This window comes from Hevea brasiliensis, chromosome 2 (genome assembly GCF_030052815.1).
Source record: "Hevea brasiliensis isolate MT/VB/25A 57/8 chromosome 2, ASM3005281v1, whole genome shotgun sequence".
NCBI classification, from domain to species: domain Eukaryota; kingdom Viridiplantae; phylum Streptophyta; class Magnoliopsida; order Malpighiales; family Euphorbiaceae; genus Hevea; species Hevea brasiliensis.
In genome coordinates, this window is record NC_079494.1 from 10156237 (window position 1) to 10228325 (window position 72089).

Consider the following 72089-nt stretch of genomic DNA (forward strand, 5'->3'; position numbering starts at 1 on the left):
TATCATAAATTTATTTATCTTATATCATAAATTTACGTAAATCAATAACCAATTTTACGAAAGAATTATTTTATAAAAAATATATAGAATTAATGAAAAAAATTTACACTTTATAAAAATTTAAAGATATAATATTTTCTAAAAATAATATAATAAAATGTTATTCTTTAATTAACAATAATATTATATATTTTCATTATTATTAAAATTAAATAATTTAATTCATTATTAGTAATTTAATATATTTTTTTATATCAATAATAAAAGAATTATATTTATATATTTTTTAAATGACATTATTTTTTCATTAAACTAATATATTTTTTTAATTTAAAAAAAATCAATTTACATAAATTATAAAATAAAATATGAAAATTTCATGAAATTGAAATTATTTTTGAATAAAGTAATTTATTACATTTTAATTAAAATAATCATGAAAACTATTATTAATATATGTATAAAAAGAATTAAATAAATATTTTAATTAATTATACCATAAATTAATTAAAAATATATTATTATAATAAATAAAATTTTATTCAAATAAAATTAAATAAGAAAGAAATTTTAGTTAAAAATTAATTTAATAATAATTTATTTTATTTAAAATGTAATTAAATATGAAATTAAAAAATAAAAATTATAAATTATTCATACATAATATGAACATTATGCTAGTTGAATTTATAAATTAAAAAAAATAAATTAAAGGACTTAACATTTTATTTTGATTATACTTATAAGCTAGTTTTATTAAATATTTTATTATACTATCTTTATCTAAATTTTAAAGTTAAAACATAAATTTTATTTTATTTTTTTAATTATTTTAATAATAAATATATTTATAAATTATTTTTTATAAAATATTTATTTATAAATTAATTTTTATAAGTTAAGTTAAAAAAAAAATCTTAAAAAAAAGGAATCAGAAACAGATAATGTTATATAAATCATTTAATGTTGCCACACCGTTCGTCCGGTCTGAACTTAATAGTTCATGTGGTGTCGCTGCCGTGTGTGGTCGGCATTATTACAAATGTTAATAAGAAATATTTTTAAATATATTTATGAAAAATTAAATTAATAAATTTAGCCTTTTAATTATTTTAAAAAATATTTAAATAAAAAATATATTATTATTATTATTTTAAATTAATTAAAAAAATATATACACACACAGTAACTCCGCCTAAGTAGTTTGCGCTTAGCCGGTCCCAAGCCCGGATAAAGGAGGAGGGTTGCGGTAGGTGACAACCAGCGTAAAAATTTCGTCACACCCTATGATATGGATTCAAATGATATAAACGTTGGGGCGTCATCTACTAACGACGCTACATCGGGCCGGTGTAGTGATAAATATGCAAGGGTGTAGGGCGTTCACCGAAGCGACGCGCCATCTGCGCCGGGTGGTGTTAAGTGAGCAAGGGTTCCCACATCATGGACGGGTGTGGGTAAAGAAGTTAGTCCATAGGACAGATAATAGAATAAATAGTGGAACAGAACACAAGATAGACATAGAAAATAATAGAAGATATCATAGAAGGAGACCAATTAGGAAGGAGCAGGATAGGAGGAGGATCATGGTTGGTACTTGGAATGTTGGATCACTTACAGGAAAATTAATGGAGCTTGTGGATACCTTGGAAAGGAGAAGGGTGAATATTGCTTGCATTCAGGAGACTAAATGGGTAGGAGAGAAAAGTAAGGAAGTGGGTAATTCAGGGTACAAATTGTGGTTTACCGGAAAGGAGAGAAACAAGAACGGAGTGGGTATAATCATAGACAGGACATTGAAAGACGCAGAGTAATGTGAAAAGAGTAGGAGATAGAATTATACTAGTAAAGCTAGTACTAGACGGAGAAACAATAAATATAGTTAGTGCTTATGCCCCACAAATAGGACTAGACAGTGAGAGTAAATAAAGGTTTTGGGAAGATATGGATGATTTAATGCAAAGCATACCGAATGAAGAAAATGTTTTCATTGGTGGAGATTTGAATGGACATGTAGGAAGTGATAGACAAGGTTATGAGAATGTTCATGGAGGTTTTGGTTTTGGCAATGAAATGAGGAGGAAAAAGCATCCTGGATTTTGCTATGGCATACGACCTAATACTAGCAAATACCTACTTTATAAAAAGAGAGTCACATTTAGTGACTTTCAAAAGTGGGCAACATAGAAGCCAAATCGACTTCCTCTTAACCAGGAAGACAAATAGAGCTCTATGCAAGGATTGCAAGGTCATTCCAGGAGAGGCTTTAACAAGTCAACATAGGTTGGTGGTCTTGGATGTCAAGTTTAGGAACAATTCAAGTAAGGTCAGAAGAAATAGTGTAGCTCGAACAAAATGGTGGGAGTTCAAAGGAGTAAAGCAAGTGAAGTTCAAAAATGAGCTTCTTGAGTCCGAAGTATGGAAGCTAGATATGGAGGCCAATGATATGTGGATACAGATGGCATCAAAGATTAGAGAAGTAGCTAGAAAAGTACTTGGGGAGTCTAAAGGACATGGACCACCCTCAAAAGAGAGATGGTGGTGGAATGAGGAAGTACAAAAGGCAATAAAGAGAAAAAGGGAATGGTATAAGAAATTACCTAAATGTGATAATAATGAGGCATATGAACAGTACAAGATAGCAAAGAAAGAGACAAAAAAGGCAGTTAGCCAAGCAAGAGCACAGGCCTTTGAAAAGTTATATGAGAAACTTGGAACTAAAGAAGGGAGAAAGATATTTATAGATTAGCAAGGAGTAGAAAGGAAATGTCAAGATCTCAATCAAGTTAGGTGCATTAAGGATAAAGAAGGAAAAGTGTTGGTGAAAGATGAGGACATTAAAGAAAGATGGAGAAATTATTTTAATGATCTCTTTAATAATAGTCAAAATGGAAATAGCGTGAATATAGATTATAGAACAATAGAAAAGAATGTAAATTATACTAGAAGGATTAGATCTTTAGAAGTAAAGGAAGCACTTAAGAGAATGAAAGTAGGTAAAGCCTGTGGACCCGATGAAATACCAATTGAAGTGTGGAAGTATTTGGGAGATATGGGAGTGGCATGGTTAACTAAATTATTTAATAAGATTCTAAACTCAAAGAAGATGCCTGATGAATGGAGGAAGAGTATTTTAGTACCTATTTTTAAAAATAAGGGAGACATACAGAGTTGCTCAAGCTATAGGGGAATTAAACTCATGAGCCATACTATGAAGTTGTGGGAGAGAGTTGTGGAGCATCGACTACGTCATGATACTTCTATCTCTCTCAATCAATTTGGTTTCATGCCTGGTCGTTCAACTATGGAAGCGATCTTTCTCATTAGAAGCTTGATGGAGAAATATAGAGATGGGAAGAAAGATCTTCACATGGTTTTTATTGATTTGGAGAAGGCTTATGATAGTGTTCCAAGAGAGGTCTTATGGAATGCGTTAGAACAAAAGAGGGTATCTATTAGGTACATACAAGTATTGAAAGATATGTATGAAGGAGCAACTACTATTGTGCATACGGTGGGAGAGGACACAAGAGATTTTCCGATTTCAATTGGATTACACCAAGGATCAGCCATAAGCCCTTACCTTTTTACATTAGTTTTAGATGAACTGACGAAACATATACAAGAGAGTATTCCTTGGTGCATGATGTTTGCGGATGATATTGTTCTGATAGATGAGATACGAGAAGGAGTCAATAGTAAGCTAGAACTTTGGAGAAGTACTCTAGAGTCAAAGGGTTTTAAGTTAAGTAGAACGAAGGCAGAATACATGCATTGCAAGTTCGGTGAAGGCCAAGCGGTGATAGGGAAGGAGTTAGTTTGAATGGAGTGGCACTGTCCCAAAGTAATCACTTTAAATATCTAGGCTCATCCTTCAAGTAGATGGGGATGTGAGGAGGATGTTAGTCATAGGATTAAAGCGGGATGGTTGAAGTGGAGACGTGCCACGGAGTTCTATGTGATCGTAAGATTCCCAATAAATTAAAAGGAAAATTTTACGTCTGACCATACGACCGGCTATGCTATATGGTAGTGAGTGTTGGGCCTTTGAAAGAGTAGTATTCATCTAAGATAACAGTTGCAGATATGATAATTTTAAGGTGGATGAGTGGCCATACTAGACTAGATAAAGTCCGTAATGAAAGTATTAGAGAAAAGGTAGGAGTGGTGCCAATTGAAGATAAGTTGAGAGAAGGGAGATTGAGGTGGTTTGGTCATGTGAAGCGTAGACATACGGAGGCTCCAGTTAGACAAGTAGAGCACATTAGGCTAGAGGATAGAAAGAAAAAAAGGGGTAGACCTAAATTGACTTGGAGGAGAGTAGTACAGCATGACTTAGAAGCATTACACATTTCTGAGGATTTAACTCAAAATCGTTCAGAGTGGAAAAAGCGAATCCATATAGCCGACCCCAAATTTTTGGGATAAAGGCTTAGTTGAGTTGAGTTGAGTATACACACAGTATAAAAAAAAATTACTGTATACATTTATATTTTTAGATAATTACTGATTAAAAAATAATTATACATACGCTTATTATCTTAAAATATAATGTTAAATAAGGTAAATTAATTTAATTAAATTTTCTTTATTTTAAAATATAAAATATAAAAATTTGAAATTAAAATTTTTTTATTAATTTTAATAAAAAATTAATTTTTTATAATCAGTCAATTAATATTCATTTTTATTAAATAAATAAATAAATAAAAAATTTTTCAGGCTAATCTGGAAGCAGATTATCTTAAAAAGCACATGTCATGGCTCATGTCACCTGCTTGCTTCTTGTTTTAATTTTTAATTTATTTTATCTATCTTCCATATAAATAGCATCCTCTCATTTGCATCCTCACTTCTTGCTATTCCAATTATAACCGCGAATCAAAGAGGGACTGTTAGGCATTTCCAAACACCACAGCCTACTGAATTAAATCCCATCGCTTCTCCTCCGACGATAATGACCTCATCAACATGAGCTGGTGGTGGGCCGGCGCTATTGGCGCCGCCAAGGTAAGAACAAACCCTTCCCATCTCCATGTCTCTTAATTTTGCATTCTCTCAATTGGTTTTAATTGCCACAATGGAGATGTGTTCAAGTGGAAGCATTTCTGGAAAATTTTGTCAGAGGAGTTTGGGATTGAGAAACACGGGTTTGAGGAAGGAGAAAAGAGATTGAGTTTGGTGGAGATATAATGAAGGATAAGGGTCCAGTCTGGGAAGAGATAGTGAGGGAGTATCAACTGCAGCCCACCAAGTTGAAGGAGCTGGGCGTGTGGTGGTTTGCTGATTTGATATTGGGTGGTGAAGCTGTGATATCGAGCATGAATAAGAGCAAGGAGCACGGGCTCTTGGGGTCCAGAAATTCCAAGAATTCCTTCATTTACTGGATAGATAAAATGAAGGCTTATATGATTGTGCCTTGATGATGTTGATGCAATTTGAATATAGTATTATATTATATTATTTTTTAAATATATAATCTTAACCTTTGTAAAATATATAAATAATAAATAATTAATTATTTTGTAAATTAATTTTATATATTGTCATAAACCTAATAAAGTATCATTGTGTGTTTATCTTTGAAAAAAAAAAAAAAACACTTCCCTGGCCTTGATCTACTTGAATGGGTTTACCAAAATAAAAGGGAAACCAATACATCCACTCTAATATCATTTTTTATTTTAATTAATAAGACAATTATGGATAAAAGCATGGTTATGAAAATTGGATTGTATCGGTCAGTTGAACTAATTTAATTGTAAACTGAATTATTGTTTGATTTGATTTAATTTGAAAATTTTATTTTGACTGAATTGGAATAAATTCATGTAAACCGATCAAATAATCAATAAATAAAAAATCCAACCGATTTGAATTGGATATTCTAATTCAAACTGGCCATTCACTCTTAACAAAAGAAACAAAAAAACCCACAACCTGAGTATCTTTTGTTAGCTAGTTACCATGTGAGCTATAAGTTATATTTAATATTTTTTTTATAATGACAACATATATTCCATTCAATAATTTATAATATAAAATTATTTCTTTTATTAAATTATATTATACTAATACAAAATAATTAAAAATGAAAAATAAAAAGTTTTTAGTTTCACACACTCTTGTAATTTATATAATTAATAGTATTAATAATTTAATTTATTAGTATGTTAAATTAAATTATTAAATTATTTTCTATATACAATGTAAATATATAAAATTTTTTGTATTTGTTGTATAATTTTAATATATTAATATTTATTTTTCATTGGCGTGAATAAATTTATTATTATTATAAAATTTTAATTTTAAATATTTTTTATTATAAATAATTTGATATTATTAATTAAAATTTCAAATGATTTTTTAAAAAATATTTATATATATAAAACTTAATTAAACTTATTTTAATAATTATACTTTAGTTGAAATTTAAACTCTTAATCTTTTGTTTTTACAGTTTAAAGACCAGACCAGATATGAAAACATTGGATAAAAGAATAAGAAAAACCAACTTAATTCAGGAACAGTAGAAGTAGTTGTGATTTGCTTTACTCTCCTTGAGTTCTGTTCAACTTTTGCCTAGAAGTTGAAATCTGACTAGTCAAAATTGAAAATATAATGTTCAAAAGATAATTAGCCGCATGTATGTGGATGCTATCACACCTTTATTCAGATTGGACTGAATAGAAGCACAAAGCGAAAGTTAATGCAAGATAGATGAACGACTAATAAGTAAGTCCACGGGTTTTATTTTTTTTTTTAATATTATTAAATATATTAATTAAATTTTATTTAATTTGTTAATTTATATATAATGAATTTATTATAAAATAATAACTATTTTATATATAGATAAGATATATATGATTTAGTTAAAAATAATAATTAATAAATTTAAATATATTAAAAAATAGAAAATAATATATTCTTAAAAAAGATAGAAAAACAATAGGAATTAAAAGCAATATTTTGCTTTGCCAAATAAACTTTTAAGTATTATTAATGAGCAATATTTATCATTTTTTTTTTCTGTTAAAGAATAAATTTCATTGACGGATTATTTTTTTTTTCAGAGTGAATACATAGGTAAATTGTCTAATATATTTATCATATTAAAAAATAATATATAAATACTGATATAAAAATACTTAAGTTTTGAATTTAGAAAAATGAGATGTACATCTTTATTGGTATAGTTGTATATACATCTCGCACACATGATAATTTGCTTAATATAAAAGGTCAATTAATTTTTTATTAGTAAAAAAAATATATTTTTGATTAAAAAAATTTAATACTTAAATTTATGAATGCTTAATTTAAATAAATATATAAATATATTAAAAAAAATTAATTGACCGTCTTTTATCATAATAAATTTATCATTATATTTTAGAGGTATTTATTTTAACAAATTAGCCTATAAAATTTTAAAAATAAGTTAACTTATTTATTTATAATTATTTTTAAACTTATCAATTCAGTTTACAAATTAAAAAAAATAAAATGAACGACTTAAATTTTTATTTTGATTATTTTTATAAATTAATTTGATTAAATATTTTATTATATTATTTTTATTTAAATTTTAAAATTATCTCATAAATTTTATTTAATTTTTTTAATTATTTTAATAATAAATATCTTTAAAAATATTTTTTTAATTAAATGTTTAAAAGTTTTTATTTATAAATTAATTTGTACAAGTCAAGTAAAAAAAAATCTTAAAAAAAAAAAAAGGAATCAGAAACAGATAATGTTATATAAATCATATAATGATGCCACGCCGTCCGGCCGGTCCGAACTTAATAATTCATGTGATGTCGCTACTGTATGTTGTTTGCATTATTACAAATGTTATTAAGAAATATTTTTGCATATATTTATGAAAAATTAAATTAATAAATTTAACTTTTTATTTTTATCTTAAAATACAATGTTAAACAAGATAAATTAATTTATTAATTAAATTCTCTTTATTTTAAAATATAAAATATAAAAATTTGAAATTAAAATTTTTATTTATTTTAATAAAAAATTATTTTTTTATAATCAATCAATTAACATTCACTTTTATTAAACAAATAAAAAAATAAAATAAATTTTCAGACTAATCTGGAAGCAGATTCTCTTAAAAAGCACATGTCATGGCTCATATCACTTGCTTGCTGCTTGTTTTAATTTTTAATTTATTTTATCTATTTTCCATATAAATAGCATCCTCTCATTTACAATCCTCATTTCTTGTCATTCCAATCCATAGCCGCGAATCGTAGACGGACTGTTAGGCATTACCAAACACAACACCCTACTGAATTAAATACCATCGCTTCGCCTCCGACAATAATCACCTCATCAACATGAGCTGGTGGTGGGCCGGCGCTATTGGCGCCGCCAAGGTAAGAGCAAACGCTTCCCATCTCCATGTCTTTTAATTTTGCAATCTCTCAATTGGTTTTGTTTTCTCTGTTTGCAGAAGAAATTTGACGAAGATGATGCACCGCGAAGCTTCCAGAGTGTGGGCCTTGTGTTGGGCGTGACTGGCATCGTCGGTAACAGCCTAGCTGAAATCCTCCCGCTTTCTGACACCCCCGGTGGCCCGTGGAAAGTTTACGGTGTCGCACGCCGTCCCCGGCCCAACTGGAACGCCGACCATCCTGTAGAGTATGTCCAGTGTGACATCTCCGATCAGGCTGAAACCCAAGCCAAGTTATCCCAGCTCACTGATGTCACTCACATCTTCTATGTCTCCTGGGCTAACCGATCATCGGAGGCCGAGAACTGCGAGATTAACGGTAGCATGCTCCGGAACGTCCTTCAGGCAGTCATCCCCAACGCCCCTAATCTCGGCCACATCTGCCTTCAAACAGGGACTAAACACTATGTGGGTCCATTCGAGTTGTTTGGCAAGATCCAACCGCATGATCCGCCGTTCACGGAGGATCTACCCAGATTGAATGTGCCCAATTTTTACTACACCTTAGAGGATATCTTGTTTGAGGAGGCAGCGAAGAAGGAGGGATTGACTTGGTCCATTTCCAGACCTGATCAGATTTTTGGGTTTTCTCCATACAGCTTGATGAATATTATTGGTACACTTTGTGTTTACGCCGTTATATGTAAACACGAAGGGTTGCCTTTGCTGTTCCCTGGAACTAAACAAGCCTGGAATTGTTACTCGATTGCCTCAGATGCTGATCTGATCGCGGAGCAACATATTTGGGCATCAGTGGATCCTTACGCAAGAAATGAAGCCTTTAATTGCAACAATGGAGATGTGTTCAAGTGGAAGCATTTCTGGAAAATTTTGGCAGAGGAGTTTGGGATTGAGAAATACGGGTTTGAGGAAGGAGAAAAGAGATTGAGTTTGGTGGAGATAATGAAGGATAAGGGTCCAGTATGGGAAGAGATAGTGAGGGAGTATCAGCTGCATCCCACCAAGTTGGAGGACGTGGGTGTGTGGTGGTTTGCTGATTTGATATTGGGTGGTGAAGCTGTGATATCGAGCATGAATAAGAGCAAGGAGCACGGGTTTTTGGGGTTCAGAAATTCCAAGAATTCCTTCATTTACTGGATAGATAAAATGAAGGCTTATAAGATTGTGCCTTGATGATGTTGGTGGAATTTGAATTTGCTGTTGTCCAAAAATAAAGTTGAAGAAAATAATGTATCCGTACAATGTGTGTGTTCTGAGTTCTGTTTGTTTTGTCATGTTTAAAGAAAATAATTTATGTGCATTTCTGAGGTCTGGTTTTTTGGTTTGTTGCAGCTGCAGCTGCAGCTATGACCTTTGCTCCTGGAAGAATTGGTTGGGTCATGCTCAGCTAACTTACATTGTTCTCGATTTTTGAACTTGCAAACCATATACAAATTGTGATGCTAATAAAGCTTTTGGGTTGTTTTTTAAGAGTGAGTTAAACTAATGGCTAATATCATATGAACTGTAATTATAAGCCACTTGTAAACATATTTAATTGTTGCAACTATAATTTTGTTACCTTTACATTAATTTTTTCATCTTTAACTCTAAATAGAAAATTTTTAATATTTTTAACAAATTCATAGTGCTTCATGTTTAAGAAAATTAAATAATTTCACTTAGTAAAGGAAGAATAAGAGGAAGAAAGTAGGCTTAGGAAACAACATTGAGTTTTTCTTAACAGCATTCAAAAATGCTTACTTTTAGAAGTAAAAAGGCTTTTGGGTCACTTATTCGTAAGCTGAAATTCCTCATCAAATCTATTGTGGAACTCTCAACTCTGTGTCGTGACTCGCAAGCATCAAGTTAACTGCTGCCCTTGTTATTTCTGCACACTCCTTTCACCCTTTCTTTTGCTTAATCTCTCTTTTTACAACCATCTTGCTCATTTAATTTAAGCAGGGTATTGAAATTGAACATATTATAAAAGTCAGCAATTGATAGTTTCAATGTACATCCTTTTCCATCACATATCAAAGTGTGCTAACAATTATTTGAAGGTTTAGGGATAAATTTTAACAACTGTCCCTGAACTTATATAGTTATAACACTACAGTCTTTTAATTTTAAAATGTAACATAAAATCTCCTAAACTTTTAAATTTTACACGGTAAAATCCCTCTGACTTTCAATTACTGATTTTTCAGTTAGAAACTGATGTAAATAGCTCCCGCATGACACTTAGTCAATATTTCTTTCTCCTCTCTTATGCAAAGTGTAAAATTATTCTCTTTATGCATGAAAAATTATTATGTCTATAGAGAGAAAAAGAATTCAATTTACACATGTCTTGAGAGAGAAAAGAGAAATACTGACTAAGCTCCATACTGGAACTATCCAGGTCAACGTCTAACTGAAAAACTGGTAATTGGAGGTTATAGAGATTTTACTGTGCAAAATTTGAAAGTTGATGGGGTTTTATGTTACATTTTTAAGTTGAAGGACTGTAATGTTATAACTAGATAAGTTCAGGGACAGTTGTCAAAATCTATCTGAAATTTTAACATGTTCTATTGTTATTATTCTTGTAAAATAAACCTTAACATGTCATCATTGACTCGGGCATAATAAAATTGTAGTTGATTTTAAAGTTTTGCATTTTACTCCTTCCACTATTTGCAGGAAAAACTCCCAGAAATATGATGCCTTCGAATTTGGAAAGACATAAGCTGCCTTCTAATTAGATTTAAAACAATGTATAGTACCTTTTTTATTTTGCATAATGATCCCATATCTTTAATTTAATTAATTGGTTGGATTAATATTTCTATTACATTTGGTGTTTCATCTAAGCTTCCTAATAAATTAAAGATTCTGCTTCATCTTTGTGAAATCCGCCCTTCATGTCTTGATACTGAGCATTTTATTACTAATGTTCAATGCTCTGTGGTGCAGGAATGCCTATGAATGTTTTGGGTCTAGGAGTAGATACATCATTTACATCCCTTTGCTCAAGGCAAAATATCTAGTTAATCTATCTCATGAAATTCTAATTGATGAATGTTTTAGATCCCTGTATAAACAATATTAGAGTTAAATCAAGTACACTGCATTTCAATTTCTTCCTTGTGAAGACTTACAGTTGGACCAAGTTGATATTAGCCTTGGTCAAAGAAAATGGCCACACAGTTGTCTTTAATCATCACATGCTAACATATGCCGTTTGCATAAGTCGGCACTTTTAGGCCATCCTTTCATTGCCCATTCAATAGCTATATATATAGGGATTGTATTTAGCATTTTGTAATAGAAGCGTAACTGAATTTTGAGAGAAAATTGTGAGGAAAATTTTAAGTTAGCTCCAACGAGTTAACAAGTGAAAAAGGTCTTACGAGCTGAGTGTGTGAGGAGTGTTTGTACTATTTTTCAATTAATAAAATTATTTGAGTATTTGTGTGTGGATTAATTAAATCTATTTTATCTAGGCAATTATTGTTTTTTAATTGCCAACATTTGGTATTAGAGCCATGTGATAACAAGATGACTTCGAGTTCAAACACAGGAGTATAACAAGTTCAGCAGGTACAGGCAACAATTTTCAAGTTTGATGGAAAAAATAATTTTGCGATGTGGAAGCATTTGATAGAATTATTTTTGAAGTGCAATAGCTATGGAGAAATTTTGGAGAAAGGCTTTGTTGAAAAAGAAAACCATCAGATGAAGAAATACAACAACTAGTTCATTATCGTTCTCTCAATGAAAAAGCCTTATTCTTAATCTGCCAATCTGTTGAGTTGATAGTTCTTGAAAAAATATTTCATACTAAAACAACAAAGGAGGCATGAAGTATTCTACTCAAAACATATGAAGGAGCAAATCCAGTTAAACAAACTAGACTGAAAGGTTTAAAAAGATAGTACGAGCTAATAGAGCAAGGCAAAGATGAAACTATTTGTGATTATTTTTCATGAGTGCAAAGGCTAGTCAACGAAATGAGAGATAATAGTGCCAAAATGAAGGAGAAAAAAGTGGCTTAAAAAGTTTTCTGAATGTTGACAAATAAATTCGATTATATGGCAAGAGCTATTGAGAAGTCCAAAGATGTTGAGACATGACTCTGAGTGACACTTGAGATGTGGATGAACGAAAGGTTGCAAAACTTAGCGAAGCAAGCATTAAAGGTCCATGTGAATTTAAGGAGTGAAAAGGAAACCACTTTAACCAGAACAGAGTAGAATCAAAAGGGCCTAAACTGTCATGATCCGATTCCACGCGCAAGACCGGCACTAGGTCTTAAGTCGGCTTAAAGACCTGGAAGACCTAGTAAGCTTTAATGTTTACTAACCTATAACTAGACCTAAAGTCAAGGCTCAACACACAAAAATAAAATAATGTAAAATATTATTTTTGAAATTTGGAGAGTCCAACTCAACTCAAACATAGTACAGCAATATGGGTAGCCTAGCTCAATCCTAATATCCATCACATTTATTAAATACCATTTCTTATATCCAAATAATATATTATTTATTAGTATCACAGCGGAGTTCTGAGAATAAAATAAAATAAATACATAATTAAATATAATAGAACTACTAGCATCACTGCAACCTATGAAGGAGAATACATGATAGATTTTGTATGACAAAATGCTCTTTTTGTAACTTAGGAAAAATATATTGAACAAAAGTGAGCGTTTGACTCAGTGAATTTAGATATTGATTATAAATACAATTTCTACACCTATCTACAACTAGTGCAACCCTACCATAAAATGCACATTCAACACATATATTAAATAATTCACTCAATATTCGCATGAGAAGATAATTTGGAGCTACTCATACACCCAGTGTATCACATCAATATATAAATATGAGAGCTGATTTCCTATATAGCTCTCTCAATTCAAATACCACTAGTGAGCTCAACTCAAGCCGGACTTTTGCTTAAATCCAAGTGTAGGAGCCAATGAGATCAACGCAAAGTCGCTCCTCATTCTGACTTTTTATATCCATATGGACCAAGTTCCAGCGAGACTAGCTCAAGCCGCGATTACCCGTCCAATACATATTCATATACACCATATATAAATAATACACCTAGCTCCAAATTATCCTCAAGGCGGCAATTACAAATAAATAATAAAAATTAAATCTGCAGTAATCAAAATACCCTTAATATATTAACTATTTATGTGCATAATTAAATATTTATAAAATACATGAACATGCTAGAAATATATTTAATATTGAAATTACAAAAGTAATCAATATCTAACTCACAGACTGGTCGACCAGATTGTGGCTAATCCAACTGGAGAGAAAAAAGGCTAACCGGCACCGATCACCTATACAGATACACTGACATCTATCAAATTTACTGACAAAATTAACTAATTAATTTAATAAAAGAAGCAAGAATAATTCCTAAGGTCTTGCTGAAATTTTGACAGAATCTCTCCTATAACTGGACCTATAATTGGACCTAACCCTTTATAGGAAAAACTTAAAAACAGCAACACACAGGGTCTCAGGACAACAACAATATTTATAATGCCCATTAGGGGAATATAAGGAACCTAATCTAAGTCCAATTATCTAAACTCCAGCTTAGATCTCTAATTCTTTTACAGTCTAAATTCATTATTTTTAGCACTTCAAAAATTTTAAAAATAGTCTTAGAGGTCCTTTACATCGCCCTTGTATTAATTAAATTCATTTTACTTAATTTTTCAAAGTAAAAAATATTTTATAGACTAAACAGCTAGCTCAAAACAAGGTGAAAACTACATAAATTAAGTTAAGGACTACCTTTATAAATTCTGTTACCTGGAATGAATATGCAATGTCTGAAAACCTTAAGATTGACTGTAAGCAAGACCCCTTTCTGGGGACAGTCCATTAGACACGCATACCAGGCCGAAAGCTTGGTCTCAAGTCCGATGAGCCATTATCGATTCAATTACACCTTAAAAGAAGCCCATAAATTGTTAATAATTATCATATAGTTATACTTAATTTACGGGCATCGAAAAACTCAAAAATCTCACTAAGCAATCTAGATTGTCTGATGATTGCTTTTTATAAATAGTGTCTGATCGGAGTGACGTTTGTCACACCTTACCTTTTCATAAGATATGACATGCTCCCGTAATATGCCTAATGAATTACCGAAACACCCTCTACCGATAATCCATTAAACATATTACAAGGGATTTAACGATTTCAAATTCATTTTCAAGTTAAACTTGTTGATAAAAGGTTTAATAGTTATTCTAAGGTTTAAGAAAAATACCATGAAATTAAATAAAAAGAATAAGTATTTTTAAAACTTAAAGAAATTAGATGAACATCTGGCGTGGTGACGGCTAAAAATCTGTCTATCCAAAAATTTTAAACCTGTTAACAAAAAACTGTAGTAATATATTTATGTCACCAAATTTGTCAAATCAACATTTCAACAAATGCTTTCCTCATTCACAACCAAAAGAAATAAATCCTTACAAATTTACATTTATTTGATATTAATAAAATAATATTACATCATCTTTATATAACTGCTCAAATATTTCTTGCATACATTTAGTCATTATTTATATCAGAGAAAAAAAATTCAAAAGTGTAATACTAGAATTATACGCTGCTTGCAAAAAGAATATAGTGTCTATTGCGCTCACTCAATGGTCTTTTCCTTTCCTTTACCTGCAACAACATTAAAAGAAAAAAAACCATTGTTGAGTACAAAGACTCAGTGGTGCACAACTATCAATTTATAAAACCTCACATAAAACATAAATATCATTTCATAATAAAATATTTCATTGATTCACAATTTCATAAAACATGAAAATAATAACAAAACTTTCAATAACACATTTCTTATACCATTTAAAAATAGTTAGTATTGCCAACATCTCACAATTTGTGCAATGACAAAATTTTTGACCAATGTTGTGTTGTACATCACAACAAAGCTATCTCAACCCAAATAGCCGAAACTAATGAGGGAGATAAAGCTAGCTAGCAAATATGAGTGCACCCATCCGATCTCAACTTCAATTGGTAAGCCAGAGAGGGAGAATAATATAACCAATCTCAACCTTATAAAGTGAGGGAGGAAATCAAAATCTGTCTTGCCAACTGCAGTTTTAAAACAATTTTAAAATAATTTTCATTCAAATAAACGAACATTTCAAATCATTACAAATCATCAGCTATGGTTGGCAACACATCAATTTTACAAATACTTTTAAATCACATACATTCAGCCACCCCTGTGCTATAATATAATAAATGGCCAACGTCCGCCTTTTCATCACAATAATGAATTCTTTTCAACATTAAAAATATTCTCAAAACAATATAAATAATTCTCAATCAATCACCATTTTTTTTTCTTTTTTTTAGACAAAGGAAATACACATTTGAGCTTATAGAAAATCTATTCTTTTCATTTGCAAATTTAAAACACAAGAAAATTAGAGTTATGCACAAACCTTATCTTAATCTCATTTTTTTTGACCTATTTCTCCCTTTACTTCCAACTTCTCTTCTCCATTGAAACATACAATTTCAAAAGATTCAATACTTATTCTAACTTCCGATAGTAACTAACCAAAAAAATTCCTAGCGTTATTCCTAAAATAACTACACATTCTAACTATTCCACCAATAATTAGCATAGGTAAAAGCAAGCATTTGCTTGTGCTTTATTCATAAGATTTTTAGATTTATGTCTTAGATTTCATTATAATTTTGAATCACTCAATTTAGAGGTCTAAATCATTAGTTATAGACAAAATACCATGTACTGTTCCTGGGTGTCTTATCTTGAGATTTTCAGGTTTCCAGATTTTTACTTGAACTTGCACTCAATATCCAAGCACTTCACACTCAGAATTGGCACAAGGTCTCTAAAGCAATTTCAAGGTTTATGTCTTAAGAAAATTTTGGTTCAAATTTCATCTCAATTGGAGTTGTATAACTCAACTTATAGGCAAATTAGTACCAGCTGTTCACAAGTCACAATTTCAAATTCTTAGTCAATTATGGCCAATAGGGCAGCAAGTGAAAAATTCTACCAAAAATTATAGAAATAGGATTTGGTTGTCATATTTTCCAAAAATCAACTTTCACATGTCTATTTAAATCTCCAATTTGAAGTACATCAAAATCAGAGCTCTGTTTCAAGTTATGACTAGAAATATGCAACCTACTCTAGATTCCAGTCTCAGTCAGAGTAGTAATAAGAAATGCAAAAATATCATCATACAGCCAATAAAATCAATTCTTGGCCATAACTACAAAGTTTTAGAGCTCTCATCAAGCTTTCCAGTAACTTAAGAATCACACCATTTTGAGTTCTGTAGCTCAAGATATGAATTTTTAAAATTGGCTATCCTTTTTCTGGAAATCATCAAGTTAGTTTTTCCAAAGTTGAGTAATAGAAAGTTTTGCTTTCAAACACCATCCTAACAGGGGAATTAGGACTGGCACAAAACTACAAAGTTTTAGAGCATTCTCTAAGGTTTCTATAGGCATAAGAATCTCAACAATTCAATATTCCTAGCTCAAGTTATGAATTTTCAAAAATGACTGTCTCAGCAGCCTTCTGGATAGAACCAAACCCTAACACACACTTACAAGCTATCTCTATCATTCTTTTGTATTTCTTTCCTATCCCTAATGAAATTCCTACTCAAACATGATCAAAATAAGTAAGTTATAACACTAACCTTGGTTGAATCTAGCTGCTGCCCTTTGTTCCCTTTAAATCTTCTCTAATCCTTTAAGCAATCACTTCCTTCAAGCTTGATCTTTTAACTCTTCTTGCCCCCTTGTGCTTAAGCTTTTAGAGTGTTGCTTTCTAGGGTTTGATTTGGGGTTATTCTCCTTCAATTTTTCAAAAAATCGGCTTTTGAAAGAGGAAAACGAAAATGGGAAATTAATGGGGTGTTGGCCGGTTGGAATGGGGAAATAAGAAAGGGTATTGTCCTTTGGTTTTTACCCATTGGTCCTTAGTGAGCTTTCAACTTCTAATTGGTTGTTCATTTATCATTTCTAATTTTTCCCCTCACTTTAAAATTTATTCAACTTTTTCCTCCTATCTTTTAATTGCCCCTAAAATTTTTTAATTAATTTAATTTAATCCTTAAATTCTTGGTGATCACTTCCTATGTATGGGTGAAAGTGATTGCACACACTACTAATTTTACAATTTATGTGAGTACCTTTTTTTTTTTTTTTTTAAGTAAGGTGAGAACATTGAAATGAGGATGAGGGTGTTACAACACTACAAGAAAAAAGGACATTTGAAACCGAATATTCGGTTTCAAATCAGTGAAAATCGGTTTCTAAATACATTTAGAAACCAATTTGAAACCGAATTATTCAGTTTTAAATCCGCAAGTTTCTAAATAAATTTGAAACGGAAAATGGTGTCTGTTTCAAATTCTGAAACTGTTTTCAAACCACTATTCCGTTTCAAATTTAGAAACCACATATATTCGGTTTCAAAATCCGTTTCAATTTAAAAACTGATATTTTGGTTTCAATTTTTTTGAAACAGAAATTCCGTTTCAAATCGGTTTCTAAATTCTGAAACCGATCCTTATGCTATTGGATTAGAAATGGAAAAATTCGTTTCTAATCCGTTTCAAATTACTAGTAGAAAATTTTTATTTTTTTATTTAATATATTATTTCCTGTATTGAAGCATATAATATAATATTAATTTTAAATGCTCAATATCAGAATATTTATAATATCAGGCTGTCAAATATCAAATATCAAATATCAGTCAATATTATATATAAATATGACAGTGAAGGGTTATGACAATAATGTACTGTATGGAAAAATAAAATATCATAATAACAAAAAAACAAGCTACTTGTCATCAACAAGATCATCACTCATCACCACTATCAGCCTCTCTACCATCATCTTGATGAGTTGCATCTGGAGTTGGGGTTGTAAACTGCGTACCCTGCATCATTTGTGACATCATGTTTTGCATCATTTGTTGCATGCGCTCCTCCAGTGTCTGCTCACGTTGTCTGTATCTCTCCTCTAGCATCAACTCGCGTTGTCGGTCTCTCTCCTCCATTGCAACCAAACTATCCTTGAGCGTTGCAACAGTCTGATGCAATTGTTGAATCTCTTCCTCCATTGCCTCCGATTGAGCGCAATAGGATGCAGTAGAAGATGATCCATGTGATGAGCTAGGGTAAAAAATTGATGCTTGAGATCCAATGCCATAAACCCTGTTTTTCTTCTCCCCCCCCCACAACTTGATAATATAGTGCGACCTCATCTACAACAGGAGGGTCATTGCACCCCTCTTGTGGTTGAGACGATTGCTCCTTAAGCGCCAAAAAAGCATCCTGCATAAGTTAATACACATATTTTAAATTTATTTTTCTTGGCCATCGAATAAACAAACTCACTTATTCATTTTTTTGGTATAATTGAAAGACATAAAATACTTGTTCACTTACCTTAATTGATTGCGCTCGTGAATCAACCATATCAGAGGTGCCTTTCCCAGTGTGGGTCTTATGGAAAAGTTCATAAGGAAAAGGTCTTCGGCCAAGCTGGGCTTCCTGAAAAGATATAATGATTTTAGTGATGTTTATAATAATGTTCAATTATATGCTACTACTACGTAGATAGACAATAACAAAACCAGTAAATATGAAATCATTACCATTCTATCTGCGTGAGTAGCATGTGAAACTGAACCCCCTGTGTGTCTAGAGATGCCTGCCCCAACTCCCCCTATCTCACTACAGCGGTTAGCAGTGAACTGATGGCTCTTGGCTTTAAACTCTGGGCTACTCCATGCCTCCTTCCATTTTTGCATTGTACTATTAGGCACAATGACCTTGGATTTTCCTTTCCTGACATTGCACATTAGCGCCTTGTAGCGCTCTGCAGCCTTACGCCTCCAAGCTTCCTTTACTAGTGGAGTCACCTCTTGCCAATCAAAGTATTTCTGTTATAAAACAAATAAAAATTAAGACAGTTGTATTAGTATGATAATATTTTAGAAAAAAATTGACAGCATTTCCCCTTAATTTTGGACAATCCAGCCTAGTTATTAGGTATTAATTGCACCTGTTAAAAACACTTCATATATTCTCAACAACAAATAACATCCACCCCAACTACAACAACTCACAACAATATATATTTTCAACATCCTCAACACACAAGCTGTACATAGAACATTTAAGAATTAATATACTTCAATTGTGTTCTTTTACATTAATTCACAAATTCTCATCACTTAAATGATATTTGTTCGTAGCATTCTTTTTTGAGGTTTCATAAACTATGCAAATTAGTTATCTGATAGTTAATTATATTTAAATATTTATTTTATTACCTGAAATTCATCCCAATAAAACTCTTTTATTTCAGGCGTGATAGTTTTCCAACAGTGCCCCTCTGGGTCCATCCTCTCCTTGAAGATATTCTTCATCTTCTTAGCACATTCCTCAGATGGATGTAACCTGTACAAAAGAAAGACAGCAAATATATTGATTTTATGTAAATGTAGAAACATGGTACTTCAATTGCCAATAATATGTAATACCAAATCATAGATAAAGTTAATTAATTTTTAATACTTACGTGCCATTAATGAGCTTTATTCGTTTCTTTCTTCCAAATGTAGTGAGTGATAGGCCATCCATTGATGATATTGGTGCTGCCCCAACTAAATGACCTTCATGACCAGAGGTTGATCCAATTGCAGGCTCAGAAGATGGGGTAATAGGTGGTGGCGGTGGAGGTGTAGCTCGTTCTTTGTGTTGAAGCGATGAGCCCCTCTGGATCAGTGTCGACCTCCCGGTGGATCGTGAAGGAACTGAGGTGACCTGTGTAGATTGTTCTAGTTGATCATTGGGCTCATCACCGCAGTGAATCGCCTTGACTGTGAATGACCCAACAAACCTCCCCTGCGACCGTTGCCTTGCATCCTGCATAAATAATTGTATTAATTAGTTAGCTTCATTCAACTTATGATACATAATACAGACGAAATTTTCCAATAGTTATAATTTATACTTCAAGTTTAGAAATATAAATTCATTAAGAGAAATACCTAATTCTAATTAGTATCACTATCATATACATCATCGCATTCCTCATCGCTTTCTGAGTCCAACTCAAGCTCTTCTTCATCTTCAACATCCTCTTCATTAATTTCAACTAGAACACCATTTTGATCATTCAAATATTGTTGTTGATCATCATCATCATCAATTTGAATCAAAGGGACTTCCATTTCATCTTCTTGAAATGGTTCTTCCCGTGCAGGGGGGGTTGTCACATTCACTTGCTCAGGAAGATCAATAACAGATCTCGCTTTGATTTTAAACACGGCCCACCAATCATCCTTGTCACGCTTTAAACTTGGATACATGGAATAATTCACCTGAGCAGCTTGGATAGCAAGAACAAATGGTTCATACCTATTGAAGGATCTTTTATGATTAATATCCACAAGTTTATATTTTGGATGAATCTTTGTTCCCACATTTGGTGTTGGATCAAACCAATCACATTTAAACAATACAGTTCTTTTGATTGGTAATCCAGGGTACTCCAATCGTAGCACTTCAATTAATTGTCCATAGTAGTCACTTTCATTAGTACTGTAATTAGTCCCCTTGATACATACCCCACTGTTCATCGTTGCCCTATGCGAACCATGACTTTTAGTGTGAAATTTATAACCATTAACTACATAACTATTGTAGGACATAACACTTCTTAATGGACCCTTTGATAGATCCTTTAAAAACTGGCTTGATATATTGTTGGAGGGATTGTGAACATATTTATTGAACCACTTATCAAATTCACGCTCTAGTTTCTCATCAACTTGTTTATCAATGATATTTGGATTGGCCATGTGTAACTCATTAACAAAAATGCTGCACACAATGAAAATAGTTAATTACATGTTTGGAATCAATAATGGCATTGCAACAATTATAATAATTGAATATTAGAAAAACTTACTCAATGTACGGTTTTACTTCTATACAATTCAACAAGATGTACATTTGTGCTGCTTGAAATTCTTGTTCTGTGAGATATCTAACCTTTCCTTTTCCCAGTGGCCTACCGGAATGAGTGAAAATTGATAGATTCCCTATATGTTCATCCATATGTTCGACTGTATCATCATTGCGTGGAACCTTTCGATGCCTTGTGTTGACATGGGGTTCAAAGTAATGAGCGCAGAATGACGATGCTTCTTCAACTAAGTATGCATTGCATATGGAACCTTCCACTTTGGCTTTATTTTTCACATTATTTTTTAACTTCCTAAGGTACCTGTGCCATTTACTATTTAGTCACAACAAAGTTTTTATTTCTCCATGTAATGATAGTATACAACAATACATTAAACTAGTTACCTTTCAAATGGATACATCCACCGATATTGCACAGGACCAGCAATCCATGCTTCATAAGCCAAATGCACTGGGAGATGTTCCATGGAGTCAAAGAAACTTGGAGGGAATATACGCTCTAGTTTACATAATATTATAGGAATCTCTTCATTGAGCTGTAGCATGGCTTCTTCTCTAAGTGTTGTTGAAGTTAACTCTCTAAAGAAATTGCTCAATTCGGTCAATGGTTGCCACACATTTTTTGGAAGCAATTCCCTAAATGCTATTGGGAGTAATCTTTGCATAAAGACATGACAATCATGGCTTTTCATCCCAAACAACTTTAGTTTTCGCATGTCTATACACCTACCCATGTTTGACACATAACCATCTGGGAATATAAGATTTTTAAGCCATTCACACAACACTGCTTTTGATTGTTTGTCTAATGTGTAACATGCTTTAGGATACTTTCCTGTTACCATATCCCTCTCTAACTCAGGTCGGTGACAAAACTCTTTCAAATCTTCCCTTGATTTTGCATTGTCCTTCGTCTTCCCTTCAACATTCATCACAGTATTAAAAATATTTTCAAATACATTTTTCTCTATATGCATGACATCCAGGTTGTGGCGAAGCATGTTAGTACTCCAATATGGCAAATCCCAAAAAATGCTCCGTCTCTTCCAACCCGTGTTTTTTGCTTTGCAACTATTATTCTCATCTGCACCCATATCTGTGACACACATTAATCCTAGATGTTCTATTTGTTCTAAAATTTCCTCACCAGATAGAATGGGGGGAGCACTTTTTGTAACTATCGGGAGCACTTTTTGTAACTATCTTGTTCTTTCTAAAAGCAATTTTATTCCGTCTGAAAGGATGGTTAGCTACTAAGAATTTACGGTGATTGTCAAACCATGATTGTTTACCACCCTTTGTCAATGTGAATGCATCTGAATCATCCCTACAATACGGACAAGCAGTCTTGCCTGCTGTGCTCCAACCGGATAACATTGAATATGCAGGGAAATCACTTATTGTCCATAATAAAGCAACCCTCATATTAAAATTATTCTTCTTTGATGCATCATATGTCTCAACTCCAACTTCCCACAACTGTTTCAACTCTGCAATAAGGGGCTGTAAGTACACATCCAATTTGTCTTTTGGGTTTCTTGGACCAGGAACTATTACCGTTAGGAACATATACTCTTCCTTCATACATAACCAAGGAGGCAAATTGTAAGGAGTGACAATGACTGGCCAAGATGAATATTGTTGTCCAGACTGACCGAATGGTTGAAACCCATCGGTGCCTGAGCCTTACATTAGAACCTCGACAAATGAAGGATGTGTTTTATTAAAATGCTTCCATGTAATTGCATCTGAACAATGACGCATTACCCCATCTTCATGGTCATGCTCAGCATGCCATCTCATTTCTTTTGCTGTTGCATTCGAAGCATATAATCTTTGCAATCTCTGTGTGAGAGGAAAGTAGTACATTTTCTTATGTGGCACATTGGTTTGAAAATTAGAAGAGCCTCGACTATGTCGCTTGAACCGTGGATGGTCACAAAATTTACAATTCGTTAACTCACTATCTTCAGCCCAATATAACATACATCCATTAGTACAACAATGAATCTTCTCAACAGGTAGGCCCAATGCTCGGACCAACTTCTTCGTACTGTAAAAGTTTTCAGCCATTAAATTTTCATCCGGTAACACCTCTTTCATAAGTTGACAAATGTCATCAAAACACCTTTCTGACAAATGATGTTCTGCCTTGATGTTCAACATCCTTGCAACAACTGAGAGCTGCGAATGGCTTTCACAACCTGGCCACACCTCTTGATTAACAGCTTGTAACATGTCATATAATTTTTGAGCTGATGGATTTGGAGGCTCCTCCATTACATCCTGAAAGAAATCAGGACCTGCTGCATCCATTACCAATTGCTCATAGGTATTGCTTGTGCTATTATCAACCTCTTGAACAGACTCCGCTGTCATAACATTTATGTTTTGACTATCAATATTACTTGTGCGGGGTTCCCCATGTAGAATCCATTTATAATAATATGGCACGAATCCATGCTTCATCAAATGTAACCGAATTGTATTCTCATCAGCATAATTACGATTCTGACACTTTCGATGATTACATGGACACTTCAGTTTATCCCCATCCATCCACTCTGGATGTTGCTTAGCAAATGTTATGAATTGTTCAATACCTTCTATGAATTCTGAGGTCAATAGACCATCTTTTAACCTAGCATACATCCATCTCCGATCTGATCCCATTTTGCTAATAGCTGTGTAATAATTAAGTGAATATTAGTAATGATATGTCATATATCAGGATTACATCATATCCCCAATCATGCGTTGAAAGGTAAGGCCCTAACCCAATTAGAATTGTATCATCTCTACCGATAACAGACAGATAATGACATGTCATATATTTGTAAAAATTCCGGCAGCATCTCCCATTAGTTCTCCAAGTGCACAACATAAAATTTGCACCCAGAGAACAATGTGAGATGTTACGAAATTTCTACAAATAGAAAAAATTATCACCTCAAAAATTGATATGCATGCATCTACAAATTAAAACGCCATATTAAAATATTACTTACCTGTGTGATACTGAAAGCAAGGGACAAAGTAACGAGAGATAGTGACCAAAAGAGAGTGAGACAGACTGTAGTTCCAAAAAAAAAAAAAAAAATTCTGTCAGTAAATTCTTGTATAAAATTTAACACTCAAAATTAAATAAATAAATAAATAACTACATTAAATGGCATAATAGTGTAAAATTAAAAAACATAATAATCATTAAAATTAAAGGACATGAAAAAATAGATATTAGTATAGCAATAAAATAAACATACAATCCTTTATTTGTAATTAAATATGTAAGTTTGGTTGCTAATTTACATCTGAACTATTTGGGTGTACTCATCCACAACTAATAGCCTAATAAATAACTATAAAAATAATTTTTTATTTTATTTTTAAAAAAGCTTATTTTGCTTTTATAATTTTTTTATATGTATTATTTTTTTATTTTTTTATAATAATATGATTAATTTATTATTATTATTATTATTATTATATTTGTAAATCAAATAAAAATATGACTTTTATTATAAAGAAAAAGCATAGAAAATAACTTAAAACTGTTTTTTAAATATTAGTTAAATTTTAATATATATATATATATATATATATATATGAGTTGAATATATTAGTGTCAGGAAAATCTGAAGTTCACAAACCATTAAATGCATGAGTGATACAAAGCACCAGTTAAACTAGAAGATGCTGCACCTCCCATTTTAAGGTCGGCCACTTGACCTATGGCATTAAATGATGTGTGCTCTCAATATAAATCCTGCATGCTGATATTGTGCTACAAATAAATATGGCCAAAGTTTTATTCCATTCCATTTAATTGGAAGTACAATCTCACTCCATCCCCAGAAGAGTACACACTTTTACGGTTATTTCCAAAATAAATTGATGTACTTTTCACGTTTATACACTACTCATTCATGTAATCAGTATTTACTTTAGGAAACAGCAACGCTCTTTAGATGCAAAATGCTGATAATGCAGAATTATGCATTATCAGCACTAAACTAAAACAACACACTTCATTAAAGGCTAGAATCATATTAATGATCAATGCCATAAAAACTTTTTTAATGGTTGAAACATCATTGCTTAAGAGAACAAAACATTATAATGGCCATGCTGATCTGAAATAGACCATGAGTTATGTCACTCAAGTAGGGAAAAGAGTTACTGTTATTTGATACCAACTTGCTTTCAAGCAGGTGATCGCCATATTCAACCCTCATAAGGACTTAAACCCAAGAAAAAAAATAGTAACCAAGAATCATCGTCAATCTTGTGGCATATGATGTGGCAAATAGATAAGATCCATAGCGCCTATATCAGGTGAATTCATCTAACAAGTGACCTTACCAAATAAAGTCTCTTTAAGCTATTAAGCAAAATTAGTGCTTGCAAATGATAGCTGACTTCTATAAAATTACATATTAGAAATATTTCTTAGCATAATTATGCATTACAGAGCTCAAAACCCAATTTTGTAGGGTATTAACTATTAAAAGGCATTGAAACGCAGGAGACACCTTCTCACATGTTCGACCTTCAATCTCCAAGCATATTTTCAGTTGGTACTTTACATTACTCTGACTAGTTACCCATTTACCTTCCTTTCAAAAACCATCAGCCTCTAATTTATCAGCCCCCTTGAAATCCACAGCTAGCTTACAAACTTTCTAGTATAAACAATGAACTCAAATTTCTAACTAATACACCGAAAAAATTCCCCATATTTCGGAACACATTCTCGCAGTGAGACTAAGTAAGCTCATCCTTGTCCAGAGTCGAGCATAATTTAGTCTAATCAACTTGTTAATGAAGAGATATCAGATCAAGAGAGACATCAATTCCCCAAATCTAGCGAACAGACATGCATTTATCAATTCATCCATCCCGGTACTAAGACCGGGAACCTATACTCGGCTCAAGAAACCCAGTAGAGCTTTAAACAAAAAGACAAGTTAGACAAATCAGTAACTAAATATAGAAAGAAAACATATGCTCACCAGAAGGCTTATTAGAAGAGAAAACCGAATGACCACCAAGAAAGCTTCAAATTAACGCCGGAACTGTATAATTAAGCTCCAAAAAACTAACAGATAATAAAATCCCACCACAAAAGGCAACAAAAGCAAATCACACAGTACATATTTAATAAGCAATGAATTTTTGACTTCAATCCAAAATTTCAACCTGCAATTTTCTAGAAAAACACCTCAAATCTAAAGGTCTAAATTAATACATAAAGAAGCAACAAAACCCAAATCTCCCTTTATAACCATTGTCCCAAAAGAACAAATCTCCCTACAAATCAATGGTCAATGAACTCAAAATAGAAGAAGCAAGCACAAATCTAGCAATTCAAAGAAAAACCCCTAACTACAATATGATAACAGTGGTCCACATAGAGTATAGGAGAAAACAAAAGAGTAAACGCAGAAAGAAGGAATAAAAAAAAAACAAATAAACAAAAAAAGAGAGTGAGAGAGAGGGAAATAGAAAATTACAGGAGCTTCACTTGAAAATAGAGGTAAAAATGCACAAAATTTGAACGATGAGCTTCGTGAAGGAATGCAACAGCAAGCTTGACAGCAAGACACTCGTTCAACTGAGGGCGTCGCGTCTAGGAGTGATCGAAACTTTAAGAAGCAAGGGGCGGCAATGAAGAACAGAGGAGCGTTTTAGGTTTGTTAAGGTCACCTATCCTTAAAACTACGTAGTTTTATGTAATTTAGCACTCTCATTTAAAAAAAAAATTTCTATTTTATTTGTTATTTTATAAAATTATGAAAATATTAATTATTTTTTAACTTTACTTTAATTATTATTATTCTCAATATATTTATTTTTTTCACATATTTTTACATTTCAATGATATTATAAAGAAATTTTAATTAATTTTTAATATTATTTTTATAAAAATATTTATCCAATAATTTTTTAATTCTTATAAAAAATTTTAAAAATTATTGACATAGAATGGAGCTAGTATTAAATTAGTATTTACTTGTAAATATTTTTTTATTTTTATAAATATAATTAATTATTGATTTAAATTATTTTAATAGCGTAAGTTTATGAAAGACATTTCTCTAGAATAGTATAAAAAATTAATATAGTTGAAAAAAAATTAATATAATATATATATTTGAAATTAAATTATCCCCTATAGTTTTATGAAAATAAAATTAATATAATTCTATATAATTAAAATTAAAATTACTCAACTCAACTCAACTAAGCCTTTATCCCAAAAATTTGGGGTCGGCTATATGGATTCGCTTTTTCCACTCTAAACGATTTTGGGTTAAATCCTCAGAAATGTGTAATGCTTCTAAGTCATGCTGTACTACTCTCCTCCAAGTCAATTTAGGTCTACCCCTTTTTTTCTTTCTATCCTCTAGCCTAATGTGCTCTACTTGTCTAACTGGAGCCTCCGTATGTCTACGCTTCACATGACCAAACCACCTCAACCTCCCTTCTCTCAACTTATCTTCAATTGGCACCACTCCTACCTTTTCTCTAATACTTTCATTACGGACTTTATCTAGTCTAGTATGACCACTCATCCACCTTAACATTCTCATCTCTGCAACTCTTATCTTAGATGCATACGACTCTTTCAGTGCCCAACACTCACTACCATATAGCATAGCCGGTCGTATGGCTGTACGGTAAAATTTTCCTTTTAATTTATTGGGAATCTTACGATCACATAAAACTCCCGTGGCACGTCTCCACTTCAACCATCCGGCTTTAATCCTATGACTAACATCCTCCTCACATCCCCCATCTACTTGAAGGACTGAGCCTAGATATTTAAAGTGATTACTTTGGGACAGTGCCGCTCCATTCAAACTAACTCCTTTCTTATCACCAGTTTGGCCTTCACTGAACTTGCAATGCATGTATTCTGTCTTCGTTCTACTTAACTTAAAACCCTTTGACTCTAGAGTACTTCTCCAAAGTTCTAGCTTCCTATTGACTCCTTCTCGTGTCTCATCTATCAGAACAATATCATCCGCAAACATCATGCACCAAGGAATACTCTCTTGTATATGTTTCGTCAGTTCATCTAAAACTAATGTAAAAAGGTAAGGGCTTATGGCTGATCCTTGGTGTAATCCAATTGAGATCGGAAAATCTCTTGTGTCCCCTCCCACTGTGCGCACAATAGTAGTTGCTCCTTCATACATATCTTTCAATACTTGTATGTACCTAATAGATACCCTCTTTTGTTCTAACGCATTCCATAAGACCTCTCTTGGAACACTATCATAAGCTTTCTCCAAATCAATAAAAACCATGTTTAGATCTTTCTTCCCATCTCTATATTTCTCCACCAAGCTTCTAATGATAAAGATCGCTTCCATAGTTGAACGACTAGGCATGAAACCAAATTGATTGAGAGAGATAGAAGTATCATGACGTAGTCGATGCTCCACAACTCTCTCCCACAACTTCATAGTATGGCTCATGAGTTTAATTCCCCTATAGTTTCAGCAACTCTGTATGTCTCCCTTATTTTTAAAAATAGGTACTAAAATACTCTTCCTCCATTCATCAGGCATTTTCTTTGAGTTTAGAATCTTATTAAATAATTTAGTTAACCATGACACTCCCATATCTCCCAAATACTTCCACACTTCAATTGGTATTTCATCGGGTCCACAGGCTTTACCTACTTTCATTCTCTTAAGTGCTTCCTTTACTTCTAAAGATCTAATCCTTCTAGTATAATTTACATTCTTTTCTATTGTTCTATAATCTATATTCACGCTATTTCCATTTTGACTATTATTAAAGAGATCATTAAAATAATTTCTCCATCTTTCTTTAATGTCCTCATCTTTCACCAACACTTTTCCTTCTTTATCCTTAATGCACCTAACTTGATTGAGATCTTGACATTTCTTTTCTCTACTCCTTGCTAATCTATAAATATCTTTCTCCCCTTCTTTAGTTCCAAGTTTCTCATATAACTTTTCAAAGGCCTGTGCTCTTGCTTGGCTAACTGCCTTTTTTGCCTCTTTCTTTGCTATCTTGTACTGTTCATATGCCTCATTATTATCACATTTAGGTAATTTCTTATACCATTCCCTTTTTCTCTTCACTGCCTTTTGTACTTCCTCATTCCACCACCATCTCTCTTTTGAGGGTGGTCCATGTCCTTTAGACTCCCCAAGTACTTTTCTAGCTACTTCTCTAATCTTTGATGCCATCTGTATCCACATATCATTGGCCTCCATATCTAGCTTCCATACTTCAGACTCAAGAAGCTCATTTTTGAACTTCACTTGCTTTACTCCTTTGAACTCCCACCACTTTGTTCGAGCTACACTATTTCTTCTGACCTTACTTGAATTGTTCCTAAACTTGACATCCAAGACCACCAACCTATGTTGACTTGTTAAAGCCTCTCCTAGAATGACCTTGCAATCCTTGCATAGAGCTCTATTTGTCTTCCTGGTTAAGAGGAAGTCGATTTGGCTTCTATGTTGCCCACTTTTGAAAGTCACTAAATGTGACTCTCTTTTTATAAAGTAGGTATTTGCTAGTATTAGGTCGTATGCCATAGCAAAATCCAGGATGCTTTTTCCCTCCTCATTTCGACTGCCAAAACCAAAACCTCCATGAACATTCTCATAACCTTGCCTATCACTTCCTACATGTCCATTCAAATCTCCACCGATGAAAACATTCTCTTCATTCGGTATGCTTTGCATTAAATCATCCATATCTTCCCAAAACCTTTGTTTACTCTCCTTTGTCTAGTCCTATTTGTGGGGCATAAGCACTAACTATATTTATTGTTTCTCCGTCTAGTACTAGCTTTACTAGTATAATTCTATCTCCTACTCTTTTCACAGCTACTACTGCGTCTTTCAATGTCCTATCTATGATTATACCCACTCCGTTCTTGTTTCTCTCCTTTCCGGTAAACCACAATTTGTAACCTGAATTACCCACTTCCTTACTTTTCTCTCCTACCCATTTAGTCTCCTGAATGCAAGCAATATTCACCCTTCTCCTTTCCAAGGTATCCACAAGCTCCATTAATTTTCCTGTAAGTGATCCAACATTCCAAGTACCAACCCTGATCCTCCTCCTATCCTGCTCCTTCCTAATTTGTCTCCTTCTATGATATCTTCTATTATTTTCTATATCTATCTTGTGTTCTGTTCCACTATTTGTTCTATTATCTGTCCTATGGACTAACTTCTTTACCCACACCCGTCCATGATGTGGGAACCCTTGCTCACTTAACACCACACCCGGGCGCCGGCATGGCGCGTCGCTTTCGGTGAACGCCCTACACCCTTGCATATTTATCACTACACCCGGGCTCCGATATAGCGCGTCGTTAGTAGAGGACGCCCCAACGTTTATATCATTTGAATCCATATCATAGGGTGTGACGAAATTTTTACGCTGGTTGTCACCTACCGCAACCCTCCTCCTTTATCCAGGCTTGGGACCGGCTAAGCGCAAACTACTTAGGCGGAGTTAATTAAAATTAAAATTAAATAAAAATAATTAGATAACACTTTAATTTTTGAAACCGAAAGCTATCGGTTTCTAAATATAACTAAAAGAATTAGAAACCGATATAAATCGGTTCCTAATTTATTTTAAAATTTCATTGATTTTGAAACCGACAGAAATCGGTTTCTAACTTTACTTTAAAATTTATTAAATCAAATATATAATAGATAAATTTTGAAACCGAAAGTTATCAGTTTCTAAGCATCGGTGAAGAAATTAGAAACCGATAATAATCGGTTTCTATTTTGAAAATTTAGTAAATAATATAGAAATTATAAATATAATTAGAGAACAATTTAATATTTGAAACCGAAAGCAATCGGTTTCTAAATTACTTTGAATTAGAAACCGACATAAATCGGTTTCTAAATATAATAAAAGAAAATAGAAACCGATAGGAATCGGTTTCTAACGTTTTAAGTAAAATTTGAAACCGAAAGCAATCGGTTTCTAAATTTATGAGTAATTAGAAACCGAAAGGAATCAGTTTCTATTTTATTTTAAAATTTAGTAAATAAAATAGAAATTACATTACTTTTGAAACCGATATAAATCGGTTTCTAAATTTTTAGGTAATTAGAAACCGATATGAATCGGTTCCTAATTTATCCTTAAAATTTAATAAATAAAATTAATGATTAGATTTATTTTGAAACCGAAATAAATCGGTTTCTAAATATAACAAAGGAAAATTGAAACCGATAGGATTCGGTTTCTATACAGACTTTAATTTTTAGTAAATAAAATGGAAATTATATGAATGTTGAAACCGATACGAATCGGTTTCTAAATATAAATAGATAATACTTTTATTTTGAAACCGAATGAAATCGGTTTCTAAATTAAAGTGAAAGAAATTAGGAACCGATATATTCGGTTTCTAATATGACAAATATTAGAAATGGAAAATTATTCGGTTTCAAAAATCGGTTTGTAATCGGTTTATAAACAGTTGCTAAATTTGCCATCAAAATGTTCTTCATAATTTAGAAACCGACGAGTTTCCGTTTCTAATTTCGGTTTCTAATCAGTTGCTATTTGGTTTTTAATGTATTTAAGTTGTTCTACCAGATTTCCGTTTCAAAATCCGTTTCAAATTATAAACCGATATAAATCCGTTTCTAAATTCGGTTTCTATTCTGATATTTTCTTGTAGTGCAAGGTTTGTCCCATCTCGAAGGTCTCGACATGGTAAGTTTATCGGTGGTCTCAGATTGCTAATCCAATAGCCGGATCATTGGGAAAATGACCAAAAAGCCACTATTTTCTCTCTCTTCCACCTTACTGGAAATACCACCATTCCGGGCATGGTTGGTCAGAAAAGAAATCATAGAGGAAGGGGAGTCAAACACTGATTTCAGATCTGTCATCTAATGTGTAGATCACAGAAAAAAGGACGCTAGAAGTTTCTCTCTCCTCTCTCTCTCTCACTCTCTGTCTCTAAGACCACCAAAAAAACACCACCTTCCACTGCCTACCTTGCTCTTGCTACGTCGCCGGATAGTGCTGGGTGGCTTAGGTTTCGCTAGTCTCCGTTAGACGGGAGGGTGGCCGCCAAAAAAAGGAAAGAAAGGGAGAGAAGGGAAGATGGGGAGAAATGGCATAGGGGGAATGGGGGAGGGGTAGCTGGGTTTAAAAAAAAATTTTGATTCTTTAATTACTTGCTAAGACCCTAAACTTCTTAAAACTTTTCAAAAACAAGTTCTAAAATCTTTTCAATTTGGGTCCTAAAATACAAAAATATTTATAATTAAATAATAAAACATATAATAATAATAATAATAATAATAATAATAATAATAATAACAACAACAACAACAACAACAACAACAACAACAACAACAACAACAACAACAACAACAACAACAACAACAACAACAACAACAACAACAATAACAACTAAATCAAATCTTAGAACCAAAGTTAACAATAATGAAATAATATACTTTGTTATTTGATTTAATATTAATCTTCAAAACTAATCATTTAAATTAAAATTAGACTGTTAAATAATTCATAAAATATGTTTAGAAATAATATATATATATATATATATATATATATATATATATATATATATATATATATATAAATGAAAGTATTACAAGATTATAAATTAGTTAGATAATATTAAAATAATATATAAATACTATAAAAATATAAAATTTATATTTTAAAATTCAGGTTATTACATTCTTCTTCCTTAAAAAAATTCATCCTTGAATTTTAAGTAAAAAGCGCCAAGAAAAAGAAGGTGGTTGGTCATTGCTCCTCAAACTCTACTTATGCTGTCGAACCCGTTCTACTATTCTTTAACTTTGTTATAGCACCTTAGCCATCATCATCCTCAGGTAATGAAACTCTTATCTCAAACCACTCCTTAATCTTTTTCTAACATCTCTTGTACTCTTTATACTTTTACTACACTCTAATGTAGTAGCTTGAAGATCTAGCCTCTATTCCCTTCTGATACCAATCTTTATGGCGCACAAAAGTGAGTCATACTGCTTGCTTAACAATGTCTCATGAAACACCATTATAAAATAACTACCTTTGCATGCACCTTACCCGAGATCATTGCTGATCCTGTTGGCCATTGAAGCTTTGGCAAGACTTCTCTCCATGTTTAAAGTGTTGTACTTCTTAATTCCATGATATTGTGAACTTCTCACATACATTCTTCATTAACAATGTCCTTGTACCAACTCCTATCCATCTTAAGTAAACCACTATTCTCTAGCCTTTCTCTTATCCTACATTTTCATTGCTTTCTCTTTCCTATTTTTGCTACTATTAATATCCTCACTAATAATTGTACTTCCACTCTAACCCTTGCCTTGAGTTTTGAGGTTATAGTAGCAATAGTACTTAATGGTCCATCTTGTCTATCTTCTACCTTGTCCTTTCTCACCTTTGAGCCTCTTCCTTTAAAGATATCCATCCCATTAGCATTAACTTTAACCTTCTTTTATTTCTTAGTCCTAGAATGATTGCTAGCTCTATTAACTCTAGAATTCTAACTCTGCGATTAGCTCATACCAGCACATCTTTCATATAGTATCACACTACGGTACCAACTTATTATTCATATTATGGAACATAGGCAATTCACCATGGATAATTCTTCCTAAACTGCCTTCCCCTACACAATCATCAAAACATTATCATTCCGTACTACTGATTATAGGAAATTGCCTACCATGGTTAGATAGATGCCCTTGAATCTATTGGTTCCACCGGAACTGATAGGGTAGTGGTAAACGCGTGTTTTGTCACAATCCCCAACTAGATACTTTACAAGTTCATTCTCCTTAACATAGCCAAATCTATTACTCATAGCTTTCCAAACTTCAACCTTAAATTTATCGATATCTCTTGATCCTCCTATACAAATTTCATCATCTTTTTGCAATTATTGTGCTCTTTATAAGATATCAGCTGCACCTGCCCTTTGTTATACTGTTGTCTCACCTGACATATCATGTTGTTATATATTATCTTCACTTACACTCTATTCGTTTTCTATATTATCATCATTTTTCTTGTGTCCCTTATACTCTGCCATGTTTTAGAAGATACCTTTCACTGACAAATTCTTCTAGAGCTAACTTTAGCCTTAACAATAATCATTCCTTTAATCCTTGTACTTTCCAGTGACTTGTGAGGAACATCTAACCCATCTTGTCCTTTACTATTATTCTATTACCTAGTATCATACTGTCATTCATATTTCTTTACAAAGTTACCCTATTGGTCACACTAAAAATGCTTGCATAATTCTCAATTATAGACTTTAGGTCTCACTATTCTGAATTCTAACATCAAGTCTCTATGCCATTATCCATATTCTTTTCTATCATTAGGCGTATTTGAATCCATTAAGTTTACTTTTTTTTTTTTAACTTACTACCTGCTGACTTTGCTTTTCTGTCCAATAAAACAGTTCAGTTACCATTGCACATCCTCTAGCTACTACTTGCTTTGGTTGTATATCTCACCTAACTTTCCTCATACTATCAATAAGCTAAACGGATCTTATCCCGTTGCCCCTTATGCAAATTGGGGATAGAAAACTGACAAAGTCTAACCCAAATTCTATAACTCTAAGCTCCATGTTCTGGTTCCTAATATTGCACAAACCATTACCTACTCTAAGTTTTGCACTTCTAGGTTTGATACCTAACAAACGTTCTTACTAATGTGGTTTTGTTCTAAGCTTTCTATCCTTACTTTTTAGTTAATCTTGTTTACCTTTCATATAACAACAATTTGATTTCTCTGAATTTGACCCTGTTATTCCTCATCTTGCCCTATTTTGGGCCTTTTAATTCTTCTTTAATCTATCTCTTTTATTATACCCATAACATAATTTTGACTGTAATATTCCTTAGCTCTATCCTCAATATCTAACTAGACAACTATGCTAGATAATTATACCTTATAGTGTCTCTGTCAAGTCATCTACATTTCTATACTACTCAAAATTGGTCCTCTAACCACTCTTATTAATGCTTCCATTTGCTTTCGGATGATATCTCCTGCTACATCTAAACTAATCAACTCTCATTTTTTGCACTTCTTCTATCTACTAGTATTATGTGATTTGTCTTCGCAGACTCATTGCCCTTTTTCCTTTTCTCTACTTATAGTATACTTTTATCTTGAGTAATTAGAAGTTGAGAAGGAACTCAGGGAAATAGCAGCCATGCATTCATTGTGAGATTTTTGTTCTTGTCTTTTAGGCTACAGACTACCCTCTACTACCTCGAAGAGGGGACCTGTAGGAATTCTGTTTTTCCATGTCCACTCAATTACCCAAAACCTAAGGTACTGGGTACCTAAACCCATCATTAACTCAAAAGCTTTGATACATCATGATCTTATCATTTATGATTCCCATAGTGGGACTTGTATCCTCTTTAGGATACCTGAGCCCATAACTTCCTATCATACATTATAGTACCAACACTAGTAGTAACCTTCTGTCTCTCTTGAAAAGACAAGGCCATACCCTACAACACATTGCCACATTGCCACAAAGGATATACTATTCTCACTAAACTTTAGGCAAAACATCCATTGTAATGCCTACAATTATCCAAGATCTCATACCGAAGGCCAATTGATCTCACTTAATAGTGCCATCCTTACACTGCAACCATACAAAACCTCTAATCCCATGCTAATTCTTGATATAACTCTAGCCCATGTAGGATGACCGAGTCACTAACTCTAGTTACTACCTATCTGTGATCTTTGATACTCTAGCTTAAGGGTTTAACCGATAAGTGGGAGTTCCAAACTCCTCTATAGAAATAGAACTCTGTCCTGGTATAACTATGCCAAATAGAGGTTGTCTGCAAACACCCACATCATGGAAACTTCACACAATAATCTCATGTCGGTACTGTACTCTGTAGCTTACAGCATAGGCATCAAGAACATTGCATAGGTTACTATTGTACATCATAACAGACCAGGTTTCCTAACCTCTTATCTCTCTTTAACCTATTGATACCATAAATTTACTTTGACTGGGCTATCTACTAATAACTGTTAGCAGTGGTACCCTTACCCCTATCTAAGGTAGCTATACTGCCATAACTCACCTTTATGCACATGTGCCTCACACTAGATAGGCATGCCTCTTAACCCCATACTAACTGAAACACAACATTCCTTGGAGTATGTATCCCTAAGGTAGTCTTTAACACATATATTAGCCCAAACTCACATTACCAAGTATTCCATGAAAATTGAAACACTAAATTGGAGCACCCCTACACTGCCCAAGGAAAAACACAAAATCTAGATATAAGGAATTACAAAAGAAGATGAAACAAATCCTATACTTCTCCTATGACAACTCTAGGTACACACTTTATCATGAGTCTAGAGCCTAAGCTTTGATACCATATTTATCACTACTTGATTCCATAGGTTAGCTTAAAGCTCCCGAAGACTGTAGTAAGCCTTTTTATTTACTAACCCATAACTAAAGCCAAAGTCAAGGCCCAATACATAAAAATAAAATAATATTTCTCAAACTTAGGGAGTCCAACTCAACCCAAACATAGTATAACAATATGGGGAGCTTAGCTCAATCCTAATATCCATCACATTTAATTCATTAAATACCATTTCACATATCCAAATAATACATTATTTATTAGTCTTGCAGTGGAGTTCTAAGAATAAAATAAAATAAATACATAATTAAGTATAACAAAACTACTAGCATCACTAGAACTTGCTAAGGAAAATATGGGTTAAACTCTATAGGAAAGAATGCTCCTCCTGTATCCTAAGAAAAATATATTAAATAGGAGTGAACATTTGACTTAGTGAGTTTAGATATTGATTACAAATACAATTTCAATAACTACCAACAACTAATGTAACCCTACCATGAAATGCACATCCAATATATATAACAAATAATTAACTCAATATTTGCATGAGAAGATAATTTGGAGCTACTCATGTGCCTAGTGTATTACATCAATACATAAATATAGGAGTTGATCCTCTATACAGCTCTCTCAATTAAAATCTCGCCAACTAGCTCAACTTAAGATGGACTTTTGCTTAAATCCAAGTGCAAGGGCCAACGAGATCAACTCAAAGCTGTGCCTTACCCTAACTTTCTATATCCATAAGGATCAGGTTCTAGTGAGACTGGCTCAAGCCGTGATTACCTGTCTAATCCATGTCCATATATACCATATATAAATAATACACCTAGCTTCAAATTATCCTCAACGTTGTAATCACAAACAAATAACAAAAATTAAATATGCAGCAACCAAAAAGCTCTTAATATATTAACTATTTATGTTCATGATTAAATATTTATAAAATGTGTAAACATGTTAGAAATCTAATTAATATTGAAATTACAAAAAAATCAATATCTAACTCACAGACTGGTCGACTCGATTATGGCTAGTCCGGCTGGAGAGAAGAAAGACTGGCCAGTATTGGTCACCTATACAGACACATTGATATCTATCAAATTTACTGACAGAATAAACTAATTAATTTAATTAAAGAAGCAAGAATAATTCCTAAGGTCTTGTTGAAATTTTACCAGAGTCTCTCCTATAATTGGACCTAACCCCCTACAAGAAAAACTCAAAAATAGTAACACGTAGGGTCTCAGGTCCATAACAACAATTATAATGCCAATGAGAGGCCTATAAGGAACCTAATCTAAGTCCAATCATTCGAACTCCAGCTTAGGTCCCTAACCTCTCTACAGTCCAAATTCATTATTTGTAGCACTTTAAAAATTTCAAAAATATTCTGAGAGGTCCTTTACATCATCCTTGTTAAATTCATTTTACTTAATTTTTCCAAGCCAAAAATATTTTACAGACTAAACAACTAGCTCAAAACAAGGTGAAAACTACATAAATTGAGTTAGGAACTACCTTTGCAAATTTTGTTACCTGGAATGCATTTAGAGTGCTTTAAAACCTTAAGCTTGACTGTAAGTATGACCTCTTTTCGGGATAGCTTGCTGGACACCCAAACTGGGTCAAAAGCTTGGTTTCGAGTCTGATGAGCCATTACTAATCCAATCGCACCTAAAAGAAGCCCATAAATTATTAATAATTATCATATAATTATATTTAATTTGCGAGCATCGAAAAACTAAAAAATATCACTGAGAGATTTGGATAGTTTGACGATTGCCTTTTCCTAACAGTGTCTAATTGGAGCAAGGTTTGTCCCATCTTGAAGGTCTCGACACACTGAGTTTATCAGTGGTCTCGGATCTTTAATCCGACAGTCGGATCATCGGGAAAATGACCAAAAAGCTATTGTTTTCTCTTTCTTCCACCGTGCCGGAAATGCCACCATTCCAGGCATGGGTATGGAGGGAGGGAAGTTGAACACAAATTTCAGATCTGTCATCCAATGTGTAGATCGCCAGAAAAAGGGAGCCAAAAGTTTCTCTCTCTCTCTCTCTCTTTAAGACCACTGAAAAACACCACCTCCCATAGCCAACCTTGCTCCTGCTGCATTGCCAGACAATGCTAAGTGGCCTGGGTCTCCGTTAAATGGGAGGGTGGTCACCAAAAAAAGGAAAGAAAGGGAGAGAAGGGAAGATGTGGAGAAATGGCATGAGGGAGGGGGGGGGGGGGGGGCGTGGTGGGTTTGGGGGGAAGGGGTAGCTAGGTTTCGAAAAAGAATCTAATTCTTTAATTACCTACTAAGACCCTGAACTTCTTAAAACTTTTTAAACAAGCCCCAAAATCTTTTCAATTGGGTCCCAAAATACAATAATATTTATAATTAAATAATAAAACATATAACAAATAATAAAGATTATAATAATAATAATAATAATAATAATAATAATAATAATAATAATAATAATAATAATAATAATAATCGAATTAATTGCAACTAAATCAAATATTAGAACAAAAGTTAACAACAATGAAATAATATACTTTGTTATTTGATTTAATATTAATATTTAAAACTAATCATTTAAATTAAAATTTGACTGTTAAATAATTCATAAAATATGTTTAGAAATAACATTATATATATATATATATATATAAATGAAAGTATTACAAGATTATAAATTAGTTAGATAGTATTAAAATAATATTAAAATAATATTTAAATACTATAAAAAATATAAAATTTATATTTTAAAATTCAGATTATTACATTCTTCATTCTTAAAAAAATTCGTCCTTGAATTTTAAGTAAAAAGAGCCAAGAATAAGAAAGTGGTTGGTCATTGCTCTTTGAACTCTACTTGTGCTGTCTAGCCTGTTCTACTATTCTCTAACTTTGTCATAGCGCCTTAGCCATCGTCATCCTCTGGTAGTGCAACTCTTACCTCAAACCACTCCTTAATCTTTTTCTAACATCTCTGGTACTCTTTATTCTTCTACTACACTCTAATGTAGTAGCTTGAAGATATAGTTTCTATTATGTTCTATTACTAATCTTTGTGGTGCACAAAAGTGACTGGTACTGCTTGCTTGACAATGTCTCATGAAACGCCTTTCTAAAATAATTACCTTTGCACGCACCTTACCCAAGTTCATTGCTGATCCTGTTGGCTATTGAAGCTTTGGCAAGTCTTCTCTCTATGCTTAATGTGTTGTACTTATTAATTCCATGATATTGTGAACTTCCCACATACTTTTGTCATTAACAATGTCCTTGTACAACCTCCTATCCATCTTAAGTAAATGACTATTTTCTAGCCTTTCTCCTGTCCTTCCTTCTCATTACTCTCTTTTTCCTATTTTTTCTACTATTAATATCCTCACTAATAATTGTACTTCCACTCTAACCCTTGCCTTGAGTTTTGAGGTTATAGTAGCAATAGTACCTAGTGGTCCATCTTATCTATAACCTTGTCCTTTCTCACCTTTGAGCCTGTTCCTTTAAAGATATCCATCCCATTAGCATTAACTTTAACCTTTTTTTTCATTTTTTAGTCCTAGAATTATTGCTAGCTACATTAACTTTGGAATTCTGCATTCACTTTGGAATTCTAACTCTGCGATTAGCTCATACAGCACATCTTTCATAAAGTATCACACTACGGTACCAACCTATTATTCATATTATGGAACACAGGCAATTCAACATGGATGATTCTTGCTGAACTGCCTTCCCCAACACGATCATCAAAACATTATCGTTCCCTACTACTCATTGTTAGGAAATTGCCCACCATGGTTAGATAGATGCCCTTGAACCTATCGGTTCCACCAAAACTGATAGGGCAGTGGTAAATGCGTGTTTTGCCACAATCCCCAACTAGATGCTTTACAAGTTCATTTTCCTTGATATAGCCACATCTACTGCTCATAGCTTTCCAAACTTCAACCTTAAATTTACTGATATCTCTTGATCCTCCTATACAAATTTCATCATCTTTTTGTAATTATTGTGCTCTTTATAAGATATTAGCTGCACCTACCCTTTATTATACTGTTGTCCCACCTGACATATCATCTTGTAATATATTATCTCCACTTATACTCTATTCATTTTCTATATTATCATCATTTGTCTTGTGTCCCTTATACTCTGCCGTGTTTTAGAAGATACCTTTCACTGATAAATTTTTCCAGAACTAACTCTAGCTTTAACAATAATCATTCCTCTGATCCTTGTACTTTCTAGTAACTTGTGAGTAACATCTAACCCGTCCTATCCTTTGCTATTGTTTTATTACCTATTATCATACTGTTATTCATGTTTCTTTACAAAGTTACCTTATTGGTCACATTGAAAATGCCTGCCTAATTCTCAATTATAGACTTTAGGTCTCACCATTATGAATTCTAACATCAAGCCTCTGTGCCATTATCCATATTCTTTTTTATCATTAGGCGTATTTGAATCCATTAAGTTTAATTTCTTTTTAACTTACTACCTGCTGACTTTACTTCTCTGTCCATTAAAACAGTTCAGTTACCATTGCACACCCCTCTAGCTACTACTTGCTTTGGTTGCATATCTCACCTAACTTTTCTCATACTATCAATAAGCTAAACGGATCTTATCTCGTTACCCCTTATGCAAATTGGGGAGAAAAAACTAGCAAAGTCTAACCCAAATCCTATAACTCTAAGCTTCATATTCTAGTTCCTAATATTGCACCAACCATTACCTACTCTGAGTTATGCACTTCTGGGTTTGATACCTAATAAACGTTCTCACTAATGTGGTCCTGTTCTAAGCTCTCTATCCTTACTTTTCAGTTAATCTCATTTACCTTTCCTATAACAACACTTTCCCTTATTTGAATTTGACCATGTTCATCCTCATCTTCCCCTATCTTAGGCCTTTTAGTTGTTCTTTAATCTATCTCTTTTATCATACCCATAATAGAACTTCGACTGTAATATTCCTTGGCTTTATCCTCAATATCTAACCAGACAGTTATGCTAGATAATTACACCTCATACTGTCTCTGTCAAGTCATCTACACCTCTATACTACTCAAAATTGGTCCTTTAACCACTCCTATTAATGTTGCCACTGGCCTTTAAATAATCTCTCTTACTGCATCTAAACTAACTGTACTAACTCTCATTTTTTGCACTTTTTCTATCTACTAGTATTATGTGATTTGTCTATGCTAACTCATTAACTTTTTTCCTTATCTCTGCTAAGAGTATACTCTTATCTTGAGTAATAAGAAGTTGAGAAGGAACTCAGCGAAATAGTATCCATACATTCACTGTGAGATTTCTATTCCTATCTTTTAGGCTACGGACTACCCTCTACTACCTCGAAGAGGGGACTTGTAGGGATTCTCTTTTCCCATTTCCACTTAATTAGCCAAAACCTAAGGTACTGGGTACCCAAACTCATCATTAACTCAAAAGCTTTGCATACATCATGATTTTATCATTTATGATTCTATAGTAGGACTTGTACCTTCTTTAGGGTACCTAAACCAATAACTTCCTATCACACCTTATAGTACTAACACTAGTAGTAGCCTTTCGTCTCTTTTGAAAAGACAAGACCATACCTTGCAGCACAACTAACTATAAAAGAGGTACGACATTTGCCATATTACCATAAAGGATATATTATTCTCACTAAACTTTAGGTAAAATGTCTATTGTTATGCCTAAAACTATCTAAGATCCCATACCCAAGACCAATTGATCTCACTTAATAGGTGCCATCCTTACATTGCAATCACACTAAACCTCTAATCCCATGCCAACTCATGATATAACTCTAGCCCATGTAGGGTAATCAAGTCATTGACTCTAGTTACCACCTAACTGTGATCTTTGATACTCTAGCTCAAGGGTTTTACCCATAAGTGGGAATTCCAAAGTCCTCTATAAAAATAAAACTCTGTCCTAGTATAACTGTACCAAATAGAGGCTATCTACAAATGCCCTCATCATGGAACACCATGGGGATGCACACAGCTCTACTCAATAATCCCATGTTGATACACTTGAATTGTATAGATGTTTTTAAGCAAATTTGTATTCTAAATCATAGCATTTAGACAAGTATTTTCATGCATAGTAGTTGATTTCATTAGTTTTCATAAATTCTGTTGCCAAGCCCTTAATTCCATGTTTTCTGCATTATTTCAAGTGTTTGGATGAAGCCCCAAAGGATGGAAGTGCAAAGGAAAGCTCAAAGAGGTAAAAAGACAAAGAATTACTGCTGATACAAAGTACACGGTTCATGTAAACCAAGCCCCAGGCCCATGTAACTCTCTGTCAGAAGAAAGCCAAGATAATCGATGAGAAACACAAGTACACAGGTTGTGTAAGTAGACCCGTGTAATATGCACGGACACGTGTAAGTCTCTGCCGGGCGCAAGCTTGAAGAACCTTATGGGAATAATACTACACGACCCGTGTAATCAAGCCTGTGTAGTTGGCACAAACCCTTGTAACTGTCTGTGCTAAAATAAGACCACGCGATTCTCCTTTAGCAAATTACATGGCCCTACTTTGCGGGACCTGTGTAGTGACACATGGGCCGTGTACTATGCTATAGCCTATTTTTTGACTCGAATTCCCCTCTTGTCTTCTAGTTTGAACGAGACTACTAAAGTCTTTTGGACTCAAAATGACTTAGCCCTAGAGTAACCAATATAAATAGGAAAGAAAACACCAGGAAAAGAGGTTGGCCACTGTCATCGGGAATGCTACTGAAGGTTGCTATTGTCGGGCTCTACATCAGTACCAAAAGAAGTCTTTCAGCTGAAGCTCCACAAGATCAAAGCTGAAACTCTCTTTGGTTCCTTCGTTTCATCTCCTTAGACAAAATTTTATTACTTTATTTCTTTTGCATAACTCTCTTTTATTGTTTTTACTTTTTATCATGACATTTGCAGAACTCACCATGAGTGAGTAGTTTTCTTATTTTGGATTTGGGAGAGTAGCTCTTGTAATTATTATTATGGATGAACACTGAATTTTATTTATTAGATTTGAGATTTGTTTCTTGATTTAATTTCTTGTGATCTTAATGCATGCTATGTGTTGGTACCCACTTAGTTATGATTGTAGATGTTAATTGAAGGACTGAAAGGTAAAGATTAACATTAGAAAATCAAGATCTTAAACCTAGGAATTCTGACCTAAACATAGGTTGATACCTTTGTGGAACCCAAAAAAATTGGTCAAAGGTCTTAAAGGATTTTAGTTGATTTGATCACCACGAGAGTAGGGTTCGAGTTAATTAGAATACACCCTAGATGCCTTGAGAGAGGATTTAGGATAGCTTAGGACTGATTTCCATCAAGGAAAACGATCCTCAATTCAGTAAATAAAGTAGATAACATCCCTAGTATGATTCAAGTGTGAAATCTTAATTCCAGAATTGCTTCAAATAAATCATTTCGTTTTAAGTTTACCATTTTAGTGTTTAAAGTTAACAAACTTCATTTCCTAAGTATTCGATAGCCTAGACAGTCAAGATTTGTGTGTAGATTGGTACTTGCTAAACAAAATTCCTCGTGAAAATGATACTCTACTTATCACTTTATTACTTGTTAGCGATACGTGCACTTGCAGTAATTGCAAGATAGCGAAACAAGTTTTTGGTGCCGTTGTTGGGGAACTTTTTTAGCAATATCAAGCGATAGGCGATTTAGCTGATTTAGGCAATTATATTTATTATTTAATTCTGTTTTACTGGTTGTATTTCTTTTCTTTTCTCTCAGGTGCCCGATCTGGTATATGACCAGAACAAAGGCAGAAGAAATTTGAGACTGTGATCCAGAAATAGACAGAACTCTGAAAGCATCAGAAGGGAAAGGAAACATCAAGAGCACGGACAAGGAGATCCTGAAATCCCAACCATGGCCGATAATAATGATAGACGAAGACTCTTGAGAGATTACGGAGCCCCATCTATCCAAGGATTTCAGCCCAGTGTCACTAGACCCACAATGGAAGCCAATAACTTTGAATTAAAACCAGTATGGCTCTAAATGATTCAACAAACCCAGTTTGCAGGTTCACTAACAGAGGACCCACACTATCACCTCCAGTGCTTTCTTGCCCTATGTGATACATTCAAGATGAATGGAGTGTCTGATTAAGCAATAAGACTCAGAGCATTCCCATTCTCCTTTCGGGACAGAGCAAGGAAGTGGTTACTTTCTCAACTGGCTTGAACATTCACTACCTAGGAAAACCTCTCTCAAGCTTTTCTAGTAAGGTATTTCCCACTTACAAAGACTACAAAGCAGAGGCTTGAGCTCAACACCTTCAGACAAAAGGAGGGAGAATCACTCTATGATGCATGGGAAAGATATAAAGACCTGCAGAGGGAATGTCCACACCATGGCATAGAAGATTGGCTATTGGTGCAAAATTTCTATAATGGATTACTACCCTCTACAATGAGCACAGTTGATTCAGCTGCAGAGGGTGATCTAGTGGAGAAAAGAGTGCCACAAGCACTTGAACTCCTAGAAAGGGTTGCATACCATAACTATGAGTGGTCAAATGAAAGACAAAATGCAAGAAGAACTGCAGGGGTCCTGGAAGTAGATGCCCTGAGCATGATAAATGCCCAGTTTGATCAGCTCACAAAGAAACTCAAAAGAATGCAAGCCAACGCAGTTAGTACAAATAGTCAACATGAGGGCAGCTACGAAGGAGGATACATGAATTCAGAATACAACAATTTTAACGAACCTACAGAGCAGATGAACTATGTGAATAATGGAGAAAACTTCAACCAAAGGTAGCCAAACAATCCGTATTCAAATACTTACAACCCTGGATGGAGAAACCATCCAAACTTCTCATGGTCCAATCAGCAGAATCAGCCAATAAACAAGCAACAAGGGTACAAACCTCCAGTACCCCCTGGATTTCAGAATAGAGGTCAGAACCTTGCACAACCATCACTACCTCTCCAACCTCAACAACCTGAACCGAAAATGAGCATGGAAACTATGATGGAAGGATTCCTAGCAGCTCAACAACAACAAATTAGATTGATTAAACAGCTGACTTCCAGAATGAACCAACTTGCTACCCATAACAAGATGCCAGAGAATCAAATTGCTCAGCAAGCAAGTTCTTCAAGTAAGGCTGCTGGCAAACTGCCCAGTCAGCCAGAAATGAACCCAAGGGAGCATTGTAAGGCAGTTGCACTGAGGAGTGGGAGAACTCTAGTACAACCAGAGGTAGAATCAACAGAGAAAACCATAGAGAAATCTAAAGACCAAGCAGAGAAAAAGGAGGAAGAAGCTAAGAAAGATCAAGAAGAGGAAGCAAGGAAGACAAAGAAATTACAGAACCATACCAGCCTCCCCTACCTTTTCCTTAGAGATTTCACAAAGCCAAATTGGACAAGCAGTTTGGGAAGTTTTTGGAAGTTTTACAAAAACTTTACATTAACATCCCCTTCACTGAAGCACTTTTTCAGATGCCATCTTATGCCAAATTTCTTAAGGAAATTCTGTCAAAGAAAAGGAAGCTAGAGGACTATGGAACAGTAGCTCTAACAGAGGAATGCAATGCCATTATGCAAAACAAACTGCCTCCAAAGTTGAAGGATCCAGGAAGCTTCTCCATACCCTGTATCATTGGTAATAAGAAAATAAACAAGGCCCTCTGCGATCTTGGGGCAAGCGTCAGTCTAATGCCTCTATCAATATGCAAAAAGCTGTAGATCGGGGAACTGAAACCCACAATAATCTCATTGCAATTGGCTGATCGATCCATTAAATATCCTATAGGGATACTTGAGAACATCCCTATCAAAGTGGGCAAATTCTTCATTCCAGTGGACTTTATTATCCTTGAGATGGAAGAAGATGTCCAAATTCCCATCATCTTGGGAAGACTATTATCGGCAACCGCCAAAGCCATCATAGACGTCAAAAATGGATAATTAACCCTCAAGGTAGGAGAAGAAAAAGTGGAGTTCAACTTGTTCAACACAATGAAACACAAATTTGAACCTGATGAATGCTTCAAGGTTGACATAATTGACGAACAAGTTAAAGAGGAATTTCATAAGACACATCCTAAAGATCCTCTTGAAGCATGTATTGTGCGCAGCCATACAGTGGATGATGAAAATACTGAAATAGCAGCATGTGCACAACAGTTGGCAGCTCCTCCATACCTACCTTTAGCTAAGGCTTCTAAGATGGAGGATTTAAAGGAGGAACAAACCGAAGGTAAGCTCCAGGAAAATGCCATACAGGTAGAGCTTAAACCTCTCCCGTCTTCGTTAAGGTATGCATTTTTGGACTCAAATTCTAAATATCCTGTTATAATCAATGCTAGCCTATTTAGGTTAAAAGAGGAAAAACTGTTAAGAGAACTTAGGATCCATAGCAAAGCGTTAGGGTATAAAATAGAAGACCTGAAGGGAATAAACCCTTCGATTTGCATGCATAGGATACCCATGGAAGAAAACAGTAAACCCACAATCAAACATCAAAGAAGACTTAACCCAAACATGAAAGAGGTAGTCAAGAAAGAAATTTTAAAACTTCTAGATGCAGGCATCATATACCCAATTTCTAATAGTAAATGGGTTAGTCCAGTACATGTAGTTCCTAAAAAAGGTGGGACAACTGTTATCCAAAATGCAAGCAATGAACTAATCCCTATTAGAGTAGTCACTAGTTGGCAAATGTGCATAAATTATAGAAAATTGAACGGTGCCACCAGAAAAGACCATTTCCCCCTCCCCTTCATTGACCAAATGCTAGAAAGATTAGTGAAATACTCTTATTTCTGTTACCTGGATGGGTATTCGGGATTCTTTCAAATTCTTATTCACCCAGAAGACCAAGAAAAGACAACATTCACTTGTCCCTATGGAACATTTGCATATAGGAGAATGCCTTTTGGTCTTTGTAACGCTCCTGCTACCTTTCAAAGATGCATGATGGCTATCTTTTCTGATTATATTGAAGATATTATGGAAGTTTTTATGGATGATTTTTCTGTCTATGGAACTACTTTTGATGATTGCCTAGCTAATTTATCTAAGGTGTTGCAAAGATGTGAAGAGTCAAACCTGGTCCTAAATTGGGAAAAATGTCACTTTATGGTAAGGGAAGGTATAGTTTTGGGACATTTGATATCAGAAAGAGGAATTGAAGTAGATAAGGCAAAAATTGAGATCATTGAAAACATGCCACCACCAACATCAGTCAAGGGAGTGCGAAGCTTTTTGGGACATGCAGGATTCTACAGAAGATTTATCAAGGACTTTTCCAAAGTACCTAAGCCACTTACTAACTTGTTAAACCAAGATGTTCCCTTTGATTTTGATGAAAATTACCTTGTCTCCTTTAACAGAATCAAAAAGGCCCTGATATCTGCACCAATAATGCAGCCACCGAATTGGGAGCTACCATTTTGAGGTTATGTGCGATGCGAGCGATTTTGCAGTTGGAGCAGTGCTCGGGCAAAGAAAAGATAAAAAGCTCCATGCTATTTATTATGCTAGCAAGACACTCGATGATGCACAAATCAATTATGCTACCACAGAGAAGGAATTCCTAGCAGTGGTGTTTGCAATGGACAAATTCAAATCTTACGTCATCGGGTCAAAAGTCATTGTATTCACAGATTATGCTGTAATTCGGTACCTTATGAACAAAAAGGAAGCAAAACCAAGACTGATTCGATGGATTCTACTCCTGTAAGAATTTGACCTTGAAATAAAGGATAAAAAGGGATCGGAAAATATAGTAGCTGACCATCTTTCTAGACTAAAATTGGAGTACAAGGAAGATTTTGAAGATTTGCCAATTGATGATTCATTTCCTGATGAGCAATTACTTGCATTCTCCAAAGCTCCATGGTATGCTAACTTTATTAATTTTCTTGTATGCAGGGCACTACCTCCAAACATGACTTATCAGCAAAGAAAAAAATTCCTATATGATGTGAGATATTACTTATGGGAAGAACCACTACTGTACAAGAGATGTAATGATGGGCTGATAAGAAGGTGCATACCAGAAGAAGATATGGAAAGTTTCATTTATCACTGCCATTCATCACTATATGGAGGACATTTAGGCACTTCAAAGACTGTAGCCAAGATTTTACAAGCAGGGTTTTACTGGCCACATTTATTTAAGGATGTAAGATCCTTCGTGCTAGCTTGTGATCAATGCCAAAGAACAGGTAACAATTCAAGAAGGAATGAAATGCCACTGCATGGTATACTTGAGATAGAATTATTTGATGTATGGGGAATAGACTTCATGGAACCATTTCCCTCTTCCCATGGAAACAAATATATTCTGGTTGGAGTTGATTATGTGACAAAATGGGTAGAAGCTATTGCAACACCAACCAACGAAGCTAGAGTGGTCACCAAGTTCCTTAAGAAGAACATCTTCATAAGATTTCGCACACCACGAGCAATAATCAGTGATGGAGGAAGCCACTTCTGCAACCAACAATTTAAAACACTACTGAAAAAGTATGGAGTGACTCACAAAGTGGCCACACCTTATCATCCTCAAACCAGCGGTCAAGTAGAAATATCCAACAGGGAACTGAAGTAGATTCTGGAGAAAACTGTAAACAGATCCAGGAAGGACTGGTGCATGAAGCTAGATGATGCACTATGGGCATACCGCACTGCGTATAAAACCCCAATTGGCACAACACTCTTCCGACTAGTTTATGGAAAATCATGCCATCTCCCTGTTAAACTCGAGCATAAAGCCTATCGGGAAATTCAGGTACTAAACTTTGACCTCAAAGCTGCTGGTGAAAAAAGGCTCTTACAACTGAATGAGTTGGAAGAAATCTAACAAGATGCATACGAAAATGCCAAAATCTTTAAGGATAAAACCAAAAGATGGCATGATAGGCGCATAGCAAGGAAAAAGATAAAAGAAGGAGATCTTGTCCTCTTATTCAACTCTAGATTGAAACTCTTTCCATGGAAGCTGAAATCAAGATGGTCCGGACCTTTCAAGGTCACCCAAGTCTTCCTGCATAGAGCAGTAGAGGTATGGAGTGAAACCTCAGGTGCATTCAAGGTCAATGGGCAGAGGCTGAAGCGTTACTTTCAGGGAGAACCCATAGAAATGAGAGTAAATTGCACTCTCAGTCCTCCTACTGACAGACCATAAACAAGCAAAGTCCAGCTAAAGACTATAAACAAGCGCTCTTTGAGAGGCAACCCTAAATTTTTCTGAACTTTTCTTCTTTTCTTTTTCTTCAATATTGAATTTTTGTTTCGTACTCATTAGCATTTCATTTTGTAGGGTTTTTGAAAAAGGGAATAGAGATCAAAAGAGGAAGGGAATCACCAAGTCAAAACCACAAAAGGGAAAATTGAACAAAACCGGGGAAGTGAATCTACTGTTAATCTTTTCATCCATTTCATGTGTTAGAATTATAAACTTTTCATTTGCCAAAGATTTGAGAAATCAGAGACTTACATGGGTCGTGTACTGATAGTACAGGCCCCGTGTAACTTTCTGGAAGTCTATAAATTTCATGCAATCTCAACCCTTCGGGAGGCAGAAAATTACATAGGTCCATATCCCAAATTACACGGACCGTGTAATGTCTCTAGCAGAATAACTGAGAGACAGAAGGTTACACGGGCTCCTTGAATTTTACATGGGCCCCTTGAATTTTACATGGGCCATGTAATATATCCAATAAAGTAATCCGAGAGACAGGAAGTTATACGAGTCCCATAGCTGATTTACAGGGCCGTGTACTACGATAGATTTTGAAAATATCAGGCAGAAATTTACACGGCCCTACATATTGGGACTCGTGTAGTGATACACGACCCGTGTATCTTGTCGCAGACGCGACTCCTGGGGCGTGAAACGAAGAGTCCTAATGGCTCTTTAAATACACCCCTAGCATTAAAACCCTTCATAAACACAAAACCTTTCATCTACTCCCTTCTTAGCCTATAAAAACCACTCAAATCTCATCTCCCTTCACCAAAATCATACTTTTCTCCTTTCCAAAAACACACATGGCTCCTGCGAAAAGATCTGCAAGGAGAATCGGCTCTTCTTCAAGACAAAGAGGAGAATCCTCACCTTCTCCACCCCAGCCTCTAACTCAACGCTTAAGGACGAGGGTAGCAACTCCCCAACCATCTCAACAAGCCCCTCCTCCACCGCAACCACAGCCTTAACCAGCTCCACAACTCAAAATCTCTATTCCTTGGGGATTTCGAGATGATGCCCACAAAGCAATGTGCACCCGACTTCATTCCTGAAAAATATCCTCCACCAAATACATAGATTTTTTGCTTTTAGAGCAAATTAGGTTGCAAGAAGAAATCAATGGCCTACTTGATAGCATTGGGTGGACAAGGTTCGCTCAACTCTAATTTTTGGCTTACAAACACACAATGCTGGAACTTTTGGGTAGCTTTAAGGCCAACTTATGGCTCACCGATAGGGAAGACAGGGGCAAAATTGAGTTTCGCCTACTTGGTGTAGACCGGGTAATGAAAATGGATGAGTTTAATGCCATCTTCAGCTTTGACAGTACCAGCGACCAAGAAATCCCAAGGAACCGCATGCTGTACAACAACATCAACTTTTGGGATTCCATTACACTAAACACAGAGCCCTACAACTCCAGCAAATCCAAATCAATGGGCATCACTAGCCCAGCATTGCGATACATGCATCGGTTTGCCGCCCGCACCATAATGGGTCGTGGCGACAGCCTTGGCATTGTCAACGCCAGTGAGCTAATTTTCCTATGGTGCATGGTCACTGAGTAATGGTGCAGCACTAGCTTTTTCCTGTGCAACCATCTTCGACGCCTTTGCCATCAGCCTACTGGGCACATAGTACTTGGAGGCCTTGTCATCACCATTGCCCTCCACTTCGGCTTTATTCCAGGACATCACAGATTACGCTTTGTTACTGGAACATCGAGAATTGATTAGACTATCTACATATCCATGGGGATATGTAAGAAGGTGGGTAACAAATGCTACTTGGTGGATGCGGAAGGAAATACCATCCCTCGGAGAGAGGAGGCAAGGGAGGGACCCGGTGAGACTTCACAACCCCAAGAAGAAAGGCAAGACCAGATGTTTAAAGAATCCCCTGTCCGAGTGCCCCCATACACACCACCACCGACAGACCCGGTCCTTACATACCTGCAGTGCATGGAGACCACAATATACGGTAGGATGCGAGCTATCGAGGACAGCCTCCAGGAAGCACATAACAAGGTGGACATTCTAATGGACAAACTAAATGAGGAGGATGAGGAGGAAGAGGAGCAAGGATCACCAGCATCACCATCATCATCATCAGAGGCCTTTTAGAGATAGGACTATAGGATAGAACCTTTATTGTAATATCTTACATGCCCTAGTCCTAACTTGCAACCATGGGTCTCTTTTATTTGCTTTATGTTCAAAAATTTCCCATGCTTAATAAATATTATGCTTCCTTAAAATGTTTGTACATTTGATCTAATCTTGCACATTATATTGACATCAAAGACAATGTCTGGTTTGAGTTTGGGGGGGATACATTTGCACTTGCATATCATTACATGCAAATCATTGCATTATTTAAATTTAGCTACATGAAAATTTTTGGATTGTAAATTGTGAAACTTAGCACTATAACCAAAATTTTTGTAAGCTAATAATTGGACTCCACAGGATAGAGGAATGAACGTATCTAGATAGGCAAAAAGGGATTCTAACATGTTGTTTGTGAAGAAGCTAATCTCTTTTATGGAACTAGACTAGCTAAACCTCTTCATAACTATTAATTTATCACATTAAACTTGTAAAATTAGGAGAACAAATTTTGAAACACAAGCAAACTCAAAAATTGCCTCACTAACTCTAGAACATATTTCTTGGACTTATCAAGGCAAAATCCTAGCATATGCTTGATGAAGAGATGATTAAGGCATTCTTTGATATAACCTCACTAAGCCTTAGCCACCCCTAATTAAAATATATCCCTTGTAGCCAACTTGAAGCCTATATTTATCCCTTAGAATTTATTGCTTACCCATATTATTTACCTAGCCCCTAGCCAAAACACCTATCCTACCCTTTTGAGGAAGCTAAATGCATAAGTAAAAAGTATATTAAGTGCAAAAAAAAAAAATGTGGAGAGAGGATGTGGGACTCAAGAAAGAATGCGAGTGTGTAATTGAAGCCAAAGCAAAAAAAAAAAAAAAATTGCCTTTCCAACCCAGCAAAAGCAATAAGTTTGGGGGAGAGGACAAAAAGAAAAAAAAAGAAGTCTCGAGATAAGTGTCATGGAAGCATGCTTGATAATATAAAAAGCCAAAAGCCTTTCCTTTCCACACAAAATATGTAGAAACAAACTCAGTATACTTGGATTTTATGCATACATGCTATCCTCATATTTGCATTCCCTAAAAACCTTTCATTGGCAACCAAGTTTATCCCTCTAGCCCCATTATAACCCTTTTAAAGACCTTTTGATCTTTTGAAAAAGTGCATGCTACATTAGTGGAGATAGAAAATTGAGATATGCCTATGGAGTTAAAATTGGAATACTTCATCTCAATTATTTACGAAAGAGGCAGATTTGGGGGAGTTAGTGTTTCTTAATTCTATCCCGATAAAATAGGTTGTTTGTGGCTTATTAATGGTCTTGTATAGAGGAATAATTAGTCGAAACACCATGAAACGAGGTGAAGTTCCAAACAGGCAGCTGTTAGAACCCTTATGCCTGGAAAAAGGGGAGTTGGTATGAAGGTTGGAGGAGTTCAATTCTATGCTTATTAAATTGATGGTTGTATTCCTAAGTATCCCCTAAAATGTGCTTTAAAACAAAGTTTTGTTTTGCTTGAGGATAAGTAAAAGTTTGAGTTTGGGGGTATTTGATACATTTGAATTGTATAGATGTTTTTAAACACATTTGTATTCTAAATCATAGCATTTAGACAAGTATTTTCATGCATAGTAGTTGATTTCATTAGTTTTCATAAATTCTATTGCCAAGCCCTTAATTCCATGTTTTCTGCATTATTTCAGGTGTTTGGATGAAGGCCCAAAGGATGAAAGTGTAAAGGAAAGCTCGGAGAGGTAAAAAGACAAAGAATTGTTGCTAATACAAAGTACACGAGTCGTGTAAACTAAGCCCCAGATCTGTGTAACTCTCTTTCAGAAGAAAGCCAAGAGAATCGATAAGAAACACAAGTACACGGGTCGTGTAAGTAGACCCGTGTAATCTGCAGGGACCCATGTAAGTCTCTGCCAGGCGCAAGCTTGAAGAACCTTATGGGAACAATACTGCACGACCCATGTAATCAAGCCCGTGTAGTTGGCATAGACCCGTGTAACTTTCTGTGCCAAAATAAGACCACGCGATTCTCCTCCAGCAAATTACATAGTCCTACTTTGCAGGACTCGTGTAGTGACACAGGAGCCGTGTACTATGCTACAGCCTATTTTTTGACTCAAATTCCCCTCCTATCTTCTGGTTCGAATGAGACTCCTAAAGCCTTTTGGACTCAAAATGACTTAGCCCAAGAGCAACCAATATAAATAGGGAAGAAAACACCAAGAAAAGAGGTCGGCCACTGTCATCGGGAATGCTGCTGAAGGTTGCCGTTGTCAGGCTCTACATCAATACCAAAAGAAGTCTTTCAGCTGAAGCTCCACGAGATCAAAGCTGAAACTCTCTTTGGTTCCTTCGTTTCATCTCCTTAGACAAAATTTTATTACTTTATTTCTTTTACATAACTCTCTTTTTATTGTTTTTACTTTTTATCATGACTGTTGTCCCAAAGAAAGTGACCAAGAGGGGGGTGAATTAGACACTTTAGACAATTTTTCAGTCTTGCTCAAGACTTAATGAAAAATTGAGGCTTTGCACTTCTATGTATGTGTATAACTCTGTTCCTAGGATGTAATTTAAGTAATCAATCAAGTTATGCACAAATACTAGCTCATACACAAAATAATTACTTAGTATCAAGTGTATTTTCTCACATAAAACTCAGAGTTTGCAAGTTTAATTGTTTAACCTCAGTATTAACTCAATAAAATAAATTCTCAACACATTCAATATATAATCAGAGAATCAAAGTGCTGAAAATTAAAGAGTTAAGGGAAGAAGAGAATCAAATACAATGTTTATAGTGGTTCGGCTCTCTTAGCCTACATCCACTCTTCCCAAAGTCCCACTTTGAGATTCACTCCACTATTTGATCTTTTCAATAGGCAAGATTTAAAGCCTTTACAAGCTCAGCAATCTTCCCAGGTGCTTGAGGACCTTTACAACGTTTTTACTTCCCACAAAAGACCACAAGCTTCACAAGGTGCTTGAAAACCTCCCACAAGCTTCACAAGGTGCTTGAAAACCTTCCACAAGTGTATCCTCACACTTACACAACCTTAAATAGGTTTTTGTAACACCCCTATTGGTATAGCCTGGTATATTTCACTGTTCCGGTGACCGGTGTCGGTCTGGACAATTATTGGGATTAGGGCCACACTTAAGACAACTTGAGAAGCCATAAACACAAATAATTAGTAATATTTAATTAGTTAACTATAAATAAGAAAAACAGAACATAAGAAGTTAAACGAGCCGAGAGTCACAGCGATGAGTGACCTCCTCGGGAACGACTGCGAAGTCGTTTTAAACTCAAATTTCGAACCGTAAAAAGTGACGCTGCGGTCCTTAGAACCCTTATGGACACAGTGGAAAAGAGAAAATCACGAAAAAGAACTGTTAAGTCAGTCAAATAATTAGGTCAGGGAGTTGGAAGAAATATTGGATTATTTTCAAACCGGGATGAACCGGCGAGGGTCAATTTGGTCAATTGACCCCGAGAGCTGACTCCTGACCTAACTGTCCAATAAAATCGGAGAAATAAAAATTTTTGAATCAAGGATTAGATTAAAGAACTAATGAAAAATTTAAGAAAATTGAAAAAGAAAAGAAAAAGGTTTATTACATCATGTGGATGACATCATTGTGATGTCAAAAATCAATTTTAATTTCCCAACTTTTTTAACCAAGTCAAATACATAAAACTTCACTTAAAATACTTAAAAAATTAGAAGGAAAAGTCATTTCTTCTTCCTTAAAAAAATTCAGCCGGCTCCCATTCTTTTCTCTTTCTTTTTTCTTTTCAATTTCCTCCATTAATGGTCATTTAAGCTTCTTAAACCCTATTATTTCTTCACAAATTTCATACTCACCAAAGTAAGGTCTTGCTCTTTGGCTTTGATAGAGAGATTTGAAATAAGAAGGATAAAAAAGAAGTGAAGATTTGGAATTACAAATTCTTCTCAACAAGTAAGTCCCTCTTTCTAACTTAATTTGAGTAAAATGCATAGAAATGAGCTTGAATAAGTAGCAAATTACATAGAAACTCAAGAAATCACTCATGTATGAAGCTTTATGAAAGTTGGTCAGCATGAAATTAATTAGGGTTTGATAGAAATTGTTAGAATTAAAGAGGTACTCATGCTTGATTGAGTAAGTAAGTGAGACTTGTACACTTAGAATTCATAAATTGAGGAAATTGAGGAATTAGGGTTCTTGACCCTTAGGGTTTTGGGAGAAAATTTAAGAAATTGGTAAATGATGACTTTGGTCTATTATGAGATGAAAAATGGTCAATAATGACCAAAAGAGATGTGTGGGAATTGTTGGAATGAAAACCAAATTCGTAGGTCAAATGGTCATGATGCTGGCAGCATGACCAAACCCATTTTGAAGGACCAAAACTCAAATTTTACAAATCCAATTGATATGCCACCAATTGGAGATGAAAATAGACATAAAATAGCACAATTTTCATCAAGGAACCATGGCAAAAAACTGACTAAAACTTGGTGAACCAATTGACCAAAGTGAAATGAGAGCAGGCTGCCATTGCACCAAACTGACCAAATGAAACTGTTCATTTGGTCATAATTCGAGCTAGACAGGTCAAATTGACCTGAAATTTGGCCAGGAGTTAGAGGAGATATAGACCTAAAACTTTCATGAAGAACACCAACCCAAATTATGCCATTAACGTAATCAAATTATTGGGCAAAGTTGAGTTATAGAACCTGCAACTTTGCAGAATTGCCATTGAGCAGTAATGTTTGAATGGCTATAACTCTCTCTAGGAAACTCGGATTTAGGCGATTCTTGAACCGATGGAAACCTAAGACATATTAGAACATTTCATGTGGAGAAAGTTAGGCCAAATTATGAACTTAACTTGACCAAATTATTGAACAAAGTTGGATAAAAAATCTGCCAGAACCCAGATACCAGTATGAATAGTACACGTGAACAGTAAATTTATTTTGGCTATAACTTGAGCGACAAAACTCCGATTGAGGTGATCTAAAAATGAGAATACACTTAAGACAATAAGGAACATTTTCTATGAAGGAAGTTTTGTCAAATTCCAACAGTAGATCGACCAATGGAACAGTGCAACTAAGTGCACCAAAACCGAAGGCAATTTTGCCAAAATGACCTAAGCTTTGAGAAAATGACCAAAACCAACAAGTTTAATGACCAAAATGTGGTATGTGGGTGAAGTTGGAGTTCCCATACATATTAAGCCTTAGAAAGTCAACTATTTGACTTAAATAGTGCAGTGAATAGTAACCCGAAACACAAAATTTAAAGAACGTCGAATTTAGCACGTTAGAACTAGGTAATTGTGAAGCTAAATTTATTTTGGATTTATTTTAAGTTCTAGTACTGAAACATTGTAAAATTGTGTGTTTCAGTTGAAAAGAATATCGGGAAGGAACCCAAGGAACCGAGTCGAGGCTAAGGGACGACTCGTTTAAGGTTTGTGCACAACATCACTATGCTTTAAAATGTGTTGATAAAGTGAATGAAATATGTATTTTTCATTTGCTTTGAATTATTGAGAATTTATTTGTGACATTAGTTATGATGTTTTGACTTAAATTGTTGGAAGTTATTGTGTATATTTGAAATGACAATGTTTAACAAATTGTTAAGATAAGTTTTGAAACCACAGTATCATGACCATATATTTGAACACCTCACTAACACGATTAGTGGGGGTAATTAGTTTCGAATTTTGATTCTTTCTCTGGAGAAGTGTTGAGGTGTGCCAGTAGAAGAGGATGTGAATGGATATCCATATATTTGAGCTAGCTAGCCTTGTGATGTGATTTCTCTTTAGCCTCTGGCTATTGAGATTCTATTTGTTTCGAATGGCATGATCTAACTGTGGGTTTTATGAAACGTGTTTTGATACTTCGAAATGAACTTGGTTTGCATTAAAACCTCATAATTCATGTTTTGTGTTTAATGCTCATGTTTAGTCAAATTTTTGAATAAATGTGATTTAAGTTTTGCATAAAGATTATTTTAGTATGTTGTGCACCACTGAGTCCTAGTACTCAGCGATAGCTTCTATCGCCGCAGATACAGAGACTAGAGAGGAGCAGATCGAGTCACGAGGATTGAGGATCGTTTTGCTTTGAAGCTATCGGGTATAATTTATACCCTGATCGTAAATATTTATTTTGATGTATGTAATGCACAACAATGTGTGGACATGTGAAGATGGGTTTTGAGCAGCTTGTACAAAATCTGTATAAAATTTGTAATAAATTTTAGTTTAGATTTTCTTAATGTAAATTTTTGTATGATGTATATATAAATTATTTATCTTTAAAAAAATATGAATATATGAAATTGATTGACTGTACCTTGAGGACTATTGAATTTTGAACTTGAGAAATTTATTGAAATGATTGTGAAATTGATTGAGTTTGATTGTGAAACCGAAGTAGTGGTTGAGAAAAACTTTTAGAAGTGCTTTTTACAGGTATTTGAAGAACTGTTTTCTCAAAATACAGAGGAAACTTTGTCAAAATTTTGATAAAAATTGCGGAAAAATAAAATGGACCAAAATTTCCAACTAGCTTTCAACTTAATTACATGTTTTAAATATTTATTAGAAATGCTCACCACTTATCAAAAAGAAGAAAATTGTTTTAAAATCCCTTGTAGGGTACTTAATGAGTTATCGGTAGGTGAAGTTCGGTAGTTCATTAGGTATTCTACGGGATCATGTTATGCCTTACAGAGGGGTAAGGTGTGACAGTTTTGGTGTAGAAGAAATCACTCTCAATAACTCTCATATACAGAATTTAATGTTAAAAGATTGAGAGAGAAGATTTGCCACTCAAGCTCAAGAGTATTTGAATGAAAGCTTCAAAAATACCACAATAAATTCACTATGAATAAGAGCACTTTCATTGGTTAGAATTGTAGTAAATGTTGCCTTTTATAGGTGCTTTTCATTGCCAAAAACGTCTGCTGGAGAGTGTGTCTAACGACTCTTTAATTTTCAAAAAACTAGTCGTTATTACTTAGAAAGTTGTGCAGCAGAGTTGAGTCAGGTCAGATCATAAAAATAGTTAACTAAAATTTTCACCGGTTAACTAGTTTTATAAGACAGAGAATTTTAGACATCAAAACTAGTTAACTAATTTTCGCAACGGATTAACTAATTTCGTTACTGTCTGACTTAAAATTTGAAATTTTGAGTTTTTGAAGAAAGGTTGTAAAAATTATTTTGACCATTCAAAAACCTTAGAAATGATATAAAAACACTTTTTTAAACTCTTGAATCTAAAAACAAAATTGATTTTAGATCTTAAATGGCATAAATTCTCCAATCTTGTACAATGAACCTAAGAACTTAATTTCTATCCTATTTCTTTATGGACTTTGATTCGTCTTGTGTTATACAAGATGATAAACTCCTTTTATATCAGCCATGTCAATAGAATAGTCCTTCCATCAGTGTCTTTACATATCATGACCTATAAAATCACTTCAAATACTTATGCACAAAGGGTTAATGTGTATTTTATTAAGTTTTGTTATCATCAAAATCAAGCTCATTATAGCTTACAGGGCCTACAATCTCCCCCTTTTTGATGATGTCAAAACTTAATGAATCTATGAAGATCATAAGAATTCAATTGTATAACTATCTACATATGTCATGTATGCAAGAACTTGCTTTTAGACAAGCTCCCCCTTTATATATGCACATAATCATTCAAAATGCAAGAATGTTGAGAAACTACAAAATAGCTCCCCCTAAATCTGATATTCAAAGCATTTTGAAGATAATAATATAAGTAACATGTTAAGCAATTTCTAAGATTAATTCATCCAAATTCAATCATCATACATAAGATAAATCAACCATAAGTCAATCATAAAGGATCATCATTATATCTTATCTACATCAGAATATGAACCATATAACCACTGAACAAAATTAGTTAACAAAAAATGTAACCAGTTAACTAAAAACATTCTGTCAGTTAAAATATTTTCCTATCTTCTCCTGATTTCTCCCCCTTTTTGACATCAACAAAAGGATAGACTTTCTCCTATTTTCTCCCCTGGTTAAAAAAGAAAAACAACAAGACACAACTTTGAAAGTCATAAAGCATATTTCAAAAAACTCAATATTTTTCTTTGGTGCTAAGAATTCTGCCACTTCTCCTAAGGTGAGTGGGATCAACAAGTTTGGCTTGTTTCTTCTTCTTTGGGGATTCTTTTTTAGGTATGGTTACTTGGATTTTTGGAGGAATGGGTAGAACTGATTTTCTGGCTTGTTCTTTGGTTCTTCTAGGTCCGTATTGCATGGGTAAAGAGATGGTTGATTCAGGTACTGGTTGAGAGGCAGTAGGAACAGTGTTTGGTTGTTCAGAGGATGGGTCTTGTGACTGCTTTTCCTTCTCCTCTTCTTGGCTTGAACCATTTTTGCCTTCACTTTTTCCATTGTCACTGCTGCTGTTGCTTTTAGTATGAGATGAGGAGGATTCTCTTGATTTCTCTTTGTCAGGTTCTTGTTCTGCTTCTGATGCCTCTTCTGCAGATTTTTCCTTCTCATCATTTTTCTCTACTTCTTCAACCTCAGCTATCTTACTTTCTTCTTGTACCTTTTCAGCAGCTTCTACATGCTCCTCTTCTTCTTCTTCCACTTCAAAAATTTTTACTCCACTTGGTCCAGTAGCCTTTGCATTGCTAGGACCAGCAGTGCGCTGTGGGTAGCTTCCAAAATCTCCAAACTTTCCAAAAGATTCACCAAACAGCATTTGAGCCATCTTCTTCATTAAGCATTCTTGTCTATCCAATCTATTAATCAACATATCCATCTTTGCATTGTGCTAAGCCATAATTCCCTTCTGCAATTCATGAGATTATTCTAAAATACTCAAGGTCAATCCACTCATTTCTTTGATTTCCTTCATCATGTCCAGATTTGCTTTACTGATTTTCACAATATCTAACATTTCAGCTTCATTTTCTCTTTCTTCTTAGAGCTTTCCCCTTCATCTATCTTAGAACTTCTCTCTTTCAACTTGCTTATTGGGATGTCTGATTCTGTTTCAGAATTTGATTCTGATTCTGATTCAGATTCAATCTCAATCTCAGTCTCTTCTTTCTTACTCCTTCTCCTACCATCATCAGCCTTGAATATCTCCTTAATGGGGATAGGATTGCTAAACTTCTTTTCTTTGCTCAAATCAACTCCCATAGCTTGAAATATAAGAGTCAAAGGCATAGCATGTGGCAACCTTCTATGCTTACTAGACTTAGCAATCACTTTAAAAATAAAAAATGGCAAATTAAATATGATTTTGTTAAGCAAGTGCCACATAATGCATAAATCAAGGTTATTTGCATATGAGTGACTACCATTTCTAGGATTGAGCAAATATCGAATGAAGGATTGTAGAATCCTAAAATTTTGAGGCACTAAACTAATATTGGTCATTTCATTTTCAAGTGTACCCTCTGGAAAAATTGATAATTGAAATGCCTTCTCATCATATCCTTCAAGCCTCCTAGAATCTTTAAAGGTTCCAATCCTATTTCCATCATTTGGTAGGTTTAAAACAGAGGCTAAGAAATCAACATCAATAATCTGACTTTTCTTCTTAACTCTCACACTAAAACTTTCTCCTTTAACGACTTCTTTCATTCTTCCATAAAATTCTTGAATAAAATAAGGATAATAATATTCATTCAACTCAGAAAATTCCATCCAGCTTTGAAAAGTAAATAAATCTTCAAATTCATAAGGCAAGTCAGAAAATGAATCCCATTTAATGTACCTTGGCTCGAAAATATTTTGTTGCACAAAAGGTTTCGAAGCAGGGGCCTTTTCCATTTTCTTCTTTTTCTCAGAAGGCTCTGACCCAGAAATACCCTTTCCCTTTCTTTTTCTTGCTCGTTCTGCCACTGTCTCTGTTTCTTCATTACTGTTCTCAACTTCAGTTCCTTCTTTTCTTTCCTTTTCGGAACTGGCAGCAGCTTTCATAGCATCACCCATGAATTTTCGAGGTTTGGTAGTCACTTATTTTACCCTTGCCATCGATTCTTGAAAAATTTCAGGGAGAAGTAATGGCTTGAGGAAGAACGGGATTTTACCGTTTAGGGATTTTGAGAAAGAAAATTGGGGATTTTTAGTTTTGAGAGAAATTTGGGGTTTCTAAGAGAGTGGAGAATCAACTTGCAGCAGAGAAATGAGGGAGTTTTAGATTGATTGAAGTGATATGCAGTAGTTACAAAAAAAATTTTCAAATTTTGAAATTGTGTACAGCTTTTTCATGGAGAACCGGGAATCCCTTTTTGCCAAAACCCAATTTTACCCTTTAAAGATATAAAAAGAGCATAACTGTGCTCGGGGGTATATTTGTCAAAATAGAGTACAAAGAGAGCGAAAATACCAGTTAGAAAGAAAGTAATTTTAAATCAGGCGCGTTTTGTCAAATGTACACAGAGGCAAAATTAGTTAACTAATTTTGAAACCCAGTTGGCTAAATATTATACAGGTATAAAACTAGACAACTGCAGTGAGAAAGTAGTTAACTAAAAACACATGTACACAGAATATAGTACTAATAACATATTTAACCAATTTGTGCACCAAATTCATGTCAAATGCAATAAATATCATTCAATAGCATCACTCATGCCAAGTTATCTTCTAATCCTACAAAAATTTTCCTCATTTAGTGGTTTTGTAAAAATATCTGCAATTTGTTGTTCTGTAGGAATAAACTCTAACTTAATGTCACCGTTTTGAACATGATCTCTAATAAAGTGATGTCTAATTTCTATGTGCTTTGATCTAGGGTGTTGGACTGGATTTTTAGTTAGGTTGATGGCACTAGTATTATCACACCTTATAGGAACATGATCAACCTTTATACCAAAATCTTCTAATTGTTGCTTCATCCATAGAATTTGAGCAACACAACTTCCTGCAGCAATGTATTCTGCTTCAGCAGTAGAAAGAGCTACAGAAGTTTGTTTCTTACTATGCCAAGACACTAAGGCATGACCTAGGAATTGGCAAGTACCCGAAGTACTCTTTCTATCCAATCTACTTCCAGCAAAGTCAGAATCACTATATCCAACTAGATCAAATGTGTCGCATTTAGGATACCATAAACCAATTGAGTGTGTGCCAATAAGGTATTTGAAAAATCCTTTTAACAGCAATTAGATGAGATTCCTTAGGACATGATTGAAACCGAGCACACAAACACACACTAAAATGAATGTCAGGTCTAGATGCAGTTAAATATAAAAGTGAGCCAATCATGCCTCTAAATAGCTTTTGATCAACATCTTTACCTTTTTCATCCTTTTCCAACTTGATGGTGGAGCTCATAGGAGTTCCAATACTCTTCAAATCATCCATCTTGAATTTTTTTAGCATATCTTTGATGTACTTGGATTGATTAATGAAGATGCCACCATTGAGTTGCTTAATTTGTAGTCCAAGGAAAAAGGTAAGTTCACCCATCATGCTTATCTCAAATTCATTTTGCATCATCTTAGAGAAGTTTTTGCATAGAGAAGCATTAGTAGCACCAAAAATAATGTCATCAACATAAATTTGAACGATAAGCATATCATGTTTATGTGTTTTTGTGAAGAGTGTGTTGTCTACTTTTCCTCTTTGAAAACCATTATCTAAAAGAAACTTACTAAGCCTCTCATACCAAGCTCTAGGGGCTTCCTTCAACCCATATAAAGCCTTAGTGAGTTTATAAACATGATTAGGAAATTCATAGTTTTTAAAGCCTGGTGGTTGTTCAGCATAAACTTCTTCATCAATATAACCATTCAAGAACGCTCTCTTAACATCCATTTGATAGAGCATAAAATTTTTATAACATGAAAATGCACACAACATCCTAATGGCTTCAATTCTAGAACCGGAGCAAAAGTCTCATCAAAATCAATACCTTCCTCTTGATTATATCCTTGAGCTACTAATCTAGCATTATTTCTAATGACATGTCCTTTATCATCCATTTTGTTCCTAAAAACCCACTTGGTACCAATGATAGAATGATTTTTAGGTCTAGGAACAAGTTTCCATACTTTATTTCTCTCAAATTGATTGAGTTCTTCTTGCATAGCAAGAATCCAACTCTCATCACTTTGAGCTTCATTATAAGACTTTGGTTCAAGTTGAGAAACAAATGCAACGTTACCAAAGTATTTTTGAAGTTGAGCTCTTGTCATCATCTTTTGTGAAGGGCTATCAATTATGTCCTCCTTTGGATGATCTCTATGATATCTCCATTATTGAGGTAGGTCATCATGATGTGGTTCATCAATTTGGAGTTCTTTAATATTGGGCAATACTTCTTAATCACCTTCTTGATCTTTCTTATTAGCATCTTTATTGTCAACATCATTCCCAATTGCACTTTGGGGCTCAATAGTTTGACTTTGTTGCTTTTGAGTCTCATCCTTTTTTCTTTTAAAAATTTTACCTAGTTCATCATCATCACAAACAATCTTTCTTTCCAAGAAGTTGTTAGTTTCATCAAATATAACATGAATGGTTTCCTCAACTAACAAAGTTCTCCTATTAAAGACTCTATAAGCTTTGTTATGCATTGAATATCCTAGAAAAATACCTTCATCTGATTTTACATCAAACTTTTTGAGGTTATCTTTCTTATTGTTGAAAATATAACACTTACAACCAAATGCATGAAAGTAAGAAATGTTAGGCTTCCTCCCTTTCCATAATTCATAAGAGGTTTTCTTTAAGATTGGCCTAATAATTGCTCTATTCAAGATATAGCAAGCAGTGTTTATGGCTTCTGCCTAAAAGTATTTTGGAAGACTATGTTCACTAAGCATTGTTCTTGCCATTTCTTGTAAAGTTCCATTTTTCCTCTCTACAACTCCATTTTGTTGTGGGGTTCTAGGAGCTGAAAAGTTATGAAAAATGCCATTGTTTGAACAAAATTCATCAAAAGATTGGTTTTCAAACTCTCTCCCATGATCACTTCTAATGGAGGAAATGGGTACGCCTTTTTCACTTTGTACTTTCTTACAAAAAGATATAAATACACTAAAAGTTTCATCCTTATATGCAAGAAAATATGTCCATGTATACCTAGTGTAATCATCTACTATGACCAAAGTATATGCTTTACCACCAAGACTAATAGGTGTAATAGGACCAAACAAATCAAGATGTAATAACTCAAGAGGTTTAGATGTTGAAACAACATTCTTTAATTTGAAAGAAACTTTGGTCTGTTTCCCAAGAGAACAAGGCTTGCAAACATGATCTTTTTCAAAGTTAATTTTTGGCAACCCTTTAACAAGGTCATATCGTAAAAGTTTTGAAATCACATGCATACTAGCATGACCAGGTCTTCTATGCCACAACCAACTATCTTCTTCAAGAGATACAAGACATCTTTCATTTCCATTTTCAATAATATTCAAATCAAGCAAATATACATTTTCACTTCTAGGTGCAATGAATCATGTCTGATCATTATGAAAACTTCTAATCTCACAATGTGTATAATTAAAAATAACTTTGTAACCTTTATCACATAATTGACTTACACTAAGGAGATTGAATTTCAAACCTTCAACTAATGCGACATCCTTTATGCTTGGATTTTTCCCAATAGAGCCAATTCCAATGATGTAAGCTTTGCCTTTGTCCCCAAATCTCACATGTCCACCACTTTTCAAGGTAAGGTTTGAGAATTTTTCTTTGTCTCCAGTCATGTGTCTTGAACAAGCACTATCAACATACCATTGTTCATACTCTTGCTTGCTTCTAAGACATACCTGAAATTTATTGACTATTTCCTAGGTACCCAAGCAAGTTTGGGTCCTTGAGGGTTAGAGAAATTAGGAATTGTTCCTTTAGGCACCCATATCCTTTTTACTTTTGAGGAACCTTTCCTTATGGGACAATGACTAACCATATGACCATTTTGGTTACAATAAAAGCAAATGACATTTGATAATGAATGAGATGAAGCTTTTACAAAGAAATTTTTGTATTTTCCATAGTGCATGAATCCATCATAACCAAGACCAGATTTTTATTTGATAATCTTTGAGAACCAAGTAACGTATTAAGAATTTGTGTGCCATTTGTGAATTTAGCTAAATCATTTGTCAAAGATTCCACTTTAGTTTCTAAAATCCTATTTTTCTCGATGAGTTTTTCACAAGCAAATTTTGAATCTTCTAACTCCTTATTCAGCTCATCAAACAAGAGCATTTGATTTTTATAAAACTTATTTTCTTGTACAATAATGCTCATAGAATCATTTTCAGCTCTTAAGGAAGCAATTTCTTTGTTTAAAGCAGAATAATTTTTCTTATAAACTTTGTATTCTTCATATAATTTGGCAAATGCATCTTCATAATTCTCAATACAGAGAGAGTCAGAATTATTTACCTCAGTGTTGATTTCTCTTTGTTGGGAACTTTCTGGTTTATCCTCTTCTAGAGCCATGAGACAAATGTGTGCAACCTCTTTGTCACTAGAGTTATCACTTGAGGAATCATCACTATCCATCCAGCCAGCAACCAAGGCTTTCTTGCTCTTGTCCTTTGAATTCTTCTTTTTCAGTTTAGGACAATTTGGCTTGATGTGACCAGGTTTGTTGCATTCAAAGCATTTAATCTCACTTTGATCCTTGCTTGTTTCACCTTTGGGAGAATACTTCTTTAGGAATTTCTTATATTTCGAACCTCCCTTTTTGAATGCTTTCTTGAATCTTCTTGTAATCATGGCAAGATCATCTTCATCACTTGAACTATTGGAGCTGTCACTTGAGGCAGCCTTAAAAGCTATAGTTTTCCTTAATTCATCCTCTTGGCTTGACTTTAAGGCAATTTCTCTCTTTTTCTTTTCATCATCTACATTGCTCTTGCTCTTATCATAAAGCATTTCATGAGCAATAAGAGAACCAATAAGCTCATCATAAGTGAATTTGGAGAAATCTTTGGTATCAAAGATCACTGTAACTTTTGTTTCCCATGATTTAGGTAGTGACCTCAAGACTTTCTTGACTAACTCTTCTTCAGTGAATTCTTTTTCAAGAGCTTTGAGAACATTCACCAGATCAGTAAATCTTATGCTCATTTCTGAAATGGTTTCTCCAGGTTTCATCTCAAATAGTTCATATTCCCGAACAAGCCTATTTGCTTTTGATTCCTTCACTTGATTAGTCCCTTCATATGTGACTTCAAGTTTATCCGACACTTCTTTTGCAGATGTACAACCTGAAATACGATTATACTCAGTTGCATCAAGTGCACAATGAAGAATGTTTAAAGCTTTAGCGTTTGAAGAAACTTTCTTCCAATCAAGTTCATTATATTCATCTTCTAGTTTTTCTCTATAACCATCAACATGCAATTCTAATGGAATTTCAGGACCTTTAACAATTCTTTGCCATGCTTTAATATCAACAGATTGAATAAAGTTTCTCATCCTCACTTTCCAGAAAGAATAATTAGAACCATTAAACAAAGGTGGTCTAGTGATAGAGTGTCTTTCAGCTAAAGGTACAGGGATACCAGCTGTGTTAGATGTGCCAGCCATTGTAGGATCTCTCTAAGGTATTTAAACCTCAAGCAAGAGAGACAAGCACTGATACCAATTTGTTGTCCCAAAGAAAGTGACCAAGAGGGGGGTGAATTGGACACTTTAGACAATTTTTCAGTCCTTGCTCAAGACTTAATGAAAAATTGAGGCTTTGCACTTCTATGTATGTATATAACTCTGTTCCTAAGATGTAATTTAAGTAATCAATCAAGTTATGCACAAATACTAGCTCATACACAAAATAATTACTTAGTATCAAGTGTATTTTCTCACATAAAACTCAGAGTTTGCAAGTTTAATTGTTTAACCTCAGTATTAACTCAATAAAACAAATTCTCAACACATTCAATATATAATCAGAGAATCAAAGTGCTGAAAATTAAAGAGTTAAGGGAAGAAGAGAATCAAACACAATGTTTATAGTGGTTCGGCTCTCTTAGCCTACATCCACTCTTCCCAAAGTCCCACTTTGAGAGTCACTCCACTATTTGATCTTTTCAACAGGCAAGATTCAAAGCCTTTACAATCTCAGCAAACTTCCCAGGTGCTTGAGGGCCTTTACAACATCTTTGCTTCCCACAAAAGACCACAAGCTTCACAAGGTGCTTGAAAACCTCCCACAAGCTTCACAAGGTGCTTGAAAACCTTCCACAAGTGTGTCCTCACACTTACACAACCTTAAATAGGTTTTGGTGTAGAAGAAATCACTCTCAATAACTCTCAAATACAGAATTTAATGCTAAAAGATTGAGAGAGAAGATTTGCCACTCAAGCTCAAGAGTATTTGAATGAAAGCTTCAAAAATACCACAATAAATTCACTATGAATAAGAGCACTTTCATTAGTGAGAATTGTAGTAAATGATGCCTTTTATAGGTGCTTTTCATTGCAAAAAACGTATGCTGGAGAGTGTGTCTAACGGCTCTTTAATTTTCAAAAAACTAGCCGTTATTACTTAGAAAGTCGTGCAGCAGAGTTGAGTCAGGTCAGATCATAAAAATAGTTAACTAAAATTTTCACCGATTAACTAGTTTTGTAAGACAGAGAATTTTAGACATCAAAACTAGTTAACTAATTTTCGCAACGGGTTAACTAATTTCGCTACTGTCTGACTTAAAATTTGAAATTTTGAGTTTTTGAAGAAAGGTTGTAAAAATTATTTTGACCATTCAAAAACCTTAGAAATGATATAAAAACACTTTTTAAACTCTTGAATCTAAAAACAAAATTGATTTTAGGTCTTAAATAGCATAAATTCTCCAATCATGTACAATGGACCTAAGAACTTAATTTCTATCCTATTTCTTCATGGACTTTGATTCGTCTTGTGTTATACAAGATGATAAACTCCTTTTATATCAGCCATGTCAATAGAATAGTCCTTCCATCAATGTCTTTGCATATCATGACCTATAAAATCACTTCAAATACTTATGCACAAAGGGTTAATGTATATTTCATTAAGTTTTATTATCAGTAAAATCAAGCTCATTATAGCTTACAGGGCCTACAATGACATTTGCAGAACTCACCATGAGTGAGTAGTTTTCTTATTTTGAATTTGGGAGAGTAGCTCTTGTAATTATTATTATGGATGAACACTGAGTTTTATTTATTGGATTTGAGATTTGTTTCTTGATTTAATTTCTTGTGATCTTAATACATGCTATGTGTTGGTACCCACTTAGTTATGATTGTAGATGTTAATTGAAGGACTGAAAAGTGAAGATTAACATTAGAAAATCAAGATCTTAAACCTAGAAATTTTGACCTAGACATACGCTGATACCTTTGTGGAACCCAAAAAAATTGGTCAAAGGTTTTAAAGGATTTTAATTGATTTGATCACCACGAGAGTAGGGTTCGAGTTAATTAGAATACACCCTAGATGCCTTGAGAGAGGATTTAGGATAGCTTAGGACTGATTTCCATCAGGGAAAACGATCCTCAATTCAGTAAATAAACGAGATAACATCCCTAGTATGATTCAAGTGTGAAATCTTAATTCCAGAATTGCTTCAAATAAATCATTTCATTTTAAGTTTACCATTTTAGTGTTTAAAGTTAACAAACTTCATTCCCTAAGTATTCAATAGCCTAGACAGTCAAGATTTCTTTGTAGATTGGTACTTGCTAAATAAAATTCCTCGTGGGAATGATACTCTACTTATCATTTTATTACTTGTTAGCGATACGTGCACTTGCGGTAATTGCAAAATAGCGAAACACATGTCAGTACTGTAATCTGTATCTTACAAAATAGGCATCGAGAACATTGCATAGGTCACTATGGTACATCCTAACAGACTAGGTTTCCCAACCTCTTGTCTCCCTTTAACTCACTGATACCATAAATTTACTCTGACTAGGCTATCCACTAATGACTATTAGCAGTGGTACTCTTATCACCATCTAAGGCAGCTATACTGCCATATCTCACTTTTATGCACATATGCCTTACACTAGATAGGCATGCCTCTTAGTTCCTATACTAATTGAAACATAACATTCTTTGGAGTACATATCAATAAGGTAGTCTTTAATAGGTCTGTTAGCTCAAACTCACATCACCAAGTATTCCATGAAAATCGAAATATGAAATTAGAGCACTCTTACACTACAAAAAATGCGAAATATAGAAACAAGAAATTATAGAAGAAGATGAAACAGGATCCTATACTCTGCTTGTGACAACTCTAGGTGCACACTTTCTCATGAATTTGGAGCCTAAGCTATAATACTACATTTGTCACTACCTGATTTCACGGGTTAGACAGAAACTAGGTCATGGGTTGGCTTAAAGCCTTCGACCACCGTAGTAAGGCTTTTTGTTTACTAACTTATAACCAAACCCAAAGTCAAGGGCCAATACACAAAAATAAAATAATATAAAATATTATTTCTCAAACTTAGGGAGTCCAACTCAAACCAAACATAGCATAACAATATGGGAAGCCCAGCTTAATCTTAATATCTATCACATTTAATTCATTAAATACATTTCTCATATCCAAATAATTCATTTTTTTATTACAGTCATAATGCATTTCTAACAATAAAATAAAATAAATACATAATTAAATATAATACAACTACTAGCATCACCACAACTTGTAAAGCAAAATACAAGTTAGATTCTATAGGAAAGAATGCTCCTCCTGTAACCTAAGAAAAATATATTGAACAAGAGTGAGTGTTTGACTCAGTGAGTTTAGATATTGATTACAAATACAATTTTTATAACTGCCAATAACTAGTGCACCCATACCATGAAATGTACATCCAACACATATAACAAATAATTCACTCAATATTCGCACGAGAAGATAATGTAGAGCTATTCACACACACTCAGTGTATCACATCAATACATAAATATGGGAGCTGATCCCCTATACAGCTCTCTCAATCTAAATCCCACCAACGAGCTCAACTCAAGCTGGACTTTCGCTTAAATCCAATTACGGGGCTCAATGAGATCAACTCAAAACCGTGCCTCACCCTGACTTTCTATATCTATAAGGACCAGGTTCTAGCGAAACTAACTCAAGTCGTGACTGCCTGTTAAATCCATATCCATATATACCATATATAAATAATACACCTAGCTCTAAATTATCTTAAGGGCAACAATAAAAAAAAATAACAATAATTAAATATGCAGAAACTAAAATGCCCTTAATATATTAAATTTTTATGTGCATAATTAAATACTTATAAAATGCATAAATATGTTGGAAATATAATTGATATTGAAATTATAAAAGTAATCAATATCTAACTCACAAACTAATCAACCCGATTGCAGCTAGTCCGGTTGGAGAGAAGAAAGACTTGAAGGCATCGATCACCTACATAGACACATTGACATCTATCAAATTTACTAACAAAATTAACTAATTAATTTAATTAAAGAAGCAAGAATAATTTCTAAGGTCTTGTTGAAATTTTGGTGGAGTCTCTCTTATAATTGCACCTAACCCCCTGCCAAAAAAAACTCAAAAATAGCAACACACAAGGTCTTAGGCCCACAATAATAATTATAATGCCCAATAAGGGCCTACAAAGAACCAAATCTAAGTCCAATCATCCAAACTCTAGCTTAGGTCCCTAACTCCTCTACAGTCCAAATTCATTATTTCCAGCA

At 34.1% G+C, this 72089-nt stretch overlaps 3 protein-coding genes, 1 non-coding gene and 1 pseudogene across 4 annotated transcripts; 2 read left to right on the top strand and 3 right to left on the bottom strand.

The window, feature by feature from the left end:
* The first annotated feature begins 8223 nt into the window (after positions 1 to 8223).
* Positions 8224 to 9750, top strand: LOC110648142 ((S)-8-oxocitronellyl enol synthase CYC2). The gene is made up of 2 exons (XM_021802267.2): positions 8224 to 8405; positions 8483 to 9750. Exons 1-2 carry the CDS (start codon positions 8367 to 8369, stop codon positions 9614 to 9616), a joined length of 1173 nt encoding a protein of 390 aa, XP_021657959.2. The 5' UTR covers positions 8224 to 8366; the 3' UTR covers positions 9617 to 9750.
* A 12106-nt stretch (positions 9751 to 21856) lies between these two features.
* Positions 21857 to 24149, bottom strand: LOC131177881 (uncharacterized). The gene is made up of 3 exons (XM_058143048.1): positions 23175 to 24149; positions 22667 to 23054; positions 21857 to 22572 (listed from the first exon to the last, which is right to left on the bottom strand). Exons 1-3 carry the CDS (start codon positions 24147 to 24149, stop codon positions 21857 to 21859), a joined length of 2079 nt encoding a protein of 692 aa, XP_057999031.1.
* A 21106-nt stretch (positions 24150 to 45255) lies between these two features.
* LOC131178207 (small nucleolar RNA R71) lies at positions 45256 to 45362 on the bottom strand. The gene has a single exon (XR_009147340.1). It is a non-coding gene; the product is annotated as a small nucleolar RNA R71 (small nucleolar RNA).
* A 1089-nt stretch (positions 45363 to 46451) lies between these two features.
* On the top strand, positions 46452 to 46970 carry LOC131170507 (uncharacterized; annotated as a pseudogene).
* A 19394-nt stretch (positions 46971 to 66364) lies between these two features.
* LOC131177882 (spindle assembly checkpoint component MAD1-like) lies at positions 66365 to 67939 on the bottom strand. The gene has a single exon (XM_058143049.1). The coding sequence runs from the start codon at positions 67937 to 67939 to the stop codon at positions 66365 to 66367; it is 1575 nt and encodes a 524-aa protein (XP_057999032.1).
* Positions 67940 to 72089: the final 4150 nt, after the last annotated feature.

Excerpts from the sequence above, each read along its gene's own strand:
- LOC131177882 (XM_058143049.1), bottom strand. The coding sequence starts at position 67,939 with ATGGCTGGCACATCTAACACAGCTGGTATCCCTGTACCTTTAGCTGAA.
- LOC110648142 (XM_021802267.2), top strand. The coding sequence starts at position 8,367 with ATGAGCTGGTGGTGGGCCGGCGCTATTGGCGCCGCCAAG. Across the intron at positions 8,406-8,482 it reads GCGCTATTGGCGCCGCCAAG|AAGAAATTTGACGAAGATGA; the intron begins GTAAGAGCAAAC and ends CTCTGTTTGCAG.
- LOC131177881 (XM_058143048.1), bottom strand. The coding sequence starts at position 24,149 with ATGGGATCAGATCGGAGATGGATGTATGCTAGGTTAAAAGATGGTCTA. Across the intron at positions 23,055-23,174 it reads CACATCCTTCATTTGTCGAG|GAAGAGTATATGTTCCTAAC; the intron begins GTTCTAATGTAA and ends TTATGTATGAAG. Across the intron at positions 22,573-22,666 it reads GAACAAGATAGTTACAAAAA|ATATGGGTGCAGATGAGAAT; the intron begins GTGCTCCCGATA and ends TGTGTGTCACAG.